Below are 72,089 nucleotides of genomic sequence, written 5' to 3' on the forward strand. Positions count from 1 at the left end.
ATCACCACACATTTTCAGAGACGCAGTGTTGTCCATGATGCTCCATAAGTAAAGTTGGTCTTGACCGAATATTTAATTTACACATCTTAATTCAAAGCATGATCTTACTTTTTCTACGGTAGCTATGACCATTTGTACGTATAATATATCATTTTTACTTTTCTTGTATCTCCCAAACTATCCTTATTCATTGTGGAAAAAGACACAAGTGAAACCCTTCACTGAGAATATACTATCGGTTATCTACACAAAATATATGTAGAATTTTCAAATGTCAGCTTTTTGGTGTTGACGACATGAACAGACTTTGTGGAGAGCCGATGATTCTATAGCAGAAACATGCCCTTTGACCTCCTCCATTTTGGAGGCTTTTTGTTAAAGACCCTACAGCTTCGTCCTTAAAAGGCACGCCGTGTAGGAATTTCACCCATCTAGCGGTGAAATTTTATTTGCCATTCAAACGCATAGCACTCTCTAGCGCCGCGCTTTTTTAAATGCGTGTTATGATTACGGTGACCGTTATGTGCCAAGAAGCTAGGACATGTCGTCCAATAGCACTTTTTCGAGTTTAACTATACACATTCTACCGTTACGCCGTCTATATAATGAATTACACAACCACGGAATGAAAAAGCTTGTAATTTAGACCATTGACTTAACTGTCGATAAGAAAGCAGGACTTCTACGTTCTGTTCAAAGTCTTTCTACTTCATTACCTCTATCCACCTGGGAAAAGCTGTCCCGACATTCACCCTTGTTTTTAAATTTGCTGGTCACCCTTCCTTTTAGATTCAATTTTTAAGCATTATCATGGCAATGAGGATTGCATTATGAAGTATCGTGCAGCAGTGCAGCTTTTCAAGGGCCTCTCACTGACCTCCTTACGTCCGTTTCAGTCAGCCGGCTCTCAATGAAAACGCGTTGCGGTGGACTAGTGCTTTTTTGTCCCTTGAAAAAATATAGTTTTTCAAGATGGGGGAACGACACGGCAGCCTCTGTGACTCACCCGTCAGATCATTGTCAGAGCTAAGTTTACACCACTGAGATCATATTTATAGACATTGATTTTAGCTAATGAAATACGTTTTAAAAAATATTTAATTCCCCTTAAAAAGATAAAGTTTAATGACACTAGCTTGCAACGTTCCCCAAAAAATCAAATACTCTTTACGATTTGTATTACACTTTTAAAGGATAATCTTACTTTAAAGTTTTAACAAAAATGTAAAAGCACATATTTGCTGTTTTCTGACACAAGACCTTTTGTGAATAGTATTAAGATGGAGTAAATTATTGTAGTGTCTTGTTCTGTTTGTATGGTGTTATCGCCTATATGTTTGAGAAACTGCCTAAACTTTGTTCTCTCGAACTTAATTTACCGACGGGTACAAATAAAACAACCAACCAACCAACCAACCAAGACCATTAACCGGTTCTTTTTTCTTTTATAAATTGACTTTCTACAAATATCAGCCTGATAAAAATGGACTTAGTACACGATGATACAAGATAGTGTTGTGTTTAAAACCATGATAACATTTTCTTTGTTTTGACAAACCTACAGAAATGCCTTTTGATTACTAAGTGTCAGGCATAGTGCAAACAGACAATGTTTGAGAGCCCTAATATTGGCGTAATCTCTGCGAGGTCTCAACCACAATCGCAAAACTTTGTGGCGGGTGATACGGTCATAGCTTTACTAAAATAAAATTTTATCAAAATGTAATATATTATGGTTTGTTATCGACTAATACCTTTTATTTTTAACTAACGCTTCAATATACAGCATAATTTTGTTCAAAATTGTTTTCTGACCCAAAATAATCAGATAAGGGAATGTTCACAAGCTACAGTTAGATATTCTCCTCCATAGTGTGTGTGTGTGTGTGTGTGTAAATAGTAGCGCTTAAATGTTTGGCTGTATTTTTTCACATCGTAGCGATGCAAAGTACCATACTCTAGCCTATGGTCTCACTTTAAAAACATAATCTTTATACAGTAATTGAACGGGCCCAAATCACCAAGAAACCAGGGTTGAAAAGCACCGTTTATAATAAATATACAAAAATTCACAAATGATGACTATTCAGATAGCTAGCAGATGTCTTTGTATGTTGGACAGTGTGTCTGTTTTAGGCGAAAACATTTCTTTGAGAACCGTCAACATTCATTCAACATTAATTTAAGTGTTTGCACTCTGTTTGACTAAACTTTCCCTCTATCTACGATGCTGAATCGCACAGACTATTGTAAACTACTGTTAATATAAGCAAGTATTACTTACTTAAGTTACTTATAAGTAAGTTTTAACGTGAAAAGTAAGCCCATGCTGTTTTACACTTAAACTGTTACATCTGACTATTGCACTGAGAGAGGCCCATTCATTAAGTTTGGTAATTCTAGAGATCAGCCTGCTTCCATTTAAAACAAATACGCTTGTGATCATTTTTTATGTTTGTAATTGATTATGCCGTTTACATCTTGCTCCTTTGTACAGTTTGCAAAAACATGAGATATTTCGTTTAGAACATCTTTCAGCTAAGTCTACGAAACATTGACATGAAAGCTGAGTATTGCGGCTTTTCTGTTACCTACAAAAATATTAAACTCGTCTAGCTAATGTCCATTGCACTGCACAGTCATAGATGCGCAGTTATTTTGTGTATGTAGCTAAACAACGGTTAAGCCGGTTAAACAACGTGAAAGGCGGGAGGATTCATTTTTTATTCCGTCTACACCGATACTTGGACACAAGAGTTTTAGGCATGGGTTCTTCTTTTTATGAAAAGTAAGCAGTTTTTGGCCTCATCACCAAAATGTCTTAACGTATCATAAATATCACTTGCTAGATAAATTATATATAACTATCAACAGTTATACGTGAAACACGCTCAGTCGCATTAGAGTCGGATTCTTGTTTATATTGAACATTGAACCGCTAGTGTTCTACAATTGTTTACCACCGTTTCATTTCATCTGGTTGTTACACTATTACCCCATGGATATCCGTCTCCTACCGTGAGCTATAATGTTAGTGAACTCTAGGTCTTCTCTTTTCATATACAACACTATTTACATGAATTGGCTTAATTTAATAAAATGATGGTTTAAACCATCCTAGTTTTTAAATAGCGCTTAAATGTTATCCCTAAAATACCGCACAAGGATCTCTGAAATATGTGTAGCTCATCTATGTAGATCTATGTTTTTAAAAAATTCAGCAAAACAAACAATGAAGACATCTTTCTGTTGGTTACCCTCAAAATCCAGGCATACAACAAAATAAAGTACATTTACAAAATTACAAAAGTTTTACGCGATATTGATGTCACGTTTTTAATTTCAACTAATTTTAATTTTAACGGAACTTCTCAATAGGGGTAAAAGTTAACTGAAAGCAAGATAAAATACGTCCTAGCTTCTTTCTAATATATAAAATATTTATATATTTTGGTGTAATTCATAGAATTCTCTCTGGCGGCATATGCATAACGTCTCCATGACTTCTGATTCCATGAGGCTTTAATCCTATATAGTCGTTTACGACATCATGACGACGACACCCCTATACAACCCCCTCCAGCGGGAGTGAGGGCGGACCACAATCGCAGGCTGATAAACTCTACAGAGAGCTCAGCCTCAGTCATACACAACCCCAGTTTTCCTAACTGAAGGGGCCTAGCTCTAATAGTCGCGGACTGGTGTGCCGCTGCTACATCTCATCGATCAAAAGTCGAAGGAGCATTGTCTGTTGTAATACAGACTGTCAAAGTCGGCTTCAACCTTCCTGTTTTTTCTGACGTGAACCACGCTTTTTTTCACGCTTCTGACCCAAAAAGTTTGTCAACATACAAGGGCGATTGTGTTGTAAGGACTTTCATCATCAAATAGGGGACCGAAAAATCCAACAACTTCAGAAATGGCGACGCAAAAGCTGACTGAGAGCGACTCCCCGTCGAGTTCTGTCGGAGTTCTGCGTCATCCGGCGTGTGAGTGCGGCACGGGAAAAGACTGTCGTTTAAGAGCTATACAAGACTCTATGTTTAAAGATTATTTTAGAGGCCCGATGGTTAGCTTGATGCACAGGATGATCGAAGCTGCCTGTGATGGCAACAACGATTGCACGAGGGATACCAAACGTGTGAAAAATCTCAAAAAAGAAATGGATGACATAAGAGGGTTGGTTCAAACTTGGACAGATGTTACGCCCATGTTTGTAAACGGCAAAGAACCGGTCGGCGTAATCCTCAGGAAAGTTCTGGATGTGATGCATGAATCTTGTGAGGAATTTGAATTTGTCGAACTACTCTGTATGTGTACGTTTGTAACAGATCTCTGTGTGTCACTGTTGTCAAAAAATGTCAAAACAGATGTGAATGACATAGTTCAAAGTATGGTGAACTATGCCCTAGAGAAAAACCTGATTGCGTGCCGCAACTTTTTATTGTCGCTCGATCACCTGTAAATGTCGTTATTGTTTTACTTCACTATGTTGAAATAAAAAATATTTTGTGGTCATGTCGGAGCTCATAAGCTCATAACTTGGTTTCTATAGGATTCATAGTAAACATGCATAGTATAAATCAGATACTAAGTCAAATGGATATAATAAAACAGACACTAAGCACATTGAATAAAATTATATTTATTCAACAAACTAAAATCTAAGTAAATTGAATAAAATGATATTTATACAACAAACTAAATCTAAGTAAATTGAATATAATGATATTAGTACAAAATTATTATAATGATGTTAGTACAAAATGATTATAATGATGTTAGTACAAAATCTAAGTAAAAAAAACAAAAACAAAAAAAACAAAAAACAGAAAAATGGGTAGTAATAATGATGTCAGTGGTAATCTAACCAGAAAAGAAAGTCACGGCAGGTCATCATGTCACGATCTAGGATGTAATTAACATACATTACAACAATTTTGTCAACGTTTTCAATAGCTTCTGCAATTTTGATTACATCATCATCATCATCAGAGTCATTCTTTAGATTTCTTTACCAGTTCTGTACAGACATCGGCCACATAAGTACAAGTACACAACATATCGGTGACCCCTAGCAGGCGTTGTGGTTCACAGATCATATCTAGAACCTCTTTTATCAAATCACCGGGTGGATTGTCACCGTTAACACATTTGTCCGTCAAATCACCCCATGAATTAGACAGTCCTCTTATAAGAGCCATATTTTTCTTGAGATTTGCCTGACGTACAGTGTCATAACACGGAGTATCGGGGTGGGATGCGTCCATAATCATCTTATTCATTAGATCGGTCATCTGGATTCTGTAATGGTCTTTAAACATGAATTCCATACAGGACTTTAGGCTACAGACTGCACCCATGTCTTCGGAGCTTTGATCACTATCCATTGACGATCGGAAGATCTTGCCAAAGGTCGACGACGTCGCAGATGATTTCCTTGCGGGGTTGTCCACACGATGCGGATGATTTTAGGTGTGTCGTACGATTCCAAGTCTTTGCGGGGATTGGAGAGGTAAGTCAGGTTGCGAGTTTCAAGGTTTTTCGCTGGGTGGTGGTGGTGATGAAGGTTTAGTGCATCCGCAGTCGCACTCGATGAACGGACCCAAGTCTAAGCGACGGTTGATAGTTTTAGCTCGACCCGGTTGTTTTCGAGGTCTGATAGCTCTGTTAGCCGGAGCACAATCGTTTTCAAAGCATGGTGCCAAGACTATGCGACGTCTGGTAGTTTTGATCGGAGCCCAGTCTTTGTGATGGTCCGATGGACCGTGGGTATCATCAAGAATGCCGCAGCTGCTCACATGATCGGGTTCTGTACCGTTGACTTCAGCCATGGTTTATAAATGGCGCTTGAGAGAGGTCTGGTTGCCGGAATTTATCTGTAGAAGAGGGGGAGGAGTCGGCCTTTCATTTCTTCCACGGCTTGTAAAGACGTTTGCGAGGGTCTGACAGCAGAGATTTAGGATGACCGTAGTGAATGGGGCAGATGGTCTGGTAAAGGAGCTACTGCGCGCGCATCTCTCGGGGTGGAACAGCTGCACTTTGACTTTGTTGTATTCGTCAAGCATGTCACACCATTTGAACATTTTGGTGATGAGGCCAAAAACTGCTTACTTTTCATAAAAAGAAGAACCCATGCCTAAAACTCTTGTGTCCAAGTATCACGGAATAAAAAATGAATCCTCCCGCCTTTCACGTTGTTTAACCGGCTTAACCGTTGTTTAGCTACATACACAAAATAACTGCGCATCTATGACTGTGCAGTGCAATGGATAATAGCTAGACGAGTTTAATATTTTTGTAGGTAACAGAAAAGCCGCAATACTCAGCTTTCATGTCAATGTTTCGTAGACTTAGCTGAAAGATGTTCTAAACGAAATATCTCATGTTTTTGCAAACTGTACAAAGGACCAAGATGTAAACGGCATAATCAATTACAAACATAAAAAATGATCACAAGCGTATTTGTTTTAAATGGAAGCAGGCTGATCTCTAGAATTACCAAACTTAATGAATGGGCCTCTCTCAGTGCAATAGTCAGATGTAACAGTTTAAGTGTAAAACAGCATGGGCTTACTTTTCACGTTAAAACTTACTTATAAGTAACTTAAGTAAGTAATACTTGCTTATATTAAAGGAACACTCCGACTTTTTGGGACTTTAGCCTATTCACCTTACCCCCCAGAGTTAGATAAGTCCATACATACCTTTTTCATCTCTGTGCGTGCTATAAGTCTGTTTGACGCACCCACCGCTAGCCTAGCTTAGCACAAAGACTGGATGTGAATGGTTGCAGCTTTCATACTAATCCAAATGAGTGGCAAAATAACGCAAACGTTTTCCTATTTACATGTTGTGATTTGTATAGTCACAGAATGTACAAATAACAAAGTCAAATGAGACACAGACATCTTTTAACCGTATAAAACCTGGGAACTATTCTCTGAAGGCGAAGCACTGCTACTTTAACGGAGTAATAACCGCATCACCTGAGACACGCCGTGGTGAGGAGCGGAGAGTTCGCTCAGTGTTTGGGTAATAGAGTCAGCAATTTATAAATAGTAAAAGCGTAGTTTAGAGTCATGGGTTTTCGCTCTATTGTAAATAGCTGCGACAGTAAACAGGGGAGGTAATACCATGTTTCACAGAATTCCAACTAAAAACGCTGACTGGATGAAGAAATGGCTAACTTACTCTGGATATTTATCCAAACACACCTAAGATTATCAAGGGACATTATGTTTGCTCGGTACATTTCAATGAGGACGACTATTTTGAAAAAATGGAATTTGCCACACGGACCATAATGTGCTGAAGGATACGGCTATCCCATCTATAGCACAGACAGGGCAAGTGGATCACCTGCGGCTGAGGTAAGTGTTTTTAGATGACCTACTGTAACAGTGCCATTAGCCAGATCTAATGTAACGTTAGTGACACTATTATATGATTAGGGTATGAATATGTTTTTATCTTGATGCGGTGCGGACGCGCTTGGAAAAAAAACGAGCGCGTTCACTGCGTTGAACTTGCACCCTGCGCGCGGCGCGCCTAGTAGCCTAAATTTGAAATAACCATGGAAATAACGAACTTGAGCGTGCAAAAGGGTACAATAGGCTGTGAGTTCATTGTGCAAAAACAATTTTCCCCTTATTCTATCCTATAGTAATGCAATTATACTGTATATTATATATACTGTTGAATACATTTGGTTCAGCTAATAAATTGCATTTAAAATATATTGATTCCTGTAATAATAATTATTTATTCATGTGATATTTATAAATCTGGGTGCGTTTTTGGTTGGAAATCAATGAAACATGGTACCTGGTCTCCCCTGCTTATTGTCACAGCTCATACAATAAAGCAAACACCCATGATAAACTATGCTTTTCTATCTAACGTTAGTAATTGCTGACTCTGTTACCCAAACACTGAGCGAACTCTGCTCCTCGTCACGGTGCGTCTCAGGTGATTGTTATCACTCTGCCCAAGTAGCAGTGCTTCGCCTTCAGAATTATTTATATGGTTAAAGATGTATGTGTCTCATATGGCCTTGATATTTGTACACTCTGTGACTATACAAACCACAACATTTGCGTTATTTTGTCACTCATTTGGATTAGTATGAAAGCTGCAACCATTCACATCCAGTCTTTGTGCTAAGCTAGGCTAGCGGTGGGTGCGTCAGACTTATAGCACGCACGGAGATGAAAAAGGTATGTATGGACTTATCTAACTCTGGGGGGTAAGGTGAATAGGCTAAAGTCCCAAAAAGTCGGAGTGTTCCTTTAACAGTAGTTTACAATAGTCTGTGCGATTCAGCATCGTAGATAGAGGGAAAGTTTAGTCAAACAGAGTGCAAACACTTAAATTAATGTTGAATGAATGTTGACGGTTCTCAAAGAAATGTTTTCGCCTAAAACAGACACACTGTCCAACATACAAAGACATCTGCTAGCTATCTGAATAGTCATCATTTGTGAATTTTTGTATATTTATTATAAACGGTGCTTTTCAACCCTGGTTTCTTGGTGATTTGGGCCCGTTCAATTACTGTATAAAGATTATGTTTTTAAAGTGAGACCATAGGCTTGAGTATGGTACTTTGCATCGCTACGATGTGAAAAAATACAGCCAAACATTTAAGCGCCACTATTTACACACACACACACACACACTATGGAGGAGAATATCTAACTGTAGCTTGTGAACATTCCCTTATCTGATTATTTTGGGTCAGAAAATAATTTTGAACAAAATTATGCTGGATATTGAAGCGTTAGTTAAAAATAAAAGGTATTAGTCGATAACAAACCATAATATATTACATTTTGATAAAATTTTATTTTAGTAAAGCTATGACCGTATCACCCACTACAAAGTTTTGCGATTGTGGTTGAGACCTCGCAGAGATTACGCCAATATTAGGGCTCTCAAACATTGTCTGTTTGCACTTTGCCTGACACTTAGTAATCAAAAGGCATTTCTGTAGGTTTGTCAAAACAAAGAAAATGTTATCATGGTTTTAAACACAACACTATCTTGTATCATCGTGTACTAAGTCCATTTTTATCAGGCTGATATTTGTAGAAAGTCAATTTATAAAAGAAAAAAGAACCGGTTAATGGTCTTGGTTGGTTGGTTGGTTTTTTTATTTGTACCCGTCGGTAAATTAAGTTCGAGAGAACAAAGTTTAGGCAGTTTCTCAAACATATAGGCGATAACACCATACAAACAGAACAAGACACTACAATAATTTACTCCATCTTAATACTATTCACAAAAGGTCTTGTGTCAGAAAACAGCAAATATGTGCTTTTACATTTTTGTTAACTTTAAAGTAAGATTATCCTTTAAAAGTGTAATACAAATCGTAAAGAGTATTTGATTTTTTTGGGAACGTTGCAAGCTAGTGTCATTAAACTTTATCTTTTTAAGGGGAATTAAATATTTTTTAAAACGTATTTCATTAGCTAAAATCAATGTCTATAAATATGATCTCATTGGTGTAAAATTAGCTCTGACAATGATCTGACGGGTGAGTCACAGAGGCTGCCGTGTCGTTCCCCCATCTTGAAAAACTATAATAACGGAGAGGGACAAAAAAGCACTAGTCCACCGCAACGCGTTTTCATTGAGAGCCGACTGACTGAAACGGACGCAAGGAGGTCAGTGAGAGGCCCTTGAAAGGCTGCACTGCTGCACGATACTTCATAATGCAATCCTCATCGCCATGATAATGCTTAAAAATTGAATCTAAAAGGAAGGGTGACCGGCAAATTTAAAAACAAGGGTGAATGTCGGGACAGCTTTTCCCAGGTGGATAGAGGTAATGAAGGAGAAAGACTTTGAACAGAACGTAGAAGTCCTGCTTTCTTATCGACAGTTAAGTCAATGGTCTAAATTACAAGCTTTTTCATTCCGTGGTTGTGTAATTCATTATATAGACGGCGTAACGGTAGAATGTGTATAGTTAAACTCGAAAAAGTGCTATTGGACGACATGTCCTAGCTTCTTGGCACATAACGGTCACCGTAATCATAACACGCATTTAAAAAAGCGCGGCGCTAGAGAGTGCTATGCGTTTGAATGGCAAATAAAATTTCACCGCTAGATGGGTGAAATTCCTACACGGCGTGCCTTTTAAGGACGAAGCTGTAGGGTCTTTAACAAAAAGCCTCCAAAATGGAGGAGGTCAAAGGGCATGTTTCTGCTATAGAATCATCGGCTCTCCACAAAGTCTGTTCATGTCGTCAACACCAAAAAGCTGACATTTGAAAATTCTACATATATTTTGTGTAGATAACCGATAGTATATTCTCAGTGAAGGGTTTCACTTGTGTCTTTTTCCACAATGAATAAGGATAGTTTGGGAGATACAAGAAAAGTAAAAATGATATATTATACGTACAAATGGTCATAGCTACCGTAGAAAAAGTAAGATCATGCTTTGAATTAAGATGTGTAAATTAAATATTCGGTCAAGACCAACTTTACTTATGGAGCATCATGGACAACACTGCGTCTCTGAAAATGTGTGGTGATTTTCTAAATGATACAGCTTCTAAATAAGATCTAAATAAGTGCAACGTAGAGTCGTGTGATTTCTTTTAAAACAACAAAAACAAACTTTGACAACTTGTTTCATGTGGCATGGACAAAAATAATGTTTGAAATATTTAGTAGAAATAAGTAGAAATAATTAATTTTTCTTACATTTTAGTATAAATAATACCTTTGGTTAAATTTATGGAAACCCATTTATATCATACAGAAGTCTTGTAAGATAAACAGATGATAGGACTTTAATAAAAACTTTAAACAGTCTTTTAATTTTAAAAGATCTAATTGAAACTTTTAAGATTATGCTTTTAAGTGAATTTAGAATAAAAATTTAGAATAACATGACATAATTGTGGCCCAGTGGCTCATCTGGCCCGTAACTCCTCCGTCTCTGTGAGGGTCTGAACCTTCATCTCACCCTATCACTAACGGATATGAGAGGTCTTTGTTTATGACAGCTTAAACTATTTGCTTTTTGCATAGTCTTTATCATTGCCTAGATCTAGTTTGCATAGAATGAGTTTTTTGTAATTATACATGTAATTGATATATTCTTTAGATAAAACTATGTTTAATTTGTACAAATACATTTTAGTAACATATGTGTTATTATTCATTATAGAGTTATATATCATTTAATTTATAATCATTTGATTTAAAAATAGAGATTTTATGCTTTGTGAGTGCAAAACAGCTTTATTATAAATTATATTCAATTATTTATTGAAAATGTAAAAATCCAGTTTTCTCTGACGGTAGAGTTTTAGGTGTATGGTATAGAATACGCAGTTACAGTACAAAAATTGTTATGGCTATATTAATAAAAATACTTTTAGGTCGGCATTAAACAAAATCATTAGAGTAATCTTTAAAAGAAATAGAAGATATGAATGAATTAATACTATAAAGATTTAATTTAAACAATATTTTCATTTTAAAAGCTTGAAACTTTTACGATTATGATTCGAAATAATTCTAGTACGAACAAAACTTTGACTCGGCGATGCACAGAGACTCATCTGCTCTGTCACTATCCTGAAGCTAATGGGTGGCCGGCCTTTGGCATCACAGTTTCTAAAATGTCTTCATTGGTACTCTCGCACTAAAGATAGACCTATGTGGTGATTTTCGCAGAGATACTACTTAAGGAATTATTGAACATTTCACACAATGTGTGAGATGACTTGTGAGAGATCGAATTTTTACATGCACCCTGATAAATAAAAATATAGTCAAGTTTGTCCATAGACCGCTGATGTAGCATATTTGTTTTATGAATTAATTTAATTTATTTTAAAACATCTGGTATTTTTAAAAGATATCATTTAAACTTTTAATGATTATACTATGAAGTAAGATTAACACTAATCAAACATATGGAATGTCTCTGCTGAACCGGCACACACACACAATGCATGCCATGGGGGGGGGGGGGGGGGGGATCACTTGTGGGAGATCTTAGTCTTATTTTTGAAATGAACGATAAAAGCATTTAATTGATATACTTTTAAATGAACAATGTTGTTCAATTTCAACTCAGTTAGTGTGAAATGTTATATTTGTAAATTAATAATTGCACATTTATTACCATTTCATTTATATACTTTTGAAGATCAAGGTTTTTCAACTCTAGTTAGTGTTAAATAATAATAATTTTGTAAATTACTAGATGTAAATTTATAACTATTTTCATTTATATAGAGCTTAATGTTTAGTGTGAAATATATCGTCCTCTCTTGAAGGGGTATAATGTAACACACACACACACACACACACACACACACACACACACACACACACAGAAAATAAGTATGAGAGGGTCCCTCTGACTTAGAGGATTCAGAGAGGTCTAAAGTAATTTATTGCCATTTATTACACAGAGACACACACACACACACGCACACACACCCACACCACTCCACCATGCATGGGGGAGAGAGAATCACAGGGAGATCTTCACAACTTTAAACTCATCTTTTGTAAACCACATAAAGTATTGTATGGACATCTTAGGAAGTACTTTGTCGACCAGCTGGAAAAAGTAAGATGGTTTTATTTTTGATAGACTCTTAGTCAACTTATAATCTATAAAACATGTTGTTTTATTTTACAATGAATGATAAAGCATTTTATTGATATTCTTTTTAAATGAACCATGGTTTAACTTTAGATAGTGAGGAAAAGTTTGAACTTTTTTCTGTTTCAGCACAGGATGCAGGAATGTAATGCTGTTACAGACACACAGACACACACATACAGAAAAACACAGGCTCACGGATGCTGCTGTTGATGAGAGGTTTTTCACATCTTGATGGAAATAAAGTAAGATGCTTTTTCTCATTTAAATCTAAATGTTTTTTTCCTTATAATCTATAAAACACGGTTTCATTTTTTAGCTCGTATAAGATTTTTCTCTCTGGGTGAAGGAATGTTCAGCCATCTCACACCCCGACTGTCACAGGGCCGAAGGACGGTGAGAGAATCTGAAGGGATCTTCACCACTCAAGTAAGCCGCTTTTATTTTACAGACCCTATTGTGATACGGACTATATTAGAAAATTATTCCATCATGCTACTCAGATCGATCTCGGGGGTTTTAGGTGAGGATAAAGCGTCCATAGTCATGTAACTCATGTTTCCCTCTGCGAGTTCTGTAGAACAGAGACGCCCATTTTATAGACGGCTTTTCTGGTATGGGAGGGGGGCTACATCAATGATAAAACCAGTCAACCGGGGTCAACCTGTCCATTTTGATCGATCGGGGTCCTGGGGTCACTAAGGGGACAAAACCATACATGTTCACACACATGTTTTTTGGATTAAAAAAGGTCATCCGGTAAAAACCACAGATGTTCACACACACACACGTTTTTTGGATTAGAAAGGTCAACGGGTCAACACCACCTGTCCATTTGATTGATCGTTAGGTCAAAGGTTAATCGATATCCCAGACATGGAATGTCAAATGTCAAAGCTTTATGACTACTTAAAAGATGGCATCCGGAAGGTCAAAGGTCAGCTCCGCCCACCTGTCAATCAAAAGCCATAAATCATTTTGACACATGGTACACTATATTAACTACTAGCAGCTGTTGCTTAAAGTCCCTGAAACTGAAACGCGCGCTGCATGTTATGTCTCAATACAGGCGCAGAAGCGCTGGTTCAGATTTTATTAGGCTATTTGTTGTTTAAACGTGCCTGTTGCATATTTAAAAAATATATAAATACACATATTTGATATTGTCTATTTAGGCGAATTATAGCATTGATTTCTGAAGAGGGGGAAATACCCACCGGCAAATCGCAACTTGCTATTAGCTTGGTTATGTTATGTTTTTTTTTTTGTTGTTGTTGTTGTTTTTTTTAAATCTACATGGAATTTTTTTTATTTTTTTAACATAACTGCTTTTGAAGATGTAAATTCAGTCAATCTGTTGGAAGAGATTTGTTCCTTAATGTAAAATAGAAATGCAAGGTAATTTTAATACATGTTTATGCGGGATTTGAAACAATGTCATCAAAATAATTGTACCAAAGTTCTACCACTCGACCACGACTTTTCTCACTGACAAAAGCCCAGAAGTTCGGTTGTTCAGCAGTCAGTGTGCTCACGCGAGAGAAGCGCTCTTCAGTCTTCGCATTCCTCAAAAGCGTCATTGGGCAGCACTTTATTTTCGCTGACTGCGAGATAGGCCTATTTTAACTTTTGATTAATAAAATGTTCTCCTATAGCCTAAAAGTTTATATTCTAGTTAAAGCTATATTCTATTTAAAATGTAGGCTACCTACGTTTTGCTTTCGCTAAATGTCACTTTGCGCCACCTGGTGGTCATTTCGCCACCGACTTTGAAATACTGCTGGTTTATTTTTGCCGCGGTAGATTTACCGCGGCACTTGCCGCGGCGGTAAACGACATTCTGGTTGTCCACCTACTGTAGCATTTCACATCTGGTCAGTAAACAACTTGAAGATCCCAAAGCCTATGCACGTATTTTATACAGTTACAAAAATCGGTATGTATATTGTTCTCCTCGAGCCGGACAACTTTCTAATTTATACTCATTAGCTAGGACAAACAGAAAGTCAGATATTTTGGTTTGAATATGGCGAGCCTCTCTCTGAGCCTACGTCTCTGTATGGCAAGCCCTTTTAACATTTAAAAGCTAAGTTTGACTCTCCGGAATTAACATTGTAGATATCAACAACGTCTTTCTGACTAGTCGTAATTACATTTTGGATAGTTTGTTTTATCATTTAAGATATCTGTAATGTAATTGTGACTAGTCGAAACGACAGATAGAGTATGGCAAGCCGTTTTAACATTTAATCATTTTAACCTACTAGTCTCTATTTTCAAGCTGCCGTTGTAAAGAACGATACTTTTAAACATAATCCTGAATCGCCATAAAGTGTCGCCAGGCGACCGTCTTAATGAATGAGTCATGGATTCATTCGTTCAAAATGCTGAATCATTCAGTAATGAGAAAACACATTGCTTTGAGATGCGTGATGGTTTGCTGTGATCTTTGTCAAACTATTTTCTCTGCTGAAACAGAAAAAAGTCAATATTGCATCTAAAATGTAAGTGACGTGTCTTGTGTGTGATAAGATGATAAGAGTGATAAGAGTTGCACCCCTGTTAAAGTTTAAGGCCTTGTCTTTCTGGATATGTATCTTCTTTTTTTTTTTTTTTTTTTTTTTTTACAAATAAAAGTTTGGAAACTGTAGGTCCTGTATACCTTTACTCTGTCCTCCTCCTGTCATTGTGTGTGTGTGAGTGAGAATTTTGTGTTTCTGCACCTGACGTTCCCTCAAAAGGTCACAACATTGCTGCAAAATTCATGCACGGCCACCGCCTGCTCTACCAGTCTCGCACATTTTACCCTTTAATTCTTAAATGTGATCTAACAAAGGTAAAGAGAAAATATTAACCATATATGCTGTTTGTATTGCTTGTAATTGGGATCAAGGAAACATCTGTTGAGTATTTTAACATTAAATTGTTTGATTGTGTTGAATTAAAACCCCCAAAATGCAGCGGGTCCACCAGACCCACGAACACTGCCTGAATAACAAAAATATGAACACCACACCACACAAGGGTTAAATGACAAAATAGGCATATAGCCCCATCTTTTAAATGTATAGTTTGCTTTAAATAAAAGTAAGATTGTATTTGTAATTGAAGCTGAATCAAATGAATTTAAAATGCATGTGCTATATTTCAATATATTTGTTTTCCTTAAAATTTTAAAACACTAACCTCATTCTCATCTGAATTACAAATATTTGTTTCTGTATAAAATAATACTCTGACTAAAAACACATTTGATGTTTCTTTTTGTATTTGCATTTACATATATTTATGTATGTATGTGTGTGTGTGTGTGTGTGTGTGTGTGTATATATATATATATATATATATATATATATATATAGTGCAGGGTTGTTTTTAGATAAAGTAGAATTTCTATAACTCTATGTGTTGAACTAATAAATCACTCTTGTGTGTGTTAACCCTCTGAGACCTAAGGGTATTTTTACAATAAATTTTCCGTCTGGTGTCATTTACTAAAAAAGCTTGTAAAATATCAACCCTTTGGTGCACAGACAATTGACACACCTCTTTTTTTTCAGGACAAATTGAACTTTCAGCATATTTGTGTTACATTGATGTCACCTGAATGTAAAATAAGTTATGGGACCATAAAGACAAATGAAAAAATAAATCGGAAATGGAATCGCTCAATTATTTATTGAAATCACACACAAATAAATAAAAGCTAAGCAATTTTCCTCTGGAAAATAGTTTGTTTATGTCTTTGGAGTCCTGGAGCACAGGAATAAACATTATAACTTGTACAGAACAAAAAATATTGACATTTTTCCAAAAGAAGTCCAGGCGTTTGGGGCCTCATGAAATTCACTGGTGCCAAGCCTCAAAACAGTTCTATGAGCAATCACACAGAGGGCCACATCACAGGTTTTGCATTTCTATTTTATTTATTCTTTTATTTATTATGTTCTTTTTATTCTTTTATAATACATTTATACTACTATAATACTTTTTACAGTAAATAAATAAATGGCACTTCAGCTGGGTCTATCCTGGTAATCTAGTTCCTCATCTGTCAAAAAGCTCTGTTCTCCTGAAAATCCTTCATCCTGCAATGCACCAAAATAGACCAGCGCTTTATTTACGTCCATTTCGCTGTGTTTCTCTGTGAATCGCGCGTCTCCGTGAGTCTCTCTATCTCTCTACACTATATCAGCGCTTGGTTCATGCGTAATGACGCACACCAATGTTTACAACGGATCAGCCTGTAATTGGTCAAAAACCATCACGTGAAAACATCACGTGATATCCAGGATGTCCGCTAGCATCGAGCTAGCGGCAAAAATGACCGAATATTTATGAATTATGGGCTTCAAGATTATCAAAGTTTGACATAAAGCGTTTGGATTTATTGCTGAAAACCTCTGAAAGGAAGCACAAGTTCCAGGCTGGATAGAAAACCTTCTGTAAAGGCTAGAAAGACTCGAAAGACACCCCCGTGATGGCTAGCTCGTTAGCTTTCTGCTGGAAAAAAACGGTAAGAAAATCGATAAATCTGTCATCGAGTTATGTAAACATTTATCGGAGGTGACGTGTGGCATCGTCGACGACGCCGTCGGGCTCAGGGGGTTAAACACAATCTACTTAATACAGACAACTCCATTATAAAGATCCAACAAATATATGATTATAATATATGACAAAAAAGCCACTACAAACTATATTAGTGGAAAATACACATTGCTCTTTCTATTGTTGTAAAAATACATTCATGAAAAACAAGATAACAAAAATAAAAAAGATCAATTATTTTAGATATAGCCATGGCTGCTATAAAATTGAGACAACATGTTTTAAATGTATAGCAGAGATGTTAAATGAGGCAGCAACATACAAACTTTCTAGAACAACATGGACCTGAATAGCTGGTTTTTACGGAGGACAGTGAAGAGGAAGAGGGTGCAAATCAAACAGCTCATTCTCAGACTACACAGCAAACAGCTTAAGTTTTTAATGCTTTGTTTGAGGTTTTTAGTGCTCTGGCCTATCTATTATCAACATATAATAGATAGAACAGAACAAGAAAGGCAATTAATAATCTGTCATTGCATCACTGCATTATGATATGAAAGGCTCAGTACAGTGTGGCACAAAGCGCTTATGCGCATCCCGAGTGGAGAATGATGCGCTTAAAGCCATATGGAGTTACAGCGCACAGCGCATCGAGTCCGCATTGATGCAAGCTCTACAATACACTTCTTTTCGACAGTCAAAGCGGGGGTTACGTTTTTGCACGTCGTCACCAGCTTTACATATATACAAGTATATATATATATATATATATATATATGCTCTGCTAGCAGCGATGAAGGGCCAAAGCCGGCGGTACCGCCATCCCGGTGACTTTAGGTAACTAAAGGCATCGGGGTTGCGGTGCCACCGGCTTGGGCCCGCAATCGCTGCTCGCAGCTATATTTAGGGCCCAAGCCCTGAAAGGGCGAAGGCCCTATTGTTTTCCTTGGGATTATTTTTCTTTAGTTAGGGCCCAAGCCCTGAAAGGGCGAAGGCCCTATTGTTTTCCTTGGGATTATTTTTCTTTACTATTATTATTAGGGCCCAAGCCCTGAAAGGGCGAAGGCCCTATTGTTTTCCTAAGGATTATTTATTATTATTATTTTGTAACCTTTTGGGCATTTTTGGGGCCCTTAACGTGCTCGAAAACTCTTGAAACTTTGCACATGGGTCAGAACCCGCGGCCATCAGAGCCGGGCTGAAGCTGGTACCCGGGCGTGGCAGGGCGGCTCGTCAGCGCCCCCTGGAACGGGGTACGAACACTTGGTCCATAACTCAAACACGTTTGTATGTAATAATATGAAACTCTGTGCACATGTTGATCTCATAGTTTCATCTATACCTCGCGCTTTTACTTTTTACCCCAGCCCAACAGGAAGTCGGCTATTGAGGTTTGTTTGTAAAACGCTCGCAATGGAATGTTAAATACTCCTCCTAGAGCTTTGATCCAAATTCGACAAAACTCGGTCAGCATGAAGTCAAGACATTGAGGATGAAAGTTTGCGAGGGGATTTTTGATATCTCGAACGGTTTGGCCGTGGCGAGGAAACGAAATCATGGCGAGAAACGTGAACCAGGAAGTGTGTTATAACTTCAGCATACATTAACTGATCTTGATGAAACTTCAGCAGTGTGTTCGCTGTAAGAGGACGATCACATGGATGTGACTATTGTGAGTCAAAGTTATAGCGCCACCAACTGGCAGCAGGAAGTGTGTCACTTTCAAAATGCTTTGATATCACCCTTTTATTTTTACCCGATTTGCTTCAAACGTCATCTGTATAATGTAAACATACGGCAGATGTAGACCTGTGAATGGATTCTTGATATCTTTGAAACTGTTGCCGTGGCGACGCATCAAACGTTACCATTCTTTTAGGATGCTTTTGAGACCCTTAGCATGCTTGAAATTGCATGAAACTCGACAGACACATCACATTTATTAGCCAGTAGACACGTGCAAAGTTTCAGAAACGGGCGTGGTGAGGGCTCAGTAGCGCCACCTTTTGACAAAAGTGGGGTTGTTAGTTTTATCTACAGTTACAAAAATCGGTATGTATATTGTACTCCTCGAGCCGGACAACTTTCTAATTGACACTCATTAGCTAGGACCCACAGAAAGTCAGATATGTTTGTTTGAATGTGGTCTTGCTCAATCTGAGCCTGCTGTCTTTGCCTGTCTGTGTATGTGTGTGTGTTTGTAGGGGGAGGGGTATTAACCATTTCACTCCTGTGTGTATGGCCTGCATAAAAAATAAATGCCTTAAGCCTGGTATTTTTTTAAATAAGTTTTTTATTTTTTTATAAGTAAAGGCATATAACCAGTTTAATTGTAGTGCATTAATAGTTTTATATAATTAGTTTATTAATTAAATTAACTTGGTCCATAAACTTGATCTGAAAATTTGGTCCATAAATCAAACACACTTGCATGTAATAATATGACTTGAGTGTTAATCACATCATGTTTTCAGTTTGAATATAAAATATATAAATTATGTAAAAAAAAATAAAGTTGATCCAGCTGGAGCGCAGGCTGAGAATAGCGCTGTCATGACTGGATCAGAGATCATCAGTCATGCCTTCTCATACCTTACGCGCACACCACGCCCACTTACATCAGATCACATCAACATGTCAGCCGGAGGGATAACGAGGGTCGTCGTCGCTTTTGGATTCAAGAATTTCTTACAACAAGATGGCAAAAGAACAGCGCTTTGCAAGACATGCAACGTTAAGATCGCGGACAGTCAGATGACAACCTCCAATTTCGTCCGTCATTTGAAGAGCCATATTCTGCCCAGTAAGTGCTTGTCAATTTGTTAATGTTATCTGGTTAGCTCGTTCGTAGTTAGCTAGCTAATGTAAGTTAAAGGAGAACTCCGGCGCAAAATTACACATTGTAACCAACCGTTATCTGAGATTTGTTTTCATGACTGCCGAATGTAAATAGTTTTATCTATAAAAACAGTTTAGCCTATAAGTGACGTCCGACATTCTGCATATTGTGTTATTTTGTTAAGCCCCACTAAAGGCATAAAAAACTGTAAAGCACAATCAAGTTTTCACACTATATTCCAAGACTTCTAAAGTCATTCAATAGCTTAATGTGTGGTAAAATTAATATTTTAGTCTCTAAGTTAAAGTTAACGGAAAGTCATCTCGCCTCAGTCATTCTCCATGCATCAGCATTAGCGCGTCGCGTTCGGTTGCGACAGTAACACGACGACACTCTCTTCAAGATCAATGTTCCCAATATTATACTTTATTTGTAGATAAGGCATAAAGGTCTATGATTTGCATAAAATGACTATCTTGCTGGAGTGGAGTTTATTGCCCTTTAGAATACACTAAGCATTAGTGCTGCACGATTAATTATATCGCAGTCGTAATAGCGATCTCAAACCTATGCAATTATATAACGCAAAATGCCGCGATTTTAAATGAAATAAACAAAGTAGGGCTATTAGCGCAGCATCTCTTCTTTTTTGTCATCCTTTGACTAGTGTTACAAGATCCCCCTCTTATTGGTTCAAATGCCTTTTCGCATTTTGCACGACAAGAAGTGAAAAGCTGCCTGTGAGTGCCCTAGATTAGAATAGATGAGACTCGCATAATGCGCATGCACTGACCGTGTGCCAGCCCAGAATAAACAGTTCTCTTTCGAGCTTGAACGAACAATAGCACACACAATTATGCCAAAATGTGAGAGTTGTGAGTTGTGCTATGAGGCGCATGTGAGATCCGCGTCTCGGCAACGGGTGCTCTTAAAGGGCCAGCAGCGAATAAAGCGTTCTTTCAGTAAAGTTAAAAGAACAAAGGGAAATTAGAAAATTACTCACTGATCTTGAGTAAAGAACTTTTGTAGCTTTAATAAGGATTATTATATATATAATTTATGATTCAGGCAGCGCAGACTGTTTGATAACTTTATTCAATTTCTGTACCTGTTAAGACAGGAAGGGCACAGGTAAATATGTTTTTTATTATGGGTTTATGTGGGGATTGTTTGAAGTTCACTTAATTTAAAAGCTGTTATATATTTTTTTTAAGCCTAATAATTTTTTAAAAAGTTGATGGCTTTCAATTGATGGAATCACTGTAATGTTGGTTTGGTTGATGGTTTATTGATCATTATAGGTGTTATCAATCATTTATTGTTGTTGTTGTTGTTTTTAGTTTGAGTTGAGAAATAAACATTAATCTGTGTGTGCATTTTACTTTAGAACCAAGCAAGTTGGACTCATGAAACCATTTTATTATATCGGAGTCGCAAATCGCAATTGCAATATTGGCTCAATAATGGCAATATGACATTTTCCCAAATCGTGCAGCCCTACTAAGCATAGATTATAGATACCATCCCTTCGCTATGTTCTTTTCAATGTGAAGCGTTGCGTGCTGTGACTTGGTGTTGCTTCAAGTGCATCATTCTGCACACGGGATGCGCATGATTGCTTATAATACTTTGGGGAGACAAGGGGGCGTGGCCTAAGGGAATATCACTCGTGATGTTAAGTGATGTTACCCCGCCATCGCTGATACAACCTTTAGCAGTCATGTTTTTGCTTCTTGAGAGAGAGAGAAAGTGTGTGTGTGTGTGTGTGTGTGTGAGCAGTGGCGGTTCTAGGCGGGGGCCTGGGGGGGCCAGTGCCCCTGCGACAACAAGCTTGGACCCCCTTGTGGCCCCCCTAAATGTGGAGTCAGTGTGAAATATTTTTTTTATAGTGTGTCACGCATTGAGCATGACAGTCACTCGTTTCAGTCTTTTGTCTCACACTCCCGTCACACATTGTATTTCTCATGCGGAAAAACTATTAATAATATATTTAATATATGCAATTTCTCTGGCCGCGCCGCTCTCACGTGAGAATCAAGCGCGTCTCGCCTGGAGTTCAGCAGTCGACCCTGCTACGCATCAGCCAATCAAAAAAAGAGAAGTGCTACTTAATAGCCAATCAGAAAAGGGCACTATTGTATCTGGGTAAAATTTAACGCAACAACCAATGAAAAAAAGCATATCCTGGAATTGTTCATATGATTCTGTTACAACATCTTCCGAAAGTTTCTTCACCCGTCCCACAGATGAAACTAATCACTGGAGCTCCGAACATCACTTGGAGCACGGAGTAAGTCATGATCTCCTGTTTTAATGTTACAACAAATTCACAACTTGTTTGACAAAAACTATGACAACTTGACTGATGTAAGATGAATCTTTCCCGTAGCGTAAGCTAGCTTACGCAATGCTCGTTCCCTCATCTAGAGAGAACCGAGGTTACGTTAGGTAATCGATTCGTATCCCATTTAATTAGTATCAGTCTGTAACTTAGACAACAGTTTTACAGCCTGTTCACTGACAACACCTGCTCAGAACAAGTAGTCTAGGCCTAGTCATCTTATTACACGAATCACGATGACTGACATATTGTCACATTATAAACATCTCTCTCTCCAAATAGGCTTAATAATTTTATTAGCACTAGATAAATTAAAGTGTATTGCATAGTCGATATTATAGGTCACTTTTAAAATCATGTCATATTTTATAATTATATCCTGGCCAAGGATGCATTAATTATTGCTTCTGTCTTTCAAAGATGTCAGGAAAAAAACAATTATAAAAAAGCTCATTCACCCTGAGAGGAAAGCCCCCTAAAAAGGCCAGTTTAGAGGATAATTTGCTGATCTTTTTGCAAAAAAAAAAAAAAAACCCCACAAAAATCGTAGATTAATTTGTAAAAAATTATATATATATATATATATATATATACATACTGTATATTCAATGTAAAAAAATAAAATGGAAATTCAAATACAGACTGATATATGTAATGCAAATGTAAAAATATAATGCAAATGCAAATTGTTGGATAATTATAAACATGGTATTTTGCTTATTTATGCATTCAGTGCAGTGCAGAAAATGATAAGGTCTAAATGTAACTGGCCCCTCTAACAGTACAACTGGCCCCAGCTTGGCCCCCCCAGTTGAAATGGTCTAGAACCGCCACTGTGTGTGTGTGTGTGAGAGAGAGAGAGAGAGAGAGAGAGAGAGAGAGAGAGAGAGAGAGAGAGGGGAGAAATGTAACAAAGTTTAATATTGTTTGTAAACTGTGTTTGAGAGAGAGGAAGGTGTTCAGAGAGTCTGTAGGATGTTAAGCTGTTATTTGTTTTATGGACTCAATGTTGAAAATTTAAAACATTTCAAACACACTGTTGGCAGAAGTGAAAAATAAATAATTTTATGAAGTTACAATTTTGTTTGATTCCATGGTGTATTTTACTGAACATGAGTATTTACAATGCAAATTATTGTAATTTACTGGCAAATACTTATCTTGTCTTTTCATTTTATTAAGATCAGATTCTGCATGTAAAATTAAAATAATAAGGTGACTTGACTTGCACTTGACTTAACCTACTACAAGACTTGACTTGACTTGACATAACCTGTGACTTGACTTGACTTGCCCCCCCCCCCCCCCCCCCCCCCCCCCAAAAAAAATACTTGGGACTTACTTGAGACTTGACGGTTAAGACTTGAGACTTACTTGAGACTTGCGTGACCTGCGCCCATCTCTGCTCTAAGTTTTAAGACAGTTCAAATGGAAGTTGGGAATTATGGGTTGTTTGAATAATTCTCCTAGGAGAAATACATCAAATTACAACGCATGTGTTTACCAATCACCACCATACTCGGTGTGCATGAAGTCAAGACATTGAGGATGCTCAATTCCGGACGGATTTTTGATATCTCGAACGGTTTGGCCGTGGCGAGGAAAATAATTTTATGACTAAAAAAGGACACATAAAATGTGTTAACTTTGCTCGTTTTACCTACAGTTACAAAACATGCCACGTATATTGTTCTTGTCAAGCCGATCAACTTTCTAATTAACAGTAAGAAGCTCAGACCAAAAGAAAGTCAGATATTGCAGTTTGGATGTGTATCTTGTCTCTATCAGTGTCTGTATGGGGAAGAGGGAGGGGGGGGGGGGTTGCTGGTGTCTGCGTTTATGTGTGTGTGTGTGGCTGACTGTAGATTTTTTCTGCAAGTCCTTATCTTTTTGCATAACAATTTTGTATTTTTTTTAAATGACAAAATATGCATATAACCCTAATCTTTTAAATGTATAGTTTGCTTTAAATAAAAGTAAGATAAATTGGTAAACTACAAATTGGTAATTGAAGCTGAATGAATTTAAAATTAATGTGCTATATTTCAATACATTTGCTTTCCTTAATATTGTAAAACACTAACCTCATTTATATGTGTGTGTGTGTGTGTGTGTGTGTGTGTTTGTATGTATATATATTTTGCAAAGCCCTCACTGATGCAAGCTCTTCTGCACACTTCTCTTCGACAGTCAATGCGGAGGTTAAGTTTTTGCACGTCGTGCAGAATAACCCTCTTTATATATATATATATATATATATATATACTTAAAAAAGCGGGGGTTAAGTTTTTGCACGTCGTGCAGAATAACACTAAAGGCACCATATATATACTTAAAAGTGGGGTTGTTAGTTTTATCTACAGTTACAAAAATCGGTATATACATTGTACTCCTCAAGCCGTACAACTTTCTAATACATAGTCATTAGCTCGGACCAAGAGGAAGTCAGATATTTTGGTCTGAATATGGTGAGCCTCTCTCTGAGCCTACGTCCCTGTATGGCAAGCCCTTTTAACATTTAAAAGCTAAGTTTGCCTGTCCGGAATTAACATTGTAGATATCAACAAAGTCTTTCTGTCTAGTCGTTACACTTTGGATAGTTTGTATTATCATTTAAGATATCTGTAACATAATTGTGACTAGTCGAAATGACAGAGTATGGCAAGCCGTTTTAACATTTAATCATGAAAGGGCCAAAGCCTTCGGCACCGCCACCCGGGTGCCTTTAGGTAACTAAAGGAACCGGGGTTGCGGTGCCTCCGGCTTGGGCCCGCCATCGCTGCTCGCAGCTATATTTATTATAATAATTATTATTTTACTACCTTTTGGGCACTTTTGGGGCCCTTAACGTGCTCGAAAACTCTTGAAACTTTGCACACGGGTCAGAACCCGCGGCCATCAGAGCCGGGCTGAAGCTGGTACCCGGGCGTGGTAGGGCGGCTCGTCAGCGCCCCCTGGAACGGGGTCCGAACACTTGGTCCATAACTCAAACACGCTTGTATGTAATAATATGAAACTCGGTACACATGTTGATCTCATCGTTTCATCTATACCTCACACTCTTACTTTTTACCCCAGCCCAACAGGAAGTCGGCTATTGAGGTTTGTTTGTAAAACGCTCGCAATGGAATGTCATATACTCCTCCTAGAGCTTTGATCCAAATTCGACGAAACTCGATCAGCGTGAAGTCAAGACATTGAGGATGAAAGTTTGCGAGGGGATTTTTTATATCTCGAACGGTTTGTCCGTGGCGAGGAAACGAAATCATGGCGAGAAACGTGAAACAGGAAGTGTGTTATAACTTCAGCATACATTAACTGATCTTGATGAAACTTCAGCAGTGTGTTCGCTGTAAGAGGACGATCACATGGATGTGACTATTGTGAGTCAAAGTTATAGCGCCACCAACTGGCAGCAGGAAGTGTGTCACTTTCAAAATGCTTTGATATCACCCTTTTATTTTTACCCGATTTGCTTCAAACTTCATATGTATAATGTAAACATACGGCAGATGTAGACCTGTGAATGGATTCTTGATATCTTTGAAACTGTTGCCGTGGCGACGCATCAAACTTTACCCTTCTTTTAGGATGCTTTTTGGATGCTTTTGAGACCCTTAGCATGCTTCAAATTGCATGAAACTCGACAGACACATCACATTTATTAGCCAGTAGACATGTGCAAAGTTTCAGAAACGGGCGTGGTGAGGGCTCAGTAGCGCCACCTTTTGACAAAAGTGGGGTTGTTAGTTTTAACTAGAGTTACAAAAATTGGTATGTATATTGTACTCCTCGAGCCGGACAACTTTCTAATTGACACTTATTAGCTAGGACCCACAGAAAGTCAGATATTTTTGTTTGAATATGGCCACTCTGAGCCTACATGTCTCTGTGTCTTTGGCTGGCTGGCTGACTGGCTGGCTGTCTGTGTGTGTGTGTGTGTGTGCAGGGGGAGGGGGCTTAACCATTTCACTGCTGTGTGTATGACCTGCATAAAGAAAATACATTTCTCAAGCCTGGTATTTTTTAAATAAGTTTTTATTTTTATTTTTTATAAGTAAAGGCATATAACTAGTTTAAGTAGGATTGAACTAAACAGAAAGAATGTTCACTCTGTTCTGCTGGTTCCTCGCTGGTGGATGATATGATTACTTTGTCATAATCTATGACAAAAATGCTATTATAAACCATATTAATAATAGATAATACACATTGCTCTTATTTTTGAAAAATACATTCATGAAAAACAAGATAACAAAAATCATAAAAAAATATAGCCATGGCTGCTATAAATGTTTGAAATGCATAGGACAGATGTTTAATGAAGCAGCAACATATAATTAAAAGGCAATTAATAATCTGTCATTACGTCACTGCATTATGATATTATAAACAGTGTATTATACATTATCTATCTATGCAATAGTTTATTGAGCCTTTTCTTTTAAAGGTTTTAAATTTCAGTTACTGTGTGCGTGAAGAACAATTATAGTGCTCTGACTCTAGTGTTGTGATCTAACCGACAGCGTCCGACACCCGGTAGAAAGTAACACGATTAAGTTACAGCAATAAAGTCCAGCAAGAAAAAGTTTCTTCATTCGAAAATATAGACCTTTAGACCTTTATCTTAAAGATCCAGTATAATAGGATTAACATTCAATCATCTTGAAGATCGTTTCATCATTGACTGTAACCGAATGTGACGTGCTGTTTGAATGCTGAATGGAGAATGACTGACAGGCGCAGAGAGGGAAAAGTTTGTGTTCTTGAATTTAATGACTTAAATATTAATTTCTATATCACATAATAGCTTCAGAACACTTATAATACAGTACACAAAAACTTTATGGTACTTTAGAAAGTTTTTGTGCCTTTGTGCCTAACATAGAATAGTATATGCACAATATAGAATTTGAATCAGCCTCGTCAAAGATGGCAGTGTCAGAGCCGATACCGATCCTGAGTATCTAATCGGCGCACTTCTTTTCAACAGTCAAATTGAAATTGAAATTGCTTGAAACTCAACAGAAACATCACATTTATTAGACAGTAGACATGTGCAAAGTTTCAGAAACGGGCATTGTGCAAGGACTAAATAGCGCCACCTTTTGACAAAAGTGGGGTTGTTAGTTTTATCTAGAGTTACAAAAATCGGTATATACATTGTACTCCTCAAGCCGGACAACTTTCTAATTCATAGTCATTAGCTCGGACCAAGAGGAAGTCAGATATTTTGGTCTGAATATGGTGAGCCTCTCTCTGAGCCTACGTCCCTGTATGGCAAGCCCTTTTAACATTTAAAAACTAAGTTTGCCTGTCCGGAATTAACATTGTAGATATCAACAACGTCTTTCTGTCTATTCGTAATTACATTTTGGATAGTTTGTATTATCATTTAAGACATCTGTAACATAATTGTGACTAGTCGAAATGACAGAGTATGGCAAGCTGTTTTAACATCTAATCATAAAAGGCTTCGGCACCGCCACCCGGGTGCCTTTAGGTAACTAAAGGAACCGGGGTTGCGGTGCCACCGGCTTGGGCCCGCCATCGCTGCTCGCAGCTATATTTAGGGCCCAAGCCCTGAAAGGGCGAAGGCCCTATTGTTTTCCTAACGATTATTAGGGCCCAAGCCCTGAAAGGGCGAAGGCCCTATTGTTTTCCTTCCGATTATTATTATTTTTTTTTTTCTTTTATTTTTCTAACGACTATTCGGGCACTTTTGGGGCCCTTAACATGCTCAAAAACTCTTGAAACTTTGCACACGGGTCAGAACCCGCGGCCATCAGGGCCGGGCTGAAGATGGTACCCGGGCGTGGCAGGGGGGCTCGACAGCGCCCCCTGGAACGGGGTCCGAACACTTGGTCCATAACTCAAACACGCTTGTATATAATATTATGAAACCCGGTACACATGTTGATCTCATCGTTTCATCTATACCTCGCGCTTTTACTTTTTACCCCAGCCCAACAGGAAGTCGGCTATTTAGGGTTGTTCGTAAAACACTCGCAATGGAATTTTTAATACTCCTCCTAGAGCTCTGATCCAAATTCGATGAAATTCGGTCAGCGTGAAGTCAAGACATTGAAGATGAAAGTTTGCGAGGGGATTTTTGATATCTCGAACGGTTTGGCCGTGGCGAGGAAACAAAATTATGGCGAGAAACGTGAAACAGAAAGTGTGTAATAACTTCAGCATACATCAACCGATCTTGATGAAACTTCAGCAGTGTGTTCGCTGTAAGAGGACGATCACATGGATGTGACTATTGTGAGTCAAAGTTATAGCGCCACCAACTGGCAGCAGGAAGTGTGTCATTTTCAAAATGTTTTGAAATCACCCTCTAATTTTTACTCGATTTGCTTCAAACTTAATCTGTAAACTGCAAATACACAGCAGATGAAGACCTGTGAATGGATTCTTGATATCTTTAAAACTGTTGCCGTGGCAACGCATCAAACTTTACCATTATTTTAGGATGCTTTTGAGACTCTTAGCATGCTTTAAATTGCATGAAACTCGACAGACACATCACATTTTTTAGCCAGTAGACATGTGCAAAGTTTCAGAAACGGGCGTGGTGAGGGCTCAGTAGCGCCACCTTTTGACAAAAGTGGGGTTGTTAGTTTTATCTACAGTTACAAAAATCGGTATGTATATTGTACTCCTCGAGCCGGACAACTTTCTAATTGACACTCATTAGCTAGGACCCACAGAAAGTCAGATATCTTTGTTTGAATGTAGAGAAAATCTCAGAATTTTGCCAGTCTCTCAGTGTCCCTCTGTGTGAGTGAGAGGAGGGGCGCCTGTCAGGTTAATTTTAACCCTTTATTTGCTGTGTGCGACTTCTCTGGCATTTTTGGGGGCCTTAACATCCTCGAAAACTCTTGAAACTTTGCACACGGGTCAGAACCCATGGCCATCAGGGCCGGGCTGAAGCTGGTAACCGGGCGTGGCAGGGCGGCTCGACAGCGCCCCCTGGACTGGGATTCGAACATTTGTCCATAAATCAAACACACTTGCATGAATTAATATGAAACTCGGTACAATTATAGATCACATCAGGCCAAACAACTTTCGTGCTCTAAGTTTTATGACAGTTCAAATGGAAGTTATTTATGAATTATGAATTATGGGTTGTTTGAATAATTGTCCTAGGAGAAATACATCAAATTACAACGCATGTGTTTACCAATCACAACCAAACTCGGTGTGCATGAAGTCAAGACATTGAGGATGCTCAATTCCGGACGGATTTTTGATATCTCGAACGGTCTGGCCGTGGCGAGGAAATGAATTTTATGACTAAAAAAGGACACATAAAGTGTGTTATAACTTTGCTCATTTTACCTACAGTTACAAAACTTACCACGTATATTGTTCTCATCAAGCCGATCAACTTTCCAATTTAAAGTCATTCGCTCTGAGCAACAGAAAGTCAGATATTGTAGTTTGAATGGATTTAATTCCCCTGCGATTCTCTCTCTCTCTCTCTCTCTCTCTCTCTCTCTCTCTCTCTCTCTCTCTCTCTGAGTGTGTGTGTGTGGGTGGGTGGGTGGGTGTGTGTGTCTGTGTGGGGAGGGGAGGGCTGTTGTCTGTGTTTGTGTGTGTGTGTGTGTGTGGCTGGCTGCGATTTTTCCTACAAGTCCTTGTCTCTAAGTCCTTGTCTTTTTGCATAACAATTTTGCATAACAATATTTTTAAATGACAAAATAGGCATATAACCCCCATCTTTTAAATGTATAGTTTGCTTTAAATAAAAGTAAGATTGTATTTGTAATTGAAGTTGAATGAATTAAAAATTCATGTGCTATATTTCAATATATTTGTTTTCCTTAAGATTTTAAAACACTAACTTCATTCTTATCTGAATTACAAATATTTGTTTCTGTATAAAATAATACTCTGACTAAAAACACATTTGATGTTTTTTTTTTGTATTTTTATTTACATGTATTTGTGTGTGTGTGTGTGTGTGTGTGTGTGTGTGTGTATAAAGTGCAGGGTTTTTTTTAGATAAAGTAGAATTTCTATAACTATGTGTTGAACTAATACATCACTCTTGTGTGTGTTAAACACAATCTACTTAATACAGACAACTTCATTATAAAGATAAATAACAAATCCAAAAAATATATGATTATAATCTATGACAAAAAAGCCATTAAAAACTATATTAATGGAAAATACACATTGCTCTTTGTATTGTTGTAAAATATTCATGAAAAACAAGATAACAAAAATCAAAAAGATAAATTATTTTAGATATAGCCATGTTTTAAATGTATAGCAGAGATGTTAATTGAGGCAGCAACATACAAACTTTCTAGAACAACATGGACCTGGATAGCTGGTTTTTATGGAGGACAGTGAAGAGTAAGAGGGTGCAAATCAAACAGCTCATTCTCAGACTACACAGCAAACAGCTTTATTTTTCAGTGCTTTGTTTGAGGTTTTTAGTGCTCTGTCCTATCTATTATCAACATATAATAGATGGAACAGAACAAGAAAGGCAATTAATAATCTGTCATTGCGTCACTGCATTATGATATGAAAGGCTCAGTACAGTGTGGCACAAAACGCTTATGCGCATCCCGAGTGGAGAATGATGCGCTTAAAGCCACATGGAGTTACAGCGCACAGCGCATCGAGTCCGCATTGATGCAAGCTCTACAATACACTTCTTTTTGATAGTCAAAGCGGGGGTTACGTTTTCACACGTCGTACAGAATAACCCCAAAGGCACCAAGGTGGCGGTGCCACCGGCTTTATATTAAATATAAATATAGCTGTGAGCAGCGATAAAGGGCCAAAGCCGGCGGTACCACCATCCCGGTGCCTTTGGGTAACTAAAGGCATCGGGGTTGTGGTGCCACCGGCTTGGGCCCGCAATCGCTGCTCGCAGCTATATTTATTATTATTATTATTATTTATACGACTATTTGGGCACTTTTGGGGCCCTTAACATGCTCAAAAACTCTTGAAACTTTGCACACGGGTCAGAATCCGCGGCCATCAGGGCTGGGCTGAAGATGGTACCCGGGCGTGGCAGGGGGGCTAGACAGCGCCCCCTGGAACGGGGTCCGAAAACTTGGTCCATAACTCAAACACGCTTGCATGTAATAATATGAAACTCGGTACACATGTTGATCTCATCGTTCATATATACCTCAAACTATTACTTTTTACCCCAGCCCAACAGGAAGTCGGTTATTTAGGGTTGTTCATAAAACACTCGCAATGGAATTTGAAGTACTCCTCCTAGAGAATTCAAACACACGGCACGAAACTCAGTCAGCATGAAGTCAAGGCATTGAGGATGAAAGTTTGCGAGGGGATTTTTGATATCTCGAACGGTTTGGCCGTGGCGAGGAAACGAACTTATGGCGATAATCGTGAAACAGGAAGTGTGTCAGAACTTCAGCATACATTAACCAGTTAACCTTCGGGCAACCGACGCCGCTCTGAAGCCCTCCCCCCCCCCACTAGTTTAATGTTTATGAATGGATTTAACATGAAAGAAGATCATTAATCTTGGCAAACTATATATAATTTTAAAGGTCTAAGCCTCGGGCATCGATGTCAGTGCACTGTTTTTCGATGGAAAGCTTATAACAAATGTATTTCTTGCATTTAGGTAAGCAGTACACATAAGAACGCACGTAAACAAAAACGGAGTACTCACCATTATTTTGTAATAACGAGCCAGACACGCATCCACTGTTAAAAATTCCAGATTGAATGGAAAGCTGAGGGTCCACTGAATAACATCCCATAGAGCATTTTTTGTCCAAAGAAAAAATAATGTTGTAATATCCATGGTAATTCCTTTGTTTACATCGCGTTTCTTCAGGGTGAATATCATGCGGTTTTGTTATGCAATAAAATAGTCCATAGAAAACAGACTCCCGGTAGCAGACCCTTATATGGGTGTGTTGCTTAGAGTGTAATGAACAAATTACGACCGCGCACACACACACAAATACAAAGATAAGCGATATCTAGTTCAAAATATGCAAACACTGCAGTCCGTTTTTTTGACGTCATGATATGCACATCATATCATTCTGTCTTTATAACGAAAGCCAATAAAAGAAACGACATGATATGACTGGTAAAACATGTAGCCAACCAGTGCACGATTCCAACGTTGCCCGGGAAGTTTGAATTTCTCACACGAACATATGTTTTTATTTGCTCTCCGTCCGGTAGAGGAGCTAAACTCGGGCTCTGCAGAGCCACACCCACTGCGGTCATGTTTTGACAGGCCTGCTATAGCTAAGAGCTAAGATAACAAGCTAAGAGGTAGCTAGTCAACAAACATCTGTTCGTGCAGACATGCAGACTGTCATAAAATAATTTGTCAAAAGAAGTATTTTTCTGCTGAAGTAGTTATTCGAGATCACTCGAAGATGGATTATGTCGACATTGATGAGAAGATGAGTGATGAGAAGATCGTGACGACGGTGATAATTATGCTTGAGGGCGGAAAAGATTATCCAATTTTCGGTGAGTTGCTTTATACATAACTTATGTAACATGCACACATTATACGTATGTGTGTCTGTGTGTGTGTGGGTGGGTGAGAGAGAGAGAGAGAGAGTGTTTGGTTTCCAGTTGTTTCATACGGAAAATGCATTGTGTAAAGTTGTGTCTGAAAAGATTATGCGTTACTTTATATGCATTTATTTATTTGTATATATGTATTTATATGCTTTGGACGGTTATGCAGTTGTTTGCCGTTTTTTTCTGGCACATGTGGTGTGCTATCTGAAGGATGGAGGGGCTGGACACCTGTGCAATATACATTTTTTCCTAGCACACATACTGTATATTTTTACAGTCTAATATACATAATATTTATAGTACAAATGCAAATATTTGTACTGTAAATATGATGTATGTTGTACTGTAAATGTATATATATATATATATATATATATATATATATATATATATATATATTGTTGTTGTTGTTGTTGTTGGTTTTTTTTTTTTTTTTTTTTTTTGCAGAAATTGGTGGGAAGAATTGCAGAAAATATGTGCTATATAGGAAGGAGTTGTATGCTTTCAAAATGCCACATTCCTGTCTGATGGCCGGCCATCAGTGTGATTGTTGGTTCTTTGTCTGGTCATCCATATGAATGCTGTCTATATCACTGGCCATTGATTGTTGATTGAATGGATGAGCTTTAGTACGAATGCTGTGTAAACGACTGCCCATCAGTTTGATTGTTGAATGAATGGCCAGCTATATAGAAACTAAACAGAATTATTTACTTGAGATGCAGTGCTAATTATCTTTCCATTCTTTCCCATGCAACAGCCATCAAGTTGAATCTTCAGATGAAGAATGGCATCCAAGCACCAGCCAGAGATGCAAGCTCTCAGTTTCTTCACTATTCTTCACTTTTTCCATACTTTTCAGAACATTGCAATTCACAAGAGGATGGTGGCATCAAAAGCTAGGAATGGACTAAAGCAATATATGAAGGCCAAGCCAACAAAGTACAGTATTTATATCACTTGTATTTTCTATTGCAAAGAACCTCAGTTATTTATTTTTTATATTTCATAATATTTTACTTATGTATTTTACATATATATATTTTTTTGTTCTGTTGTGCAAATAAATCACTTGCATAAAGTCTAATGGTTGTGTGTATTATTTTATAATTGCATTATTTTATGAATTGACTGAAATAGCTTGCAGTGCCCTGCATAACATTTGGTCATTAGGTTGCTTTTTGATGTATCCAAGGAGGTTTCTTGGTACCTGGACATAGTCTTGGAAAAAATACTGTAGGAATCTCATTTTTCATAATATCTTCCTCAAATTTGAAATATAAACTGATGAGACTTATGTCTTTCAATCAATTACCTAACTGGATTCCTACAGGTTTGTTTTCATTTATTTTTACATGAAATTGTAAAATATTACATGCAGTATAAATTATCTTCAAGACACTTTAAATTCTATAACTTTTTGTCTGTGTAAGTTTTTTCAACTTTAACAGTTGGGTAATACACTCTAAAGTGTCTTCTTTTTAAACATGTCTAAATTGTGCATGTAGTGCAAATAGTTGAGCAACTGCAAATATTTTAGTTTGGGCATGTTATTTCTGGGGATGTGCCTCAGGCAGGGGGAGGGAGAAAGGGAACTGACATAGTCTTGGAAAAAAGTTTGCAGGAACCCCATTGTTCATTATATCTTCCTCAAATTTGAAATATAAACTGATGAGACTTGTTGCTTTCAATCCTTTATCTATCTGAATTACTCCAGGTCTATTTTTATATATTTGTACATGAAATACTAAAACATTTTTGTGGCGCACATTATTTTTGAGGCACTTTTAACTTTTATAACTTTTTTTCTGTTTGAGCATTATCAAATCTGATTGATTGTTAGTAAAGTCCCAACTGTCTTCTTTCCAAAGATACCTTAATTGTGCCTGTGGTACACTGTTCTCAGGAGCTGTATTTATTGTTATCCAGGCATGTCATTTTCAGCTGTGAGCCCCCTTGTGGAGCTGAAGGTTAACAGGTTAATAGGAATTTATTTAAAATGCTCGCTCTACTCCACACCATTAATGTCTTTTGCGGACATCCGTATTTTGACTTTCGGTTTTAAGTAAGCGATTTAAAAGCTCCCAAGTCCCAGCGGAGTCACACGTTGATTAACCGGTGGGAATATACACAATAGGCCTACCTGATATTGAACACAAGAGGGCAGTACAGCACTACGTATGACTCAGATTATTATTTTTTTATGAATTTTACAACAATTCTGGCTGTTTTTGAACGTAAACATAATTCTTAAATGAAAATAAGGGAAAAACTGGTTTAATTATAATATTTGTATAATTTAATTTAGAAACAAATGATGTATAATTACATTTTTAGAAGATATGAGGCTTTTAGTGTTTACTGTTTACTTTTTTAACATTACTTTAATCTTTTGCCATAGCTGCACATGTCTACTGGCTAAGAATTGTGATGTATCTGTCGAGCTATCTGTATCTATCTGTTTCAAGCAATTTCAAGCATGCTAAGAGTCCCAAAAGTATAAAAAAATAATGTTAAAATTTGATTCGTTGTCACGGCAACAGTATCAAAGATATCAAGAATCCATTCACAGGTCTACATCTGCTGTATGTTTACATTATACAGATGAAGTTTGAAGCAAATCGGTTAAAAATAAGAGGGTGATTTCAAAGCATTTTGAAAGTGACACACTTCCTGCTGCCAGTTGGTGGCGCTATAACTTTGACTCACAATAGTCACATCCATGTGATCGTCCTCTTACAGCGAACAAACTGCTGAAGTTTCATCAAGATCAGTTAATGTATGCTGAAGTTATAACACACTTCCTGTTTCACGATTCTCACCATAATTTCGTTTCCTCGCCACGGCCAAACCGTTCGAGATATCAAAAATCCCCTCGCAAAATTTCATCCTCAGTTTCTTGACTTCATGCTGACCGAGTTTCGTGCCGTGTGTTTGAATTCTCTAGGAGGAGTATTGCAAATTCCATTGTGTGTGTTTTATGAACAACCCTAAATAACCGACTTCATGTCTAGCTGGGGTAAAAGTAAGAGTGTGAGGTATATATGAAACGATGACATCAACATGTATACCGAGTTTCATATTATTACATGCAAGCATGTTTGATTTATGGACCAAGTTTTTGGACCCCCTTCCAGGGGGCGCTGTCTAGCCCCCCTGCCACGCCCAGGTACCATCTTCAGCCCGGGGCTGATGGCTGTGGGATCTGACCTGTATGCAAAGTTTCAAGAGTTTTCGAACCCGTTAAGGGCCCCAAAAGCCGCTAAGAGTCTCAAAATCATCAAAAAAAAAGAATTTTAAAGTTTGATGCATTGCCACGGCAACAGTATCAAAGATATCAAGAATCCATTCACAGGTCTTCATCTGCTATGTATTTACATTATACAGATGAAGTTTGAGGCAAATCGGGTCAAAATAAAAGGGTGAGTTCAAAGCATTTTGAAAGTGACACACTTCCTGCTACCAGTTGGTGGCGCTATAACTTTGACTCACAATAGTCACATCCATGTGATCGTCCTCTTACAGCGAACAAACTGCTGAAGTTTCATCAAGATCAGTTAATGTATGCTGAAGTTATGACACACTTCCTGTTTCACGTTTCTCGCCATAATTTCGTTTCCTCGCCACGGCCAAACCGTTCGAGATATCAAAAATCCCCTCGCAAACTTTCATCGTCAATGCCTTGACTTCATGCTGACCGAGTTTCGTGCCGTGTGTTTGAATTCTCTAGGAGGAGTATTGCAAATTCCGTTGCGAGTGTTTTATGAACAACCCTAAATAACCGACTTCCTGTTGGGCTAGGGTAAAAAATAATAGTATGAGGTATATATGAACGATGAGATCTATATGTGCACCGAGTTTCATATTATTACATGCAAGCATGTTTGATTTATGAACCAAGTTTTCGGACCCCGTTCCAGGGGGCGCTGTCTAGCCCCCCTGCCACGCCCGGGTACCATCTTCAGCCCGGCCCTGATGGCCGCGGTTTCTGACCCGTGTGCAAAGTTTCAAGAGTTTTTGAGCATGTTAAGGGCCCCAAAAGTGCCCGAATAGTCGTATAAATAATAATAATAATAAATATAGCTGCGAGCAGCGATGGCGGGCCCAAGCCGGTGGCACCGCAACCCCGGCTCCTTTAGTTACCCAAAGGCACCGGGGTGGCGGTGCCGAAGGCTTTGGCCCTTTCATGATTAAATGTTAAAACGGCTTGCCATAGTCTGTCACTTTGACTAGTCACAATTATGTTACAGATATCTTAAATGATAATACAAACTATCCAAAATGTAATTACGACTAGACAGAAAGACATTGTTGATATCTACAATGTTAATTTGCGGATAGGCAAACTTAGCTTTTAAATGTTAAAAGGGCTTGCCATACACGGACGTAGGCTCAGAGAGAGTCTCACCATATTCAAACCAAAATATCTGACTTCCTCTTGGTCTGAGCTAATGACTATGAATTAGAAAGTTGTCTGGCTTGAGGAGTACAATGTATATAAAGATTTTTGTAACTGTAGATAAAAATAACAACCCCACTTTTGTCAAAAGGTGGCGCTATTTAGTCCCTGCACCATGCCCGTTTCTGAAACTTTGCACATGTCTACTGGCTAATAAATGTGATGTGTATGTTGAGTTTCATGCAATTTCAAGCATGCTAAGAGTCTCAAAAGCATCCTAAAATAATTTCAAAGATTGAAGCTTTGCCACGGCAACAGTTTAAAAGATATCAAGAATCCATTCACAGGTCTACATCTACCGTATGTTTACATTATACAGATGAAGTTTTTCATCTGTTTTTCATCATTATACAGATGAAGTTTTCATCTGTTTACATTATACAGATGAAGTTTTTCATTCATATTATTACATGCAAGCGTGTTTGATTTATGGACCAAGTTTTCGGACCCCGTTCCAGGGGGCGCTGTCTAGCCCCCCTGCCACGCCTAGGTACCATCTTCAGCCCGGGCCTGATGGCTGTGGTATATGTGTGTGCAAAGTTTCAAGAGTTTTCAAACCCGTTAAGGGCCTCAAAAGCCATTAAGAGTCTCAAAATCATCAAAAAAAAAAGAATTTTAAAGTTTGATGCGTTGCCACGGCAACAGTATCAAAGATATCAAGAATCCATTCACAGGTCTTCATCTGCCATGTATTTACATTATACAGATGAAGTTTGAAGCAAATCGGGTAAAAATAAGAGGTTGATTTCAAAGCATTTTGAAAGTGACACACTTCCTGCTGCCAGTTGGTGGCGCTATAACTTTGACTCGAAATAGTCACATCCATGTGATCGTCCTCTTACAGCGAACACACTGATGAAGTTTCATCAAGATATGTTAATGTATGCTGAAGTTATAACACACTTCCTGTTTCACGTTTCTCGCCATAATTTCGTTTCCTCGCCACGGCCAAACCGTTTGAGATATCAAAAATCCCCTCACAAACTTTCATCCTCAATGTCTTGACTTCTTGCACACCGAGTTTGGTTGTGATTGGTAAACACATGCGTTGTAATTTGATGTATTTCTCCTAGGACAACTATTCAAACAACCCATAATTCTCAACTTCCATTTTAATTGTTGTAAAACTTAGAGGACGAAAGTTGTTTGGCCTGATGTGATCTATAATTGTACCGAGTTTCATATTAATTCACGCAAGTGTGTTTGATTTATGGACAAATGTTCGAATCCCAGTCCAGGGGGAAGCTGTCGAGCCGCCCTGCCACGCCCGATGACCAGCTTCAGCCCGGCCCTGATGGCCATGGGTTCTGACCCGTGTGCAAAGTTTCAAGAGTTTTAGAGGATGTTAAGGCCCCCGAAAATGCCAGAGAAGTCGCACACAGCAAATAAAGGGTTAAAATTAACCTGACAGGCACCCCTCCTCTCACTCACACAGAGAGACACTGAGAGACTGGCAAAATTCTAAGATTTTCTCTACATTCAAACAAAGATATCTGACTTTCTGTGGGTCCTAGCTAATGAGTGTCAATTAGAAAGTTGTCCGGCTCGAGGAGTACAATATACATACCGATTTTTGTAACTCTAGTTAAAACTAACAACCCCACTTTTGTCAAAAGGTGGTGCTACTGAGCCCTCACCACGCCCGTTTCTGAAACTTTGCACATGTCTACTGGCTAATAAATGTGATGTGTCTGTCGAGTTTCATGCGATTTGAAGCATGCTAAGGGTCTCAAAAGCATCCTAAAAGAATGGTAAAGTTTGATGCGTTGCCAAGGCAACAGTTTAAAAGATATCAAGAATCCATTCACAGGTCTACATCTGCCGTATGTTTACATTATACAGATTAAGTTTGAAGCAAATCGGGTAAAAATAAAAGGGTGATTTCAAAGCATTTTGAAAGTGACACACTTCCTGCTGCCAGTTGGTGGCGCTATAACTTTGACTCACAATAGTCACATCCATGTGATCGTCCTCTTACAGCGAACACACTGCTGAAGTTTCATCAAGATCAGTTAATGTTTGCTGAAGTTATAACACACTTCCTGTTTCACGTTTCTTGCCATAATTTCGTTTCCTCGCCACGGCCAAACCGTTCGAGATATCAAAAATCCCCTCGCAAACTTTCATCCTCAATGCCTTGACTTCATGCTGACCGAGTTTCGTGCCGTGTGTTTGAATTCTCTAGGAGGAGTATTGCACATTCCATTGCGAGCGTTTTACAAACAAACCTCAATAGCCGACTTCCTGTTGGGCTGGGGTAAAAAGTAAGAGTGTGAGGTATAGATGAAACGATGAGATCAACATGTGTACCGAGTTTCATATTATTACATTCAAGCGTGTTTGATTTATGGACCAAGTGTTCGGACCCCGTTCCAGGGGGCGCTGTCTAGCCCCCCTGCCACACCCAGGTACCATCTTCAGCCCGGCTCTGATGGCTGTGGGATCTGACCTGTGTGCAAAGTTTCAAGAGTTTTCAAACCCGTTAAGGGCCCCAAAAGCCGCTAAGAGTCTCAAAATCATCAAAAAAAAGAATTTTAAAGTTTGATGCGTTGCCACGGCAACAGTATCAAAGATATCAAGAATCCATTCACAGGTCTTCATCTGCTATGTATTTACATTATACAGATTAAGTTTGAAGCAAATCGGGTAAAAATAAGAGGGTGATTTCAAAGCATTTTGAAAGTGACACACTTCCTGCTGCCAGTTGGTGGCGCTATAACTTTGACTCACAATAGTCACATCCATGTGATCGTCCTCTTACAGCAAACAAACTGCTGAAGTTTCATCAAGATCAGTTAATGTATGCTGAAGTTCTGACACACTACCTGTTTCACGATTCTCGCCATAATTTCGTTTCCTCGCCACGGCCAAACCGTTCGAGATATCAAAAATCCCCTCGCAAACTTTCATCCTCAATGCCTTGACTTCATGCTGACCGAGTTTCGTGCCGTGTGTTTGAATTCTCTAGGAGGAGTACTTCAAATTCCATTGCGAGTGTTTTATGAACAACCCTAAATAACCGACTTCCTGTTGGGCTGGGGTAAAAAGTAATAGTTTGAGGTATATATGAACGATGAGATCTATATGTGCACCGAGTTTCATATTATTACATGCAAGCGTGTTTGATTTATGGACCAAGTTTTCGGACCCCGTTCCAGGGGGCGCTGTCTAGCCACCCTGCCACGCCCGGGTACCATCTTCAGCCCGGCCCTGATGGCCGCGGATTCTGACCCGTGTGAAAAGTTTCAAGAGTTTTTGAGCATGTTAAGGGCCCCAAAAGTGCCCAAATAGTCGTATAAATAATAATAATAATAAATATAGCTGCGAGCAGCGATGGCGGGCCCAAGCCGGTGGCACCGCAACCCCGGTTCCTTTAGTTACCTAAAGGCACCCGGGTAGCGGTGCCGAAGGCTTTGGCCCTTTTATGATTAAATGTTAAAACGGCTTGCCATACTCTGTCATTTCGACTAGTCACAATTATGTTACAGATGTCTTAAATGATAATACAAACTATCCAAAATGTAATTACGAATAGACAGAAAGACGTTGTTGATATCTACAATGTTAATTCCGGACAGGCAAAATTAGCTTTTAAATGTTAAAAGGGCTTGCCATACAGGGACGTAGGCTCAGAGAGAGGCTCACCATATTCAAACCAAAATATCTGACTTCCTCTTGGTCCGAGCTAATGACTATGTATTAGAAAGTTGTCCGGCTTGAGGAGTACAATGTATATACCGATTTTTGTAACTGTAGATAAAACTAACAACCCCACTTTTGTCAAAAGGTGGCGCTATTTAGTCCTTGCACATTGCCCGTTTCTGAAACTTTGCACGTCTACTGGCTAATAAATGTGATGTATCTGTTGAGTTTCAAGCAATTTCAATTTCAATTTGACTGTTGAAAAGAAGTGCGCCGATTAGATACTCAGGATCGGTATCGGCTCTGACACTGCCATCTTTGACGAGGCTGATTCAAATTCTATATTGTGCATATACTATTCTGTTAGGCACAAAGGCACAAAAACTTTCTAAAGTACCATAAAGTTTTTGTGTACTGTATTATTAGTGTTCTGAAGCTATTATGTGATATAGAAATTAATATTTAAAAGAAAAGGCTCAATAAACTATTGCATAGATAGATAATGTATAATACACTGTTCATAAATATGTATTTCCTTTGTGCTTTGAACTTTTCAATACGGACTCAATGCGCTGTAACTTCATGTGGCTTCAAGCACATCATTCTCCGCTCGGGATGCACATAAGTGCTTTGTGCTGCACCGTATTGGAGCCGTAATATCATAATGCAGTGACGTAATGACAGATTATTAATTGCCTTTCAATTATATGTTGCTTTATAGCAGCCATGGCTATATTTTTTTTTAATGATTTTTGTTATCTTGTTTTTCATGAATGTATTTTTCAAAAATAAGAGCAATGTGTATTATCTATTATTAATATGGTTTATAATAGCATTTTTGTCATAGATTATGACAAAGTAATCATATGATCCACCAGCGAGGAACCAGCAGAACAGAGTGAACATTCTTTCTGTTTAGTTCAATCCTACTTAATAGGAATTTATTTAAAATGCTCGCTCTACTCCACACCATTAATGTCTTGTGCGGACATCCGTATTTTGACTTTCGGTTTTAAGTAAGCGATTTAAAAGCTCCCAAGTCCCAGCGGAGTCACACGTTGATTAACCGGTGGGAATATACACAATAGGCCTACCTGATATTGAACACAAGAGGGCAGTATAGCACTACGTATGACTCAGATTATTATTTTTTTATGAATTTTACAACAATTCTGGCTGTTTTTGAACGTAAACACAATTCTTAAATGAAAAAAAAGGAAAAATTGGGGAAGTTATAATATTTGTATAATTTAATTTAGAAACAAATGATGTATAATTACATTTTTAGAAGATATGAGGCTTTTAGTGTTTACTTTTTTGACATTACTTTAATCTTTTGCCATAGTTGCACATGTCTATTGGCTAATAAATGTGATGTATCTGTTGAGTTTCAAGCAATTTCAAGCAAGCTAAGAGTCCCAAAAGCATCAAAAAATAATGTTAAAGTTTGTTTCGTTGCCACGGCATTTTGAAAGTGACACACTTCCTGCTGCCAGTTGGTGGCGCTATAACTTTGACTCACAATAGTCACATCCATGTGATCGGTCTCTTACAGCGAAAACACTGCTGAAGTTTCATCAAGATCAGTTAATGTATGCTGAAGTTATAACACACATCCTGTTCCATGTTTCTCGCCATAATTTCGTTTCCTCGCCACGGCCAAACCGTTCGAGATATCAAAAATCCCGTGGCACTTTTTCATCCTTAATGTCTTGACTTCACGCTGATCGAGTTTCGTCGAATTTGGTTCAGTGCTCTAGGAGCAATAATTTAAATTACATTGCATGTGTTTTAAACACAACCCTAAATAGCCAACTTCCTGTTGGGCTGGGGTAAAAAGGAAGAGTGTGAAGTATATATGAAACGATGAGATCTATATGTGTACCAAGTTTCATATTATTACATGCAAGTGTGTTTGATTTATGGACCAAATTTTCAGACAAAGTTTATTGACCAAGTTAATCTGATTAATAAACTAATTATATAAAACTATTGTCAATTCACTACAATTAAACTAGTTATATGCCTTTACTTATAAAAAATAAAAATAAAAACTTATTTAAAAAATACCAGGCTTGAGAAATGTATTTTCTTTATGCAGGTCATACACACAGCAGTGAAATGGTTAAGCCCCCTCCCCCTGCACACACACACACACACACACACACACAGACAGCCAGCCAGCCAGCCAGCCAAAGGCTCAGAGTGGCCATATTCAAACAAAAATATCTGACTTTCTGTGGGTCCTAGCTAATAAGTGTCAATTAGAAAGTTGTCCGGCTCGAGGAGTACAATATACATACCAATTTTTGTAACTCTAGTTAAAACTAACCACCCCACTTTTGTCAAAAGGTGGCGCTACTGAGCCCTCACCACGCCCGTTTCTGCAACTTTGCACATGTCTACTGGCTAATAAATGTGATGTGTCTGTCGAGTTTCATGCAATTTGAAGCATGCTAAGGGTCTCAAAAGCATCCTAAAAGCATCCTAAAAGAAGGGTAAAGTTTGATGCGTCGCCACGGCAACAGTTTCAAAGATATCAAGAATCCATTCACAGGTCTACATCTGCCGTATGTTTACATTATACATATGAAGTTTGAAGCAAATCGGGTAAAAATAAAAGGGTGATATCTAAGCATTTTGAAAGTGACACACTTCCTGCTGCCAGTTGGTGGCGCTATAACTTTGACTCACAATAGTCACATCCATGTGATCGTCCTCTTACAGCGAACACACTGCTGAAGTTTCATCAAGATCAGTTAATGTATGCTGAAGTTATAACACACTTCCTGTTTCACGTTTCTCGCCATGATTTCGTTTCCTCGCCACGGACAAACCGTTCGAGATATAAAAAATCCCCTCGCAAACTTTCATCCTCAATGTCTTGACTTCACGCTGACCGAGTTTCGTCGAATGTGGATCAAAGCTCTAGGAGGAGTATTTGACATTCCATTGCGAGCGTTTTACAAACAAACCTCAATAGCCAAATTCCTGTTGGGCTGGGGTAAAAAGTAAGAGCGTGAGGTATAGATGAAACGATGAGATCAACATGTGTACCGAGTTTCATATTATTACATACAAGCGTGTTTGAGTTATGGACCAAGTGTTCGGACCCCGTTCCAGGGGGCGCTGACGAGCTGCCCTGCCACGCCCGGGTACCAGCTTCAGCCCGGCCCTGATGGCCGCGGGTTCTGACCCGTGTGCAAAGTTTCAAGAGTTTTCGAGCACGTTAAGGGCCCCAAAAGTGCCCAAAAGGTAGCAAAATAATAATAATACTAAAGAATAAATATAGCTGCGAGCAGCGATGGCGGGCCCAAGCCGGTGGCACCGCAACCCCGGTTCCTTTAGTTACCTAAAGGCACCCGGGTAGCGGTGCCGAAGGCTTTGGCCCTTTTATGATTAAATGTTAAAACGGCTTGCCATACTCTGTCATTTCGACTAGTCACAATTATGTTACAGATGTCTTAAATGATAATACAAACTATCCAAAATGTAATTACGAATAGACAGAAAGACGTTGTTGATATCTACAATGTTAATTCCGGACAGGCAAACTTAGCTTTTAAATGTTAAAAGGGCTTGCCATACAGGGACGTAGGCTCAGAGAGAGGCTCACCATATTCAAACCAAAATATCTGACTTCCTCTTGGTCCGAGCTAATGACTATGTATTAGAAAGTTGTCCGGCTTGAGGAGTACAATGTATATACCGATTTTTGTAACTGTAGATAAAACTAACAACCCCACTTTTGTCAAAAGGTGGCGCTATTTAGTCCTTGCACATTGCCCGTTTCTGAAACTTTGCACGTCTACTGGCTAATAAATGTGATGTATCTGTTGAGTTTCAAGCAATTTCAATTTCAATTTGACTGTTGAAAAGAAGTGCGCTGATTAGATACTCAGGATCGGTATCGGCTCTGACACTGCCATCTTTGACGAGGCTGATTCAAATTCTATATTGTGCATATACTATTCTGTTAGGCACAAAGGCACAAAAACTTTCTAAAGTACCATAAAGTTTTTGTGTACTGTATTATTAGTGTTCTGAAGCTATTATGTGATATAGAAATTAATATTTAAGTCATTAAATTCAAGAACACAAACTTTTCCCTCTCTGCGCCTGTCAGTCATTCTCCATTCAGCATTCAAACAGCACGTCACATTCGGTTACAGTCAATGATGAAACGATCTTCAATGATTCAATGTTAATCCTATTATACTGGATCTTTAAGATAAAGGTCTAAAGGTCTATATTTTCGAATGAAGAAACTTTTTCTTGCTGGACTTTATTGCTGTAACTTAATCGTGTTACTTTCTACCGGGTGTCGGACGCTGTCGGTTAGATCACAACACTATAGTCAGAGCACTATAATTGTTCTTCACGCACACAGTAACTGAAATTTAAAACCTTTAAAAGAAAAGGCTCAATAAACTATTGCATAGATAGATAATGTATAATACACTGTTCATAAATATGTATTTCCTTTGTGCTTTGAACTTTTCAATACGGACTCAATGCGCTGTAACTTCATGTGGCTTCAAGCACATCATTCTCCGCTCGGGATGCACATAAGTGCTTTGTGCTGCACCGTATTGGAGCCGTAATATCATAATGCAGTGACGTAATGACAGATTATTAATTGCCTTTCAATTATATGTTGCTTTATAGCAGCCATGGCTATATTTTTTTTTAATGATTTTTGTTATCTTGTTTTTCATGAATGTATTTTTCAAAAATAAGAGCAATGTGTATTATCTATTATTAATATGGTTTATAATAGCATTTTTGTCATAGATTATGACAAAGTAATCATATGATCCACCAGCGAGGAACCAGCAGAACAGAGTGAACATTCTTTCTGTTTAGTTCAATCCTACTTAATAGGAATTTATTTAAAATGCTCGCTCTACTCCACACCATTAATGTCTTGTGCGGACATCCGTATTTTGACTTTCGGTTTTAAGTAAGCGATTTAAAAGCTCCCAAGTCCCAGCGGAGTCACACGTTGATTAACCGGTGGGAATATACACAATAGGCCTACCTGATATTGAACACAAGAGGGCAGTATAGCACTACGTATGACTCAGATTATTATTTTTTTATGAATTTTACAACAATTCTGGCTGTTTTTGAACGTAAACACAATTCTTAAATGAAAAAAAAGGAAAAATTGGGGAAGTTATAATATTTGTATAATTTAATTTAGAAACAAATGATGTATAATTACATTTTTAGAAGATATGAGGCTTTTAGTGTTTACTTTTTTGACATTACTTTAATCTTTTGCCATAGTTGCACATGTCTATTGGCTAATAAATGTGATGTATCTGTTGAGTTTCAAGCAATTTCAAGCAAGCTAAGAGTCCCAAAAGCATCAAAAAATAATGTTAAAGTTTGTTTCGTTGCCACGGCATTTTGAAAGTGACACACTTCCTGCTGCCAGTTGGTGGCGCTATAACTTTGACTCACAATAGTCACATCCATGTGATCGGTCTCTTACAGCGAAAACACTGCTGAAGTTTCATCAAGATCAGTTAATGTATGCTGAAGTTATAACACACATCCTGTTCCATGTTTCTCGCCATAATTTCGTTTCCTCGCCACGGCCAAACCGTTCGAGATATCAAAAATCCCGTGGCACTTTTTCATCCTTAATGTCTTGACTTCACGCTGATCGAGTTTCGTCGAATTTGGTTCAGTGCTCTAGGAGCAATAATTTAAATTACATTGCATGTGTTTTAAACACAACCCTAAATAGCCAACTTCCTGTTGGGCTGGGGTAAAAAGTAAGAGTGTGAAGTATATATGAAACGATGAGATCTATATGTGTACCAAGTTTCATATTATTACATGCAAGTGTGTTTGATTTATGGACCAAATTTTCAGACCAAGTTTATTGACCAAGTTAATCTGATTAATAAACTAATTATATAAAACTATTGTCAATTCACTACAATTAAACTAGTTATATGCCTTTACTTATAAAAAATAAAAATAAAAACTTATTTAAAAAATACCAGGCTTGAGAAATGTATTTTCTTTATGCAGGTCATACACACAGCAGTGAAATGGTTAAGCCCCCTCCCCCTGCACACACACACACACACACAGACAGCCAGCCAGCCAGCCAAAGGCTCAGAGTGGCCATATTCAAACAAAAATATCTGACTTTCTGTGGGTCCTAGCTAATAAGTGTCAATTAGAAAGTTGTCCGGCTCGAGGAGTACAATATACATACCAATTTTTGTAACTCTAGTTAAAACTAACCACCCCACTTTTGTCAAAAGGTGGCGCTACTGAGCCCTCACCACGCCCGTTTCTGCAACTTTGCACATGTCTACTGGCTAATAAATGTGATGTGTCTGTCGAGTTTCATGCAATTTGAAGCATGCTAAGGGTCTCAAAAGCATCCTAAAAGCATCCTAAAAGAAGGGTAAAGTTTGATGCGTCGCCACGGCAACAGTTTCAAAGATATCAAGAATCCATTCACAGGTCTACATCTGCCGTATGTTTACATTATACATATGAAGTTTGAAGCAAATCGGGTAAAAATAAAAGGGTGATATCTAAGCATTTTGAAAGTGACACACTTCCTGCTGCCAGTTGGTGGCGCTATAACTTTGACTCACAATAGTCACATCCATGTGATCGTCCTCTTACAGCGAACACACTGCTGAAGTTTCATCAAGATCAGTTAATGTATGCTGAAGTTATAACACACTTCCTGTTTCACGTTTCTCGCCATGATTTCGTTTCCTCGCCACGGACAAACCGTTCGAGATATAAAAAATCCCCTCGCAAACTTTCATCCTCAATGTCTTGACTTCACGCTGACCGAGTTTCGTCGAATGTGGATCAAAGCTCTAGGAGGAGTATTTGACATTCCATTGCGAGCGTTTTACAAACAAACCTCAATAGCCAAATTCCTGTTGGGCTGGGGTAAAAAGTAAGAGCGCGAGGTATAGATGAAACGATGAGATCAACGTGTGTACCGAGTTTCATATTATTACATACAAGCGTGTTTGAGTTATGGACCAAGTGTTCGGACCCCGTTCCAGGGGGCGCTGACGAGCTGCCCTGCCACGCCCGGGTACCATCTTCAGCCCGGCTCTGATGGCCGCGGGTTCTGACCCGTGTGCAAAGTTTCAAGAGTTTTCGAGCACGTTAAGGGCCCCAAAAGTGCCCAAAAGGTAGCAAAATAATAATAATACTAAAGAATAATAATCCCAAGGAAAACAATAGGGCCTTCGCCCTTTCAGGGCTTGGGCCCTAATAATCCCAAGGAAAACAATAGGGCCTTCGCCCTTTCAGGGCTTGGGCCCTAATAATCGTTAGGAAAACAATAGGGCCTTCGCCCTTTCAGGGCTTGGGCCCTAATAAATATAGCTGCGAGCAGCGATGAAGGGCCCAAGCCGGTGGCACCGCAACCCCGGTTCCTTAGTTACCTAAAATCACCAGGGTGGCCATGCCACTGGCTTTGGCCCTTCATCGCGGATCACAGCTATATATATATATATATACTGTATATATACATATATATATGAAGCCGGTGGCACCGCCACCCTGGTGCCTTTAGGTTTATTGTGCACGACATGCAAAATGTAACCCTGCTTTGACTGATGCAAGCTCTACAGCACAGTTTATAGTAAGAAAGAATATAGTAAGAAAGAAAAGTAAGCTGTTACTCTGAGATGGTTTGGGAAACAAACATTCATCATGTCGCATTGGTTTTAGTTACTTGTCCTCGAACAGAGCCCTAATCTGTTTATATTTCAGTTACACATTCTACATTGATTAAAAAAGAAAAATCAAATGTGTTTTTAATTCATACAGAAATAAAATATTTATAATTCAGCTGAGAATAAAGTTAGTTCAAATTTTAAGAAAAACAAATATATGATCTGAAATATAGCACATTCATTTTTAAATTCATTCAGGTTCAATTACCAAAAATACAAACTTAATTTAATTTAAAGCAAATAATAAATCTAAAATATATGGGTTATATGCATATTTTGTAAAAAAAGAAAAAAAAAGAAAGAAAGATATATATCCAAAAACACAAGGCCTTAAACTTTAACAAGGGTGCAACTCTTATCACTACAACAAACATAGTCACACACACAAGTCAAGTCACTTACATTTTAGATGCAATATTGACTTTTTAGATGCAATATTGACTTTCAGCAGAGAAAATAGTTTAACAAAGATCACAGCGACCCATCGCGCATCTCAAAGCAATGTGTTTTCTCATTACTGAATGATTCAGCATTTTGAATCCATGACTCCTTCATTAAGACGGTCATCTGGCGAAACCTTATGGTGATTTAGGGTTATGTTTAAAAGTATTGTTCTTTACAGCGATTTTTAATTGACTCCTGTTAAACCAATCTCGTAACATTATTGTGTAACCGATTTAATTTGATCAGCCTTACCTAGGGTAACAGCCCTATAGTGTCTTATTATTCTAAATTATTGAATTTATTGATCAAATTTACTAATGAAAAATTAAGCATACATTTATTAAGACTAGGCTGCCCTGCAGATATTAGGCTACAATATGCAGATTTAAATATACCATTTATCAAATAATCTGTTTATTTTTAGGTTACACATTACATTGTTTAAAAAATAAAAATCAAATGTGACCCGCTCTGGCGAAATGAGTCGGAAGTTGCAACCTTCCATTTTAAGATATGGGCCGATTATGTGGAAAAACCATGAAATAACAAAAAAAAAAAATATATATATATATATATATATATATATATATATTTTTGCTAATTTCAAAGAACAGACATTCAAAAATAATCTCACAGGGTTTCGTAGTCGAGATAATTGAGTAAAGGTATTTAAATAACGATTAAAGTTGTCAAAGCTTTAAATTCGCTGAAATGAACATTGCTCTTCTCAACTCCCCTCGTCACCTCTGAGCATTTCCCGGGTATCCCCTGAAACGTTGAACTCACTGGAGGCTTCTAACCTAAACTGCGTGAGTATATTTATCTGCAAGAAGAATATAGCCTATGTAAGGCTGTAACGATCGCGACACTCAGATCCACAAACCTGTGTCGCGGTGTGAGAAGACAGAATCACGACACCGACACGTCCCTTCAACTCCCGAAGTTATCCTTCACGTCCAGACCCAATGCTAGCTACAACATCTTTAAATTACTATTAGTATTATTTGAAGTTAACATTATAAAATACGTAGACTTACACCACAAAACTTAAATTATTACTAAATTTTTTAAAATTGGGCAATTTCAGCATTATGGAGGAGATCCAATTCCCAGATAATTAAATATTTTAATAAATTGGCCTATGTGAACCACACTGCACAAACCAAAAGTAATACTCACCGGATGAAGAAGGGTTGACTCTCTCCAGAACATAAAATCTTTATTTTATTTTCCGTGTTCGCATTTATGAGGAAAAACAATCCGAACGTGACCGTTCTCTGGAAGCAGCACTAAAACTTTCACATAGCTTAAACATGCAAGCACAAAGCCTTTCTTTAAAGTAAATTTCGTTTTAAAATAATTATCTTAATTTAAATCAATGTTTCATCAACCAATTACTAGGATTTAATAATAAGAAATAAATTGCAGACAATAGGCTAGGCCTAATCACGACGCGGAGACGCGCGGCACGTGAACTGAAGCTTGTCTCATGAACCGAAAGTCAGCGTATAAGGTATCCTCACAGACATATATTGAAATGTCTACTTTTAAACACAACCATTCAAAATGAAAGAAAACAGACTGCTCTCTGCTTATGTGGGCTAATCCGTATGAAAACTGAATTTCTCTCTGACTCCTCTTCAATCTTTCTGATTTTAGAACATTTTTGTAAAAGTGACTTTTTAATTATTTATTTCAAAAAAATTAAAAATAAGTTGAGTTTCAGCCTAGTTAAATTGCATTTATATATGTTAATCTATTTGGTCAAATTAAGCTATATAAAATAAATAGTTTATCCCTTAAAATGCTATGGATTTTGAAAGATATCAAAAAAAAAAAAAAAAAAAACGGGAATAAAAACTTTAAAAGCGATTTTCTTAGGTTTTCAATTGGAAAAAAAGGGCAGACGACCAGAATTCAAATCTGTATATCTTTACAACCATTCAAGGTATGACCAAGGTATCATTTGAAAGCTTACAGTGTCCTCTTTCCATTAATATCAAAATCTCAATTTTTAAATTTGGGTCACTGTGACTAATTTTGCTGGATCAGGTCGGTCACAAATGTGTTTTTTATTGTAGTATTATTTTATACAGAAATACATTATAATTATATATAATATACAAAATATAACCGTGGGCGCGATTAAACAGTGTTACAATAAAACTCAACATTGTGTTTTTTAAAAATAAATTCAAATAATACAAATCCCGAAATTGCGCTAATTTTAAAATTAAACTAAAACTCATGGCTGCACAAGCATTCATAACTGTGCGCGCCAACAGCGAGGAACCAGCAGAACAGAGTGAACGTTCATTCTGTTTAGTTCAATCCTACTTAATAGGAATTTATTTAAAATGCTTGCTCTACTCCACAACATTAATGTCTTGTGCGGATATCTGTATTTTGACTTTCGGTTTTAAGTAAGCGATTTAAAAGTTCCCGAGTCCCAGCGGAGTCACACGTTGATTAACCGGTGGGAATATACACAATAGGCCTAACTGATATTGAACACAAGAGGGCAGTATAGCACTACGTATGACTCAGATTATTTTTTCTTCTTCTGAATTTTACAACCATTATGGCTGTTTTTGAACGTAAACATAATTCTTAAATGAAAAAAGGGAAAAACTGGTTTAATTATAATATTTGTATAATTTAATTTAGAAACAAATGATGTATAATTACATTTTTAGAAGATATGAGGCTTTTAGTGTTTACTGTTTACTTTTTTGACATTACTTTAATCTTTTGCCAAAGTTGCACATGCCTACTGGCTAATAAATGTGATGTATCTGTCGAGCTATCTGTATCTATCTGTTTCAAGCAATTTCAAGCATGCTAAGAGTCCCAAAAGTATCAAAAAAGAATGTTAAAGTTTGATTTGTTGCCACAGCAACAGTATCAAAGATATCAAGAATCCATTCACAGGTCTACATCTGCTGTATTTTTACATTATACAGATGAAGTTTGAAGCAAATCGGTTAAAAATAAGAGGGTGATATCAAAGCATTTTGAAAGTAACACACTTCCTGCTGCCAGTTGGTGGCGCTATAACTTTGACTCACAATAGTCACATCCATGTAATCAGCCTCTTACAGTGAACACACTGCTGAAGTTTCATCAAGATCAGTTAATGTATGCTGAAGTTATAACACACTACCTGTTTCACGTTTCTCGCCATAATTTTGTTTCCTTGCCACGGCCAAACCGTTCGAGATATTAAAAATCCCCTCGCAAACTTTCATCCTCAATGCCTTGACTTCATGCTGACCGAGTTTCGTGCCGTGTGTTTGAATTCTCTAGGAGGAGTATTGCACATTCCATTGCGAGCGTTTTACAAACAAACCTCAATAGCTGACTTCCTGTTTGGCTGGGGTAAAAAGTAAGAGCGTGAGGTATAGATGAAACGATGAGATCAACATGTGTACCGAGTTTCATATTATTACATGCAAGCGTGTTTGATTTATGGACCAAGTGTTCGGACCCCGTTCCAGGGGGCGCTGTCTAGCCCCCCTGCCACACCCAGGTACCATCTTCAGCCCGGCTCTGATGGCTGTGGGATCTGACCTGTGTGCAAAGTTTCAAGAGTTTTCAAACCCGTTAAGGCCCCAAAAGCCGCTAAGAGTCTCAAAATCATAAAAAAAAAGAATTTTAAAGTTTGATGCGTTGCCACGGCAACAGTATCAAAGATATCAAGAATCCATTCACAGGTCTTCATCTGCTATGTATTTACATTATACAGATTAAGTTTGAAGCACATCGGGTAAAAATAAAAGGGTGAGTTCAAAGCATTTTGAAAGTGACACACTTCCTGCTACCAGTTGGTGGCGCTATAACTTTGACTCACAATAGTCACATCCATGTGATCGTCCTCTTACAGCGAACACACTGCTGAAGTTTCATCAAGATCAGTTAATGTATGCTAAAGTTATAACACACTTCCTGTTTCACGTTTCTCGCCATAATTTCGTTTCCTCGCCATGGCCAAACCGTTCGAGATATCAAAAATCCCCTCGCAAACTTTCATCGTCAATGCCTTGACTTCATGCTGACCGAGTTTCGTGCCGTGTGTTTGAATTCTCTAGGAGTAGTACTTCAAATTCCATTGCGAGTGTTTTATGAACAACCCTAAATAACCGACTACCTGTTGGGCTGGGGTAAAAAGTAATAGTATGAGGTATATATGAACGATGAGATCAACATGTGTACCGAGTTTCATATTATTACATACAAGCGTGTTTGAGTTATGGACCAAGTTTTCGGACCCCGTTCCAGGGGGCGCTGTCTAGTCCCCCTGCCACGCCCGGGTACCATCTTCAGCCCGGCCCTGATGGCCGCGGGTTCTGACCCGTGTGCAAAGTTTCAAGAGTTTTTGAGCATGTTAAGGGCCCCAAAAGTGCCCGAATAGTCGTATAAATAATAATAATAATAATAAATATAGCTGCGAGCAGCGATGGCGGGCCCAAGCCGGAGGCACCGCAACCCCGGTTCCTTTAGTTACCTAAAGGCACCCGGGTGGCGGTGCCGAAGGCTTTGGCCCTTTCATGATTAAATGTTAAAACGGCTTGCCATACTCTGTCATTTCGACTAGTCACAATTATGTTACAGATATCTTAAATGATAATACAAACTATCCAAAGTGTAATTACGACTAGACAGAAAGACGTTGTTGATATCTACAATGTTAATTCCGGAAAGGCAAACTTAGCTTTTAAATGTTAAAAGGGCTTGCCATAGAGGGACGTAGGCTCAGAGAGAGGCTCACCATATTCAAACCAAAATATCTGTCTTCCTCTTGGTCCGAGTTAAAGACTATGTATTAGAAAGTTGTACGGCTTGAGGAGTACAATGTATATACCGATTTTTGTAACTGTAGATAAAACTAACAACCCCACTTTTAAGTATATATATGGTGCCTTTAGTGTTATTCTTCACGACGTGCAAAAACTTAACCCCCGCTTTTTAAGTATATATATATATATATATATATGAAGAGTTCAGATGCAAAAGCCTCTAAATGCCATTTGAAATTTTCTTCTTTAATGATGATTTTTATCAAATTTGTATATTTAAGTTCAGTAATTTCACTTAAATAACAATTAATAGGTAATTATCATTGCCATTTAAGTGAAATTACTGAACTTAAATATACTAGTTTGTTAAAAAACAATCATCATTAAAGAAGAAAATTTCAAATGGCATTTAGAGGCTTTTGCATCTGAACTCTTCATATATATATATATATATATATATATATATATATATATATAAAGAGGGTTATTCTGCACGACGTGCAAAAACTTAACCCCCGCATTGACTGTCGAAGAGAAGTGTGCAGAAGAGCTTGCATCAGTGAGGGCTTTGCAAAATATATATACATACAAACACACACACACACACACACATATAAATGAGGTTAGTGTTTTACAATATTAAGGAAAGCAAATGTATTGAAATATAGCACATTAATTTTAAAATCATTCAGCTTCAATTACCAATTTGTAGTTTACCAATTTATCTTACTTTTATTTAAACCAAGCTATACATTTAAAAGATTAGGGTTATATGCATATTTTGTCATTTAAAAAAATACAAAATTGTTATGCAAAAAGATAAGGACTTGCAGAAAAAATCTACAGTCAGCCAAACACACACACACACACACACACACACACACAAATAAATGCAGACACCAGCAACCCCCCCCCCCCCCCCTCCCTCTTCCCCACACAGACACTGATAGAGACAAGATACACATCCAAACTGCAATATCTGACTTTCTTTTGGTCTGAGCTTATTACTGTTAATTAGAAAGTTGATCGGCTTGACGAGAACAATATACGTGGTAAGTTTTGTAACTGTAGGTAAATTGAGCAAAGTTATAACACACTTTATGTGTCCTTTTTTAGTCATAAATTTCATTTCCTCGCCACGGCCAGACCGTTCGAGATATCAAAAATCCGTCCGGAATTGAGCATCCTCAATGTCTTGACTTCATGCACACCGAGTTTGGTTGTGATTGGTAAACACATGCATTGTGATTTGATGTATTTCTCCTAGGACAATTATTCAAACAACCCATAATTCATAATTCATAAATAACTTCCATTTGAACTGTCATAAAACTTAGAGCACGAAAGTTGTTTGGCCTGATGTGATCTATAATTGTACCGAGTTTCATATTAATTCATGCAAGTGTGTTTGATTTATGGACAAATGTTCGAATCCCAGTCCAGGGGGCGCTGTCGAGCCGCCCTGCCACGCCCGGTTACCAGCTTCAGCCCGGCCCTGATGGCCATGGGTTCTGACCCGTGTGCAAAGTTTCAAGAGTTTTCGAGGATGTTAAGGCCCCCGAAAATGCCAGAGAAGTCGCACACAGCAAATAAAGGGTTAAAATTAACCTGACAGGCGCCCCTCCTCTCACTCACACAGAGGGACACTGAGACACTGGCAAAATTCTGAGATTTTCTCTACATTCAAACAAACATATCTGACTTTCTGTGGGTCCTAGCTAATGAGTGTCAATTAGAAAGTTGTCCGGCTCGAGGAGTACAATATACATACCGATTTTTGTAACTGTAGATAAAACTAACAACCCCACTTTTGTCAAAAGGTGGCGCTACTGAGCCCTCACCACGCCCGTTTCTGAAACTTTGCACATGTCTACTGGCTAATAAATGTGATGTGTCTGTCGAGTTTCATGCAATTTGAAGCATGCTAAGGGTCTCAAAAGCATCCTATAAGAATGGTAAAGTTTGATGCGTTGCCACGGCAACAGTTTAAAAGATATCAAGAATCCATTCACAGGTCTACATCTATCGTATGTTTACATTATTCAGATGAAGTTTGAAGCAAATCGGGTAAAAATAAAAGGGTGATTTCAAAGCATTTTGAAAGTGACACACTTCCTGCTGCCAGTTGGTGGCACTATAACTTTGACTCACAATAGTCACATCCATGTGATCGTCCTCTTACAGCGAACACACTGCTGAAGTTTCATCAAGATCAGTTAATGTATGCTGAAGTTATAACACACTTCCTGTTTCACGTTTCTCGCCATAGTTTCGTTTCCTCGCCACGGACAAACCGTTCGAGATATCAAAAATCCCCTCGCAAACTTTCATCCTCAATGTCTTGAATTCACGCTGACTGAGTTTCGTCGAACTTGGATCAAAGCTCTAGGAGGAGTATTTAACATTCCATTGCGAGTGTTTTACAAACAAACCTCAATAGCCGACTTCCTGTTGGGCTGGGGTAAAAAGTAAGAGCGCGAGGTATAGATGAAACGATGAGAGCAACATGTGTACCGAGTTTCATATTATTACATACAAGCGTGTTTGAGTTATGGACCAAGTGTTCGGACCCCGTTCCAGGGGGCGCTGACGAGCCGCCCTGCCACGCCCAGGTACCAGCTTCAGCCCGGCTCTGATGGCCGCGGGTTCTGACCCGTGTGCAAAGTTTCAAGAGTTTTCGAGCATGTTAAGGGCCCCAAAAGTGCCCGAATAGTCGTTAGAAAAATAAAAGAAAAATATAGCTGCGAGCAGCGATGGCGGGCCCAAGCCGGAGGCACCGCAACCCCGGTTCCTTTAGTTACCTAAAGGCACCCGGGTGGCGGTGCCGAAGGCTTTGGCCCTTTCATGATTAAATGTTAAAGCGGCTTGCCATACTCTGTCATTTCGACTAGTCACAATTATGTTAAAGATATCTTAAATGATAATACAAACTATCCAAAGTGTAACGACTAGACAGAAAGACGTTGTTGATATCTACAATGTTAATTCCGGACAGGCAAACTTAGCTTTTAAATGTTAAAAGGGCTTGCCATACAGGGACGTAGGCTCAGAGAGAGGCTCACCATATTCAGACCAAAATATCTGACTTCCTCTTGGTCCGAGCTAATGACTATGTATTAGAAAGTTGTACGGCTTGAGGAGTACAATGTATATACCGATTTTTGTAACTGTAGATAAAACTAACAACCAATGTAGTAGCACTTCTCTTTTTTTGATTGGCTGATGCGTAGCAGGGTCGACTGCTGAACTCCAGGCGAGACGCGCTTGATTCTCACGTGAGAGCGGCGCGGCCAGAGAAATTGCGTATATTAAATATATTATTAATAGTTTTTCCGCATGAGAAATACAATGTGTGACGGGAGTGTGAGACAAAAGACTGAAACGAGTGACTGTCATGCTCAATGCGTGACACACTATAAAAAAATATTTCACACTGACTCCACATTTAGGGGGCCACAAGGGGGTCCAAGCTTGTTGTCGCAGGGGCACTGGCCCCCCCAGGCCCCCGCCTAGAACCGCCATTGCTCACACACACACACACACACTTTCTCTCTCTCTCAAGAAGCAAAAACATGACTGCTAAAGGTTGTATCAGCGATGGCGGGGTAACATCACTTAACATCACGAGTGCTATTCCCTTAGGCCACGCCCCCTTGTCTCCCCAAAGTATTATAAGCAATCATGCGCATCCCGTGTGCAGAATGATGCACTTGAAGCAACACCAAGTCACAGCACGCAACGCTTCACATTGAAAAGAACATAGCGAAGGGATGGTATCTATAATCTATGCTTAGTAGGGCTGCACGATTTGGGAAAATGTCATATTGCCATTATTGAGCCAATATTGCAATTGCGATTTGCGACTCCGATATAATAAAATGGTTTCATGAGTCCAACTTGCTTGGTTCTAAAGTAAAATGCACACACAGATTAATGTTTATTTCTCAACTCAAACTAAAAACAACAACAACAATAAATGATTGATAACACCTATAATGATCAATAAACCATCAACCAAACCAACATTACAGTGATTCCATCAATTGAAAGCCATCAACTTTTTAAAAAATTATTAGGCTTAAAAAAAATATATAACAGCTTTTAAGTTAAGTGAACTTCAAACAATCCCCACATAAACCCATAATAAAAAACATATTTACCTGTGCCCTTCCTGTCTTAACAGGTACAGAAATTGAATAAAGTTATCAAACAGTCTGCGCTGCCTGAATCATAAATTATATATATAATAATCCTTATAAAAGCTACAAAAGTTCTTTACTCAAGATCAGTGAGTAATTTTCTAATTTCCCTTTGTTCTTTTAACTTTACTGAAAGAACGCTTTATTCGCTGCTGGCCCTTTAAGAGCACCCGTTGCCGAGACGCGGATCTCACACGCGCCTCGTAGCACAACTCTTTTCATCCATAGACTTTTCTTATGTTATGAAGATACTAGACAAAATCACATTTTGGCATAATTGTGTGTGCTATTGTTCGTTCAAGCTCGAAAGAGAACTGTTTATTCTGGGCTGGCACACGGTCAGTGCATGCGCATTATGCGAGTATCATCTATTCTAATCTAGGGCACTCACAGGCAGCTTTTCACTTCTTGTCGTGCAAAATGCGAAAAGGCATTTGAACCAATAAGAGGGGGATCTTGTAACACTAGTCAAAGGATGACAAAAAAGAAGAGATGCTGCGCTAATAGCCCTACTTTGTTTATTTCATATAAAATCGCGGCATTTTGCGTTATATAATTGCATAGGTTTGAGATCGCTATTACGACTGCGATATAATTAATCGTGCAGCACTAATGCTTAGTGTATTCTAAAGGGCAATAAACTCCACTCCAGCAAGATAGTCATTTTATGCAAATCATAGACCTTTATGCCTTATCTATTGGGAACATTGATCTTAAAGAGAGTGTCGTCGTGTTACTGTCGCAACCGAACGCGACGCGCTAATGCTGATGCATGGAGAATGACTGAGGCGAGATGACTTTCCGTTAACTTTAACTTAGAGACTAAAATATTAATTTTACCACACATTAAGCTATTGAATGACTTTAGAAGTCTTGGAATATAGTGTGAAAACTTGATTGTGCTTTACAGTTTTTTATGCCTTTAGTGGGGCTTAACAAAATAACACAATATGCAGAATGTCGGACGTCACTTATAGGCTAAACTGTTTTTATAGATAAAACTATTTACATTCGGCAGTCATGAAAACAAATCTCAGATAACGGTTGACTAGGTAACAATGTGTAATTTTGCGCCGGAGTTCTCCTTTAACTTACATTAGCTAGCTAACTACGAACGAGCTAACCAGATAACATTAACAAATTGACAAGCACTTACTGGGCACAGTGGGCAGAATGGCTCTTCAAATGACGGACGAAATTGGAGGTTGTCATCTGACTGTCCGCGATCTTAACGTTGCATGTCTTGCAAAGCGCTGTTCTTTTGCCATCTTGTTGTAAGAAATTCTTGAATCCAAAAGCGACGACGACCCTCGTTATCCCTCCGGCTGACATGTTGATGTGATCTGATGTAAGTGGGCGTGGTGTGCGCGTAAGGTATGAGAAGGCATGACTGATGATCTCTGATCCAGTCATGACAGCGCTATTCTCAGCCTGCGCTCCAGCTGGATCAACTTTATTTTTTTTTACATAATTTATATATTTTATATTCAAACTGAAAACATGATGTGATTAACACTCAAGTCATATTATTACATGCAAGTGTGTTTGATTTATGGACCAAATTTTCAGATCAAGTTTATGGACCAAGTTAATTTAATTAATAAACTAATTATATAAAACTATTAATGCACTACAATTAAACTGGTTATATGCCTTTACTTATAAAAAATAAAAAACTTATTTAAAAAAATACCAGGCTTAAGGCATTTATTTTTTATGCAGGCCATACACACAGGAGTGAAATGGTTAAGACCCCTCCCCCTACAAACACACACACATACACAGACAGGCAAAGACAGAGATGTAGGCTCAGATTAAGCAAGACCACATTCAAACAAACATATCTGACTTTCTGTGGGTCCTAGCTAATGAGTCTCAATTAGAAAGTTGTCCGGCTCGAGGAGTACAATATACATACCGATTTTTGTAACTGTAGATAAAACTAACAACCCTACTTTTGTCAAAAGGTGGCGCTACTGAGCCCTCACCACGCCCGTTTCTGAAACATTGCACGTGTCTACTGGCTAATAAATGTGATGTGTCTGTCGAGTTTCATGCATTTTGAAGCATGCTAAGGGTCTCAAAAGCATCCTAAAAGCATCCTAAAAGAAGGGTAAAGTTTGATGCGTCGCCACGGCAACAGTTTCAAAGATATCAAGAATCCATTCACAGGTCTACATCTGCCGTATGTTTACATTATACATATGAAGTTTGAAGCAAATCGGGTAAAAATAAAAGGGTGATATCAGAGCATTTTGAAAGTGACACACTTCCTGCTGCCAGTTGGTGGCGCTATAACTTTGACTCACAATAGTCACATCCATGTGATCGTCCTCTTACAGCGAACACACTGCTGAAGTTTCATCAAGATCAGTTAATGTATGCTGAAGTTATAACAAACTTCCTGTTTCACGTTTCTCGCCATGATTTCGTTTCCTCGCCACGGCCAAACCGTTCGAGATATCAAAAATCCCCACACAAGCTTTCATCCTCAATGTCTTCACTTTACGCTGACCGAGTATCGTCGAATTTGGATCAAAGCTCTAGGAGGAGTATTTCAAATAACATTGCGAGCGTTTTACAAACAAACCTCAATAGCCGACTTCCTGTTGGGCTGGGGTAAAAAGTAAAAGCGCGAGGTATAGATGAAACGATGAGATCAACATGCGTACCGAGTTTCATATTATTACATGCAAGCGTGTTTGAGTTATGGACCAAGTGTTCGGACCCCATTCCAGGGGGCGCTGACGAGCCCCCCTGCCACGCCCGGGTACCATCTTCAGCCCGGCTCTGATGGCCGCGGGTTCTGACCCGTGTGCAAAGTTTCAAGAGTTTTCGAGCATGTTAAGGGCCCCAAAAGTGCCCGAATAGTCGTAAGAAAAATAATAATAATAATAATAATAATAATAATAATAATAATAGAAAAGAATAATCCTAAGGAAAACAATAGGGCCTTCGCCCTTTCAGGGCTTGGGCCCTAAAAAAAAAATAATCGGAAGGAAAACAATAGGGCCTTCGCCCTTTCAGGGCTTGGGCCCTAAATATAGCTGCGAGCAGCGATGGCGGGCCCAAGCCGGAGGCACCGCAACCCCGGTTCCTTTAGTTACCTAAAGGCACCCGGGTGGCGGTGCCGAAGGCTTTGGCCCTTTCATGATTAAATGTTAAAACGGCTTGCCATACTCTGTCATTTCGACTAGTCACAATTATGTTACAGATATCTTAAATGATAATACAAACTATCCAAAGTGTAACGACTAGACAGAAAGACTTTGTTGATATCTACAATGTTAATTCCGGACAGGCAAACTTAGCTTTTAAATGTTAAAAGGGCTTGCCATACAGGGACGTAGGCTCAGAGAGAGGCTCACCATATTCAGACCAAAATATCTGACTTCCTCTTGGTCCGAGCTAATGACTATGTATTAGAAAGTTGTACGGCTTGAGGAGTACAATGTATATACCGATTTTTGTAACTGTAGATAAAACTAACAACCCCACTTTTAAGTATATATATGGTGCCTTTAGTGTTATTCTGCACGACGTGCAAAAACTTAACCCCCGCTTTTTTAAGTATATATATATATATATATATATATATAAAGAGGGTTATTCTGCACGACGTGCAAAAACTTAACCTCCGCATTGACTGTCGAAGAGAAGTGTGCAGAAGAGCTTGCATCAGTGAGGGCTTTGCAAAATATATATACATACAAACACACACACACACACATATAAATGAGGTTAGTGTTTTACAATATTAAGGAAAGCAAATGTATTGAAATATAGCACATTAATTTTAAATTCATTCAGCTTCAATTACCAATTTGTAGTTTACCAATTTATCTTACTTTTATTTAAAGCAAACTATACATTTAAAAGATTAGGGTTATATGCATATTTTGTCATTTAAAAAAATACAAAATTGTTATGCAAAAAGATAAGGACTTGCAGAAAAAATCTACAGTCAGCCACACACACACACACATAAACGCAGACACCAGCAACCCCCCCCCCCCCCTCCCTCTTCCCCATACAGACACTGATAGAGACAAGATACACATCCAAACTGCAATATCTGACTTTCTTTTGGTCTGAGCTGTTAATTAGAAAGTTGATCGGCTTGACAAGAACAATATATGTGGCATGTTTTGTAACTGTAGGTAAAACGAGCAAAGTTAACACATTTTATGTGTCCTTTTTTAGTCATAAAATTATTTTCCTCGCCACGGCCAAACCGTTCGAGATATCAAAAATCCGTCCGGATTTGAGCATCCTCAATGTCTTGACTTCATGCACACCGAGTATGGTGGTGATTGGTAAACACATGCGTTGTAATTTGATGTATTTCTCCTAGGAGATTTATTCAAACAACACATAATTCCCAACTTCCATTTGAACTGTCTTAAAACTTAGAGCAGAGATGGGCGCAGGTCACGCAAGTCTCAAGTAAGTCTCAAGTCTTAACCGTCAAGTCTCAAGTAAGTCCCAAGTATTTTTTTTGGGGGGGGGGGGGGGCAAGTCAAGTCAAGTCACAGGCTATGTCAAGTCAAGTCAAGTCTTGTAGTAGGTTAAGTCAAGTGCAAGTCAAGTCACCTTATTATTTTAATTTTACATGCAGAATCTGATTTTAATAAAATGAAAAGACAAGATAAGTGTTTGCCAGTAAATTACAATAATTTGCATTGTAAATACTCATGTTCAGTAAAATACACCATGGAATCAAACAAAATTGTAACTTCATAAAATTATTTATTTTTCACTTCTGCCAACAGTGTGTTTGAAATGTTTTAAATTTTCAACATTGAGTCCATAAAACAAATAAAAGCTTAACATCCTACAGACTCTCTGAACACCTTCCTCTCTCTCAAACACAGTTTACAAACAATATTAAACTTTGTTACATTTCTCCTCTCTCTCTCTCTCTCTCTCTCTCTCTCTCTCTCTCTCTCTCTCTCTCTCTCTCTCTCTCTCTCTCTCTCTCTCTCACACACACACAGTGGCGGTTCTAGACCATTTCAACTGGGGGGGCCAAGCTGGGGCCAGTTGTACTGTTAGAGGGGCCAGTTACATTTAGACCTTATCATTTTCTGCACTGCACTGAATGCATAAATAAGCAAAATACCATGTTTATAATTATCCAACAATTTGCATTTCCATTATATTTTTACATTTGCATTACATATATCAGTCTGTATTTGAATTTCCATTTTATTTTTTTACATTGAATATACAGTATGTATATATATATATATATATATATATATATATATATATAATTTTTACAAATTAATCTACGATTTTTGTGGGGTTTTTTTTTTTTTTTTTTTGCAAAAAGATCAGCAAATTATCCTCTAAACTGGCCTTTTTAGGGGGCTTTCCTCTCAGGGTGAATGAGCTTTTTTATAATTATTTTTTTCCTGACATCTTTGAAAGACAGAAGCAATAATTAATGCATCCTTGGCCAGGATATAATTATAAAATATGACATGATTTTAAAAGTGACCTATAATATCGACTATGCAATACACTTTAATTTATCTAGTGCTAATAAAATTATTAAGCCTATTTGGAGAGAGAGATGTTTTAAAATCGACTATGCATTACACTTTAATTTATCTAGTGCTAATAAAATTATTAAGCCTATTTGGAGAGAGAGATGTTTATAATGTGACAATATGTCAGTCATCGTGATTCGTGTAATAAGATGACTAGGCCTAGACTACTTGTTCTGAGCAGGTGTTGTCAGTGAACAGGCTGTAAACTGTTGTCTAAGTTACAGACTGATACTAATTAAATGGGAAACGAATCGATTACCTAACGTAACCTCGGTTCTCTCTAGATGAGGGAACGAGCATTGCGTAAGCTAGCTTACGCTACGGGAAAGATTCATCTTACATCAGTCAAGTTGTCATAGTTTTTGTCAAACAAGTTGTGAATTTGTTGTAACATTAAAACAGGAGATCATGACTTACTCCGTGCTCCAAGTGATGTTCGGAGCTCCAGTGATTAGTTTCATCTGTGGGACGGGTGAAGAAACTTTCGGAAGATGTTGTAACAGAATCATATGAACAATTCCAGGATATGCTTTTTTTCATTGGTTGTTGCGTTAAATTTTACCCAGATACAATAGTGCCCTTTTCTGATTGGCTATTAAGTAGCACTTCTCTTTTTTTGATTGGCTGATGCGTAGCAGGGTCGACTGCTGAACTCCAGGCGAGACGCGCTTGATTCTCACGTGAGAGCGGCGCGGCCAGAGAAATTGCGTATATTAAATATATTATTAATAGTTTTTCCGCATGAGAAATACAATGTGTGACGGGAGTGTGAGACAAAAGACTGAAACGAGTGACTGTCATGCTCAATGCGTGACACACTATAAAAAAATATTTCACACTGACTCCACATTTAGGGGGGCCACAAGGGGGTCCAAGCTTGTTGTCGCAGGGGCACTGGCCCCCCCAGGCCCCCGCCTAGAACCGCCACTGCTCATACACACACACACACACTTTCTCTCTCTCTCAAGAAGCAAAAACATGACTGCTAAAGGTTGTATCAGCGATGGCGGGGTAACATCACTTAACATCACGAGTGATATTCCCTTAGGCCACGCCCCCTTGTCTCCCCAAAGTATTATAAGCAATCATGCGCATCCCGTGTGCAGAATGATGCACTTGAAGCAACACCAAGTCACAGCACGCAACGCTTCACATTGAAAAGAACATAGCGAAGGGATGGTATCTATAATCTATGCTTAGTAGGGCTGCACGATTTGGGAAAATGTCATATTGCCATTATTGAGCCAATATTGCAATTGCGATTTGCGACTCCGATATAATAAAATGGTTTCATGAGTCCAACTTGCTTGGTTCTAAAGTAAAATGCACACACAGATTAATGTTTATTTCTCAACTCAAACTAAAAACAACAACAACAACAATAAATGATTGATAACACCTATAATGATCAATAAATCATCAACCAAACCAACATTACAGTGATTCCATCAATTGAAAGCCATCAACTTTTTAAAAAATTATTAGGCTTAAAAAAAATATATAACAGCTTTTAAATTAAGTGAACTTCAAACAATCCCCACATAAACCCATAATAAAAAACATATTTACCTGTGCCCTTCCTGTCTTAACAGGTACAGAAATTGAATAAAGTTATCAAACAGTCTGCGCTGCCTGAATCATAAATTATATATATAATAATCCTTATTAAAGCTACAAAAGTTCTTTACTCAAGATCAGTGAGTAATTTTCTAATTTCCCTTTGTTCTTTTAACTTTACTGAAAGAACGCTTTATTCGCTGCTGGCCCTTTAAGAGCACCCGTTGCCGAGACGCGGATCTCACACGCGCCTCATAGCACAACTCTTTTCATCCATAGACTGTTCTTATGTTATGAAGATACTAGACAAAACCACATTTTGGCATAATTGTGTGTGCTATTGTTCGTTCAAGCTCGAAAGAGAACTGTTTATTCTGGGCTGGCACACGGTCAGTGCATGCGCATTATGCGAGTCTCATCTATTCTAATCTAGGGCACTCACAGGCAGCTTTTCACTTCTTGTCGTGCAAAATGCGAAAAGGCATTTGAACCAATAAGAGGGGGATCTTGTAACACTAGTCAAAGGATGACAAAAAAGAAGAGATGCTGCGCTAATAGCCCTACTTTGTTTATTTCATATAAAATCGCGGCATTTTGCGTTATATAATTGCATAGGTTTGAGATCGCTATTACGACTGCGATATAATTAATCGTGCAGCACTAATGCTTAGTGTATTCTAAAGGGCAATAAACTCCACTCCAGCAAGATAGTCATTTTATGCAAATCATAGACCTTTATGCCTTATCTACAAATAAAGTATAATATTGGGAACATTGATCTTGAAGAGAGTGTCGTCGTGTTACTGTCGCAACCGAACGCGACGCGCTAATGCTGATGCATGGAGAATGACTGAGGCGAGATGACTTTCCGTTAACTTTAACTTAGAGACTAAAATATTAATTTTACCACACATTAAGCTATTGAATGACTTTAGAAGTCTTGGAATATAGTGTGAAAACTTGATTGTGCTTTACAGTTTTTTATGCCTTTAGTGGGGCTTAACAAAATAACACAATATGTCGAACGTCACTTATAGGCTAAACTGTTTTTATAGATAAAACTATTTACATTCGGCAGTCATGAAAACAAATCTCAGATAACGGTTGACTAGGTAAATGTGTAATTTTGCGCCGGAGTTCTCCTTTAACTTACATTAGCTAGCTAACTACGAACGAGCTAACCAGATAACATTAACAAATTGACAAGCACTTACGGGCAGAATGGCTCTTCAAATGACGGACGAAATTGGAGGTTGTCATCTGACTGTCCGCGATCTTAACGTTGCATGTCTTGCAAAGCGCTGTTCTTTTGCCATCTTGTTGTAAGAAATTCTTAAATCCGAAAGCGACCCTCGGTATCCCTCCGGCTGACATGTTGATGTGATCTGATGTAAGTGGGCGTGGTGTGCGTAAGGTATGAGAGGGCATGACTGATGATCTCTGATCCAGTCATGACAGCGCTATTCTCAGCCTGCGCTCCAGCTGGATCAACTTTATTTTTTTTACATAATTTATATATTTTATATTCAAACTGAAAACATGATGTGATTAACACTCAAGTCATATTATTACATGCAAGTGTGTTTGATTTATGGACCAAATTTTCAGATCAAGTTTATGGACCAAGTTAATTTAATTAATAAACTAATTATATAAAACTATTAATGCACTACAATTAAACTGGTTATATGCCTTTACTTATAAAAAATAAAAAACTTATTTAAAAAAATACCAGGCTTAAGGCATTTATTTTTTATGCAGGCCATACACACAGGAGTGAAATGGTTAAGACCCCTCCCCCTACAAACACACACACATACACAGACAGGCAAAGATAGAGATGTAGGCTCAGATTCAGCAAGACCACATTCAAACAAACATATCTGACTTTCTGTGGGTCCTAGCTAATGAGTGTCAATTAGAAAGTTGTCCGGCTCGAGGAGTACAATATACATACCGATTTTTGTAACTGTAGATAAAACTAACAACCCCACTTTTGTCAAAAGGTGGCGCTACTGAGCCCTCACCACGCCCGTTTCTGAAACTTTGCACGTGTCTACTGGCTAATAAATGTGATGTGTCTGTCGAGTTTCATGCAATTTCAAGCATGCTAAGGGTCTCAAAAGCATCCTAAAAGAATGGTAACGTTTGATGCGTCGCCACGGCAACAGTTTCAAAGATATCAAGAATCCATTCACAGGTCTACATCTGCCGTATGTTTACATTATACAGATGACGTTTGAAGCAAATCGGGTAAAAATAAAAGGGTGATATCAAAGCATTTTGAAAGTGACACACTTCCTGCTGCCAGTTGGTGGCGCTATAACTTTGACTCACAATAGTCACATCCATTTGATCGTCCTCTTACAGCAAACACACTGCTGAAGTTTCATCAAGATCAGTTAATGTATGCTGAAGTTATAACACACTTCCTGGTTCACGTTTCTCGTCATGATTTCGTTTCCTCGCCACGGCCAAACCGTTCGAGATATCAAAAATCCCCTCGCAAACTTTCATCCTCAATGTCTTGACTTCATGCTGACCGAGTTTTGTCGAATTTGGATCAAAGCTCTAGGAGGAGTATTTAACATTCCATTGCGAGCGTTTTACAAACAAACTTCAATAGCCGACTTCCTGTTGGGCTGGGGTAAAAAGTAAAAGCGCGAGGTATAGATGAAACTATGAGATCAACATGTGCACCGAGTTTCATATTATTATATACAAACGTGTTTGAGTTATGGACCAAGTGTTCGGACCCCGTTCCAGGGGGCGCTGACGAGCCGCCCTGCCACGCCCGGGTACCAGCTTCAGCCCGGCTCTGATGGCCGCGGGTTCTGACCCATGTGCAAAGTTTCAAGAGTTTTCGAGCACGTTAAGGGCCCCAAAAATGCCCAAAAGGTTACAAAATAATAAATATAGCTGCGAGCAGCGATGGCGGGCCCAAGCCGGTGGCACCGCAACCCCGGTTCCTTTAGTTACCTAAATGCACCCGGGTGGCGGTGCCGAAGGCTTTGGCCCTTTTATGATTAAATGTTAAAACGGCTTGCCATACTCTGTCATTTCGACTAGTCACAATTATGTTACAGATATCTTAAATGATAATACAAACTATCCAAAATGTAATTACGAATAGACAGAAAGACGTTGTTGATATCTACAATGTTAATTCCGGACAGGCAAACTTAGCTTTTAAATGTTAAAAGGGCTTGCCATACAGGGATGTAGGCTCAGAGAGAGGCTCACCATATTCAAACCAAAATATCTGACTTCCTCTTGGTCCGAGCTAATGACTATGTATTAGAAAGTTGTCCGGCTTGAGGAGTACAATGTATATAGCGATTTTTGTAACTGTAGATAAAACTAACAACCCCACTTTTGTCAAAAGGTGGCGCTATTTAGTCCTTGCACTATGCCCGTTTCTGAAACGTTGCACATGTCTACTGGCTAATAAATGTGATGTATCTGTTGAGTTTCAAGCAATTTCAATTTCAATTTCAATTTGACTGTTGAAAAGAAGTGTGCCGATTAGATACTCAGGATCGGTATCGGCTCTGACACTGCCATCTTTGACGAGGCTGATTCAAATTCTATATTGTGCATATATACTATTCTATGTTAGGCACAAAGGCACAAAAACTTTCTAAAGTACCATAAAGTTTTTGTGTACTGTATTATTAGTGTTCTGAAGCTATTATGTGATATAGAAATTAATATTTAAGTCATTAAATTCAAGAACACAAACTTTTCCCTCTCTGCGCCTGTCAGTCATTCTCCATTCAGCATTCAAACAGCACGTCACATTCGGTTACAGTCAATGATGAAACGATCTTCAAGATGATTGAATGTTAATCCTATTATACTGGATCTTTAAGATAAAGGTCTAAATGTCTATATTTTCGAATGAAGAAACTTTTTCTTGCTGGATTTTATTGCTGTAACTTAACCGTGTTACTTTCTACCGGGTGTCGGACGCTGTCGGTTAGATCACAACACTAGAGTCAGAGCACTATAATTGTTCTTCACGCACACAGTAACTGAAATTTAAAACCTTTAAAAGAGAAGGCTCAATAAACTATTGCATAGATAGATAATGTATAATACACTGTTCATAAATATGTATTTCCTTTGTGCTTTGAACTTTTCAATACGGATTCACTGCGCTGTAACTTCATGTGGCTTCAAGCACATCATTCTCCGCTCGGGATGCACATAAGTGCTTTGTGCTGCACCGTATCGGAGCCGTAATATCATAATGCAGTGACGTAATGACAGATTATTAATTGCCTTTCAATTATATGTTGCTGCGTCATTAAACATCTGTCCTATGCATTTCAAACATTTATAGCAGCCATGGCTATATTTTTTTTATGATTTTTGTTATCTTGTTTTTCATGAATGTATTTTTCAAAAATAAGAGCAATGTGTATTATCTATTATTAATATGGTTTATAATAGCATTTTTGTCATAGATTATGACAAAGTAATCATATGATCCACCAGCGAGGAACCAGCAGAACAGAGTGAACATTCTTTCTGTTTAGTTCAATCCTACTTAATAGGAATTTATTTAAAATGCTCGCTCTACTCCACACCATTAATGTCTTGTGCGGACATCCGTATTTCGACTTTCGATTTTAAGTAAGCGATTTAAAAGCTCCCAAGTCCCAGCGGAGTCACACGTTGATTAACCGGTGGGGATATACACAATAGGCCTACCTGATATTGAACACAAGAGGGCAGTATAGCACTACGTATGACTCAGATTATTATTTTTTTATGAATTTTACAACAATTATGGCTGTTTTTGAACGTAAACATAATTCTTAAATGAAAAAAAGGAAAAATTGGGGAAGTTATAATATTTGTATAATTTAATTTAGAAACAAATGATGTATAATTACATTTTTAGAAGATATGAGGCTTTTAGTGTTTACTTTTTTGACATTACTTTAATCTTTTGCCATAGTTGCACATGTCTACTGGCTAATGAATGTGATGTATCTGTTGAGTTTCAAGCAATTTCAAGCATGCTAAGAGTCCCAAAAGCATCAAAAAAGAATGTTAAAGTTCGATTCGTTGCCACGGCAACAGTATCAAAGATATCAAAAATTCATTCACAGGTCTACATCTGCCGTGTATTTACATTATACAGATGAAGTTTGAAGCAAATCGGTTAAAAATAAGAGATTGGTTTCAAAGCATTTTGAAATTGACACACTTCCTGCTGCCAGTTGGTGGCGCTATAATTTTGACTCACAATAGTCACATCCATGTGATCGGTCTCTTACAGCGAAAACACTGCTGAAGTTTCATCAAGATCAGTTAATGTATGCTGAAGTTATAACACACATCCTGTTTCATGTTTCTCGCCATAATTTCGTTTCCTCGCCACGGCCAAACCGTTCGAGATATAAAAAATTCCTTGGCACCTTTTCATTCTTAATGTCTTGACTTCACGCTGATCGAGTTTTGTCGAATTTGGTTCAGTGCTCTAGGAGCAATACTTTAAATTCCATTGCATGTGTTTTAAACACAACCCTAAATAGCCGTCTTCCTGTTGGGCTGGGGTAAAAAGTAAGAGTGTGAAGTAGGCTATATATGAAACGATGAGATCTATATGTGTACCAAGTTTCATATTATTACATGCAAGTGTGTTTGATTTATGGACAAAATTTTCAGACCAAGTTTATTGACCAAGTTAATCTGATTAATAAACTAATTATATAAAACTATTGTCAATGCACTACAATTAAACTAGTTATATGTCTTTACTTATAAAAAATAAAAATAAAAACTTATTTAAAAAATACCAGGCTTGAGAAATGTATTTTCTTTATGCAGGTCATACACACAGCAGTGAAATGGTTAAGCCCCCTCCCCCTGCACACTCACACACACACAGACAGCCAGCCAGCCAGCCAAAGACACAGAGACATGTAGGCTCAGAGTGACCATATTCAAACAAAAATATCTGAGTTTCTGTGGGTCCTAGCTAATAAGTGTAAATTAGAAAGTTGTCCGGCTCGAGGAGTACAATATACATACCAATTTTTGTAACTCTAGTTAAAACTAACAACCCCACTTTTGTCAAAAGGTGGCGCTACTGAGCCCTCACCACGCCCGTTTCTGAAACTTTGCACATGTCTACTGGCTAATAAATGTGATGTGTCTGTCGAGTTTCATGCATTTTGAAGCATGCTAAGGGTCTCAAAAGCATCCTAAAAGCATCCTAAAAGAAGGGTAAAGTTTGATGCGTCGCCACGGCAACAGTTTCAAAGATATCAAGAATCCATTCACAGGTCTACATCTATCGTATGTTTACATTATACAGATGAAGTTTGAAGCAAATCGGGTAAAAATAAAAGGGTGATATCAAAGCATTTTGAAAGTGACACACTTCCTGCTGCCAGTTGGTGGCGCTATAACTTTGACTCACAATAGTCACATCCATGTGATCGTCCTCTTACAGCGAACACACTGCTGAAGTTTCATCAAGATCAGTTAATGTATGCTGAAGTTATAACACACTTCCTGTTTCACGTTTCTCGCCATGATTTCGTTTCCTCGCCACGGACAAACCGTTCGAGATATCAAAAATCCCCTCGCAAACTTTCATCCTCAATGTCTTGACTTCACGCTGACTGAGTTTTAGTCGAATTTGGATCAAAGCTCTAGGAGGAGTATTTGACATTCCATTGCGAGCGTTTTACAAACAAACCTCAATAGCCGACTTCCTGTTGAGCTGGGGTAAAAAGTAA

At 38.2% G+C, this 72,089-nt stretch overlaps 1 long non-coding RNA gene across 1 annotated transcript; it reads left to right on the plus strand.

Moving 5' to 3' along the window:
- The first annotated feature begins 31,840 nt into the window (after positions 1-31,840).
- LOC120474790 (uncharacterized) lies at positions 31,841-34,027 on the plus strand. The gene is made up of 2 exons (XR_016150704.1): positions 31,841-32,883; positions 33,701-34,027. It is a non-coding gene; the product is annotated as an uncharacterized LOC120474790 (long non-coding RNA).
- Positions 34,028-72,089: the final 38,062 nt, after the last annotated feature.

The sequence above is a fragment of the Pimephales promelas genome, chromosome 25 (assembly GCF_988280905.1).
Source record: "Pimephales promelas chromosome 25, fPimPro1.hap1.1, whole genome shotgun sequence".
Taxonomy (NCBI): domain Eukaryota; kingdom Metazoa; phylum Chordata; class Actinopteri; order Cypriniformes; family Leuciscidae; genus Pimephales; species Pimephales promelas.